At 39.6% G+C, this 63,318-nt stretch overlaps 2 protein-coding genes and 1 long non-coding RNA gene across 3 annotated transcripts; 2 read left to right on the top strand and 1 right to left on the bottom strand.

Moving 5' to 3' along the window:
• The first annotated feature begins 3,254 nt into the window (after positions 1–3,254).
• LOC126401287 (calpain-1 catalytic subunit-like) lies at positions 3,255–24,821 on the top strand. Its single transcript, XM_050062460.1, has 22 exons — positions 3,255–3,276; positions 6,910–7,164; positions 9,015–9,084; positions 9,163–9,281; positions 9,618–9,751; positions 9,850–10,024; positions 12,714–12,788; positions 12,978–13,063; positions 14,605–14,679; positions 14,849–15,009; positions 15,972–16,135; positions 17,030–17,035; positions 17,146–17,354; positions 17,513–17,546; positions 17,693–17,761; positions 18,323–18,380; positions 21,088–21,149; positions 21,655–21,723; positions 21,884–21,962; positions 23,866–23,982; positions 24,170–24,222; positions 24,358–24,821. The coding sequence occupies exons 2-22, from the start codon at positions 6,928–6,930 to the stop codon at positions 24,382–24,384; spliced, it is 2,079 nt and encodes a 692-aa protein (XP_049918417.1). The 5' UTR covers positions 3,255–3,276; positions 6,910–6,927; the 3' UTR covers positions 24,385–24,821.
• A 5,140-nt stretch (positions 24,822–29,961) lies between these two features.
• Positions 29,962–54,696, top strand: LOC126401288 (calpain-1 catalytic subunit-like). Its single transcript, XM_050062461.1, has 22 exons — positions 29,962–31,976; positions 34,715–34,969; positions 35,713–35,782; positions 35,933–36,051; positions 36,165–36,298; positions 36,411–36,585; positions 38,145–38,219; positions 38,862–38,947; positions 42,120–42,194; positions 42,653–42,813; positions 44,484–44,650; positions 45,089–45,100; positions 45,218–45,426; positions 48,452–48,497; positions 48,647–48,715; positions 49,858–49,915; positions 50,058–50,119; positions 50,372–50,446; positions 50,639–50,717; positions 52,237–52,353; positions 54,330–54,382; positions 54,560–54,696. Exons 2-22 carry the CDS (start codon positions 34,733–34,735, stop codon positions 54,584–54,586), a joined length of 2,106 nt encoding a protein of 701 aa, XP_049918418.1. The 5' UTR covers positions 29,962–31,976; positions 34,715–34,732; the 3' UTR covers positions 54,587–54,696.
• Positions 54,697–59,005: 4,309 nt separating this feature from the next.
• On the bottom strand, positions 59,006–60,968 carry LOC126401291 (uncharacterized). The gene is made up of 3 exons (XR_007571058.1): positions 60,738–60,968; positions 59,579–59,632; positions 59,006–59,437 (listed from the first exon to the last, which is right to left on the bottom strand). It is a non-coding gene; the product is annotated as an uncharacterized LOC126401291 (long non-coding RNA).
• Positions 60,969–63,318: the final 2,350 nt, after the last annotated feature.

The following is a 63,318-nucleotide window of genomic DNA, read 5'->3' as shown; positions in this document are numbered from 1 at the left end:
TGAGTAAACTCTCATTACGCCTTCGCGCGGCGCATTTAAGGGCGAGGAGAGGGGCTCATTTGATTGGTGTGATGTGTGTAAAACCCACTCCACGCCTTCTCTCCTCCCTCTTTCCGACTTGCGCCGGTAGGAGGGACGGAGGTGGGAAAGAGGAGTAGCTGCGCCAGCGCGCACGGTGTGCCAAACTTACAAAATCCGCCTGGCCACACCCAGTTGGCGAAGTGCAGATGTGCTGCGCTTCCGCTGCGCCCGGTCTGCGAAACTAGAGCCCTGAGTGTTTACTATACAACCAAACCAGCTGAGGTTTGAAGCAAATTAACTTGAAGCACCATTTTCAAAATTATGCACCCAAAACTGCGTTTTTTTAGTGTTTTGTAAAAATGTTTTTTCTTTGACTGTTGCCTGCCAGTGTGGTTCTGATGAAAAGAATAATGAAGACTGATGGCAGCTTTCTGTAACACTGAGAGCTACAGGTAGTCAGGCTAATAATGTGAAAACATGTATTGGTATTATTTGGCATCTGTGCTGACCACAAATTTTAAATTAACTCCTCTTTCTGGCACTGCAGCTTTGAAAAATAAACATGATCAGGCACTTTAACAGTTCACCCCAAACCAAAAATACGCTTTTTTATTTCTCTTACCTATGGTGTATTCATCAATCTAGATTGTTCTGGTGTAAGTTGCCGAGTGTTGGAGATATCGGCCAGAAAGTGGCCCAACATGGCTTGACCACACTATTAAACAACAAAGTCTATTGTTCTCTGTTGCTTGCTGAATAAGTTCAGGGTGCTTTATGTGTCTCTTATTTGCACAGTGACCAGGCATTAAGTTGGAAGACTTCTGTCCGTGATATCGAGAGAGAAAAGGGATAATACTAAGAAATAGAACAATTAAGGAAGAAAAACACACAGGAGAGGCATGGCATTTTGAAATCAAGAGAAGTGGTAAGCTTGTTATTAATTTTGATATATAGAACATCAAGCTATTTAAAAGCAAGACCAGATGCAGACAAAAGGGTTCAGGTCACGGTGATAGTGCATGCGTACACATTGTAAAAGATATGTTATCAGACTGCTACAGTGACCTATTTTTCCCACACATCAAAGCTTCATCTTAACTTCTATTTATATGGTTGAAAATATAGCCCAATTCAAATTAAACAGTACATTTTTCAAGTTTATGTGTTGATTTTAATTATCATCTTTTTTTTTTTTTGAAAAGACAACTTTTTATTGGAGATTTTCTTTCGACACTTAAAAAAAAACTGGATCAACTACAAAAAAACTATGGTAACAATATGCAAGCATCTATATAGGTAGTTCCGGCTCTGGCCTTTTGGAGTAAAATCCATCCATCCATCCATCCATTTTCAACCGCTTATCCAAAGCCAGGTCACCGGAGCAGCAGACTGGACAAAGTACTCTAGATGCCCTCTTCCCCAGCAACGCTTTCCAGCTCCTCCTGGGGGATCCTGAGGGGTTCCCAGGCCAGATGAGAAATATAATCCCAAGAGTGTTGTGGGTCTGTCTCGGGGGCCTCCTACCAGTTGGACATGCCTGTAACACCTCTAACTGGAGGCGGCCAGGAAGCATTCTGATCAGGTACCCGAACCACCTCAACTGACCCCTTTTAATGCGAAGGAGCAGTGACTCTACTCTGAGCTCCCTCTGGATGTCCAATCTCCTTACCCTATCTCTTCTGGTAGAGGACCATGACCTCAGATTTAGAGATGTTGACTCTCATCCTGACCACTTCACACTCGACTGCAAACCACCCCAGTGCCTGCTGGAGGTCATTGTGTGATGGAGCCAACAGAACCACATCATCTGCAAAAATCAACAGATTCAATTCTGAGGTCACCAAACTGGACCCCTTCCTCCCCTTGGCTGAGCCTTGATATCCTGTTCATGAATATCACAAACAGAATCAGAGACAAGGGACAACCCTGGCGGAGGTCAACACTCACTGAAAACATGTTTGACTTTGTGCCAAGTATGTTGACACAGCTCTCACTTTGGTTATACAAGGACCAGGTGGCTCGTAACAGCGACCTGGTACCCACAGTAGCCTTCACAAGGCTCCCGTGGAACACAGTCTGAAGCCTTCTCCAATTCCACAAAACACATGTAGACTGGATGGGCAAACTCCCAGGACCACTCAGCAATCTGACAAACACAATTAGTTTAGTACAACCAACATCATTTGCTTTGACCTCAAAAAGCTTAATTAGTTGAACCAACTTAATATTTATCCAAAAGTTGTGACGATGTATAGTGGTCAAATTATTTTATTTAAGATATTCTAACTTGTTTATTTTAATGCTATCCGAAAACATCAAACATATTTTCTATATTGGCCAACTTCTTAATGTAAGTTGTCAACTGATTAAAACACTTTAATCTAACGAACATATTTTTTATGCTGAAAACGTCTTTATTTTAAAAACTGTACCTACAAACCCCATAACCCCATTTTTTATAGTGTACTATAAAGCTATAAAGCTGGTTGCTGGCGGTTGCTCAAACATGATATGAAGTCATTTCTCATAGTTAGTGGGTTGATATTAAGTTGATACTGTTAATGATTAAGCTGTGCAGATCTTACTGCTTTCGGGTTTGGTTTATGATACCACACATACACACACAAAATTATGGATTTATTGAAACCTATAATCAGTTTATTAATTGGCACCAATGAAGTCGGTCAGTGCTAAGTCAAAGACATTAGTCAGCATTACATTTTAACTTACTGGTTGATTTTAGTTTTGTTTTATTAGTGGAAATACAGATACTCAATCAAAGGGTATCAAAGTTTCATGTTAAGATAGACGCACCTGACCTTAATCACAGAATCAAACCTTTCGTAAACGGTGACAGCCAACAGATGGCAACTTTGTGTCTTGACTAATCATTGACAACCACTGTGGAGCTCTGAAGACAATAAACATATAAACAGGCCATAAATATGAACTTCTGCAGCTTGCAGGATCTTTATATGGAAAATAAAACACTCTCCCTCCCTCCCTCCCTCTGTCTTTCTCTCTCATATTGTAGCTTACAGCAGTACATGTTTACACTGCAGGTGACCACAAGTGAGCGCAGGTGCCTTTTGTTCAAAGATAAATGACACATCCTGTCAAGAAAGTCTGAAGAAACAGAAAGTACACTTTGCCCGCCCAGGTAGCCTCAGGTGTTTACAGGCATTATATAAGTGACAAAGCCTCTCCAGCTCTTACCTGCCGATCCGCTCAAACTTTCTGACACCAGCCTTCGAGGTAAGAAGCCAATAGAAAGCAAATAGAATTTAAACTGGTTGATTTATATTTCACATTTTTGCAGACTATGCATATTGACATATAGCCTGTAGTGTAATGCTTTTTACTGCAGGAAACAAGGCAGCCAGTGTTAACATTCTACATGATCTCTCAAGAAACTTAAGTGCACAGGTGGTCTCCAGTGACAATAAAACTAAATGCTGTACTTTTAAAAAAAAAAACTTTACACTGACTGTGATGTGCTATGAAAATGTTTTTTTCCAACAAAATATACTATTTAGTATCTATATCTATTTCTCTCTATTACGCTATTAGGGATAGTATGTGTTTACAAAGAGAATATTTTTTCTTATTGTGCTTTATTTATTTTAGTATTATTATTATTATTATTTATTTTTTATTTTTTGGTGCAAAATTAAATTAGTGATGACATGAAGACAGAAAAAGAAAAAACAGCTACAGCACCCGGAGAAAACCCACGCTGACACATGCAAATTCCACACATAGCAAACCAAATAAGGATAATTCTGATAACATTTTGCAGTAAATTACACTGGAATGTGAAATCTGTTGGAAGTGAAACATGGAAGACAGAAGCCAAAGAAATAATAACAATGCATATATTGAAAAATAAGTAACGAAATTAATAGTTTTTTTCTGTTAGACTGTTGTAGTTGTCGCATTCTTTTGTAATTTGTTAACTGTTGATGATGATTTATATACTAATATCAACTATGCTATGAATAATAGTTCTAATTTACAGAGAGAATATTTCTTTTTCTATGAGAGTTTAGTAGTTGTTGTATTGTTTACAGTCTTTTATAACATTTTTTAGGGTGAAAAATTAAAGGAAACGTGAATAAATGAGAGGAGAAAGAAACCAACCGTAGTTGCTTCCATACATGGTGAAAAGGGTCATTGAATGATATGATATCAGAAGTGAAATTTTGGACCTAAGTGAAGAAAATAACAACAATAATCCCTACAAAACAATATACAAATTACAGATAATTTTCAAATTTATCATGACTTGAAAATGCTCTTTATATTTAATAGGCCTCTTTATTTGATTAAGATTAAGATCCTAGATGGATGCAGTATAAAAGCAGAGGTGATCCCATACCTCCTGAGAAATATTATTGGTTATTATAAATAGAGTTGTACCAATACCGATATCAGTATTGGAAATGCCTCCGATACTGCCTAAAATGCGGTATTGGGTATCGGCAAGTACAGCCTATGACCAATCCGATACCATGTAATGCCTCACGTCATTACGTATACGCACGCTACAGGCAAACGAAATGGAAACGGGTTTAAAAAGCATTCTACTGTAGCCTTTAAAATGTCTTTTTTTACCAAATTGTGTGGCTGCACTTTAACCTGTGTCTTGATCTGTGTCAACACTGGATACTATTATGTACTTATTTCTTAATATTTTAGAGTTTTAGGAGTTGAGACATACAACAATTCATATCCCATCCATTTTTATTTTACGTGCTGGTATTGGATTGGTACTCAGTACATCTCTAATTATAAATAACATGTTGAAGTGAAGCAACATGTACTGTCAAATTTGTCTGCATTTGATTTGTAGATTTGAGAGAATGGTACACCATTTGTCTTCTACATGTATTTGTCTATTTGACAGTTATTTAAGGGAGCAAACAATTTTGATTTGATCGCTTTCCATGCGTCTGCATTGCCTGCTCTTGTAAATGTAGTACTTGATCTACCAGCAGCAGAATTTGTGGAAATGTTAGTAATTTTGCACACATAAACAAACCTGACTGAATACCTTTGGGAAGCTCTGGAGCAACATGTTAGCAATGATGGAATATCTCTTAATACAATTGTGTTCAACTTTTAAAGCAGGGATCCACAGACTTGCATAATATATGCCAAGATTGCTTGTGTTGGACAAAAACCTTTCCTTTACTGTATGTTGTCTTTGTTTGTCTATAATTTCTCATCTGCATCTCTCAAATTTTGTATGCAAAATTATTGTAAACTAGTCCATACCCATTGAGTACAGCATACCATACCATGACTTAGTCATACCAAAAATTACAAAAAAAAAACAAAACATTTGGCCACAGGGGGAGTGTAGAGGCAAAAATCGGTGCCTGGAATTGGGCCTGTAGGCTCCCGACCTTGTCCTCAATGTTGCTTCTCAGTTGTCCTCTGATGTCGATCTGATACCTTGGAGTCAGCTAATTAATACTCAAAGAAACACTGGAGACAGGCAGAGTCCGATGCAATCGAATTTAATGTGTTCACAAGCTTCAACACATACAACTCCATGAGTCAAGCCCCGGAGCTGGACTGAAAACTCACTTTCAGCGCGTCTGCTTTTATGCTGGTGGAGACTGGGTAGAGTCTCCACCTCCTTCTGCTAATCCATCCCACTCCAATCCAAAGCTATTGGTGGCAGCCGTTTTCTTTTTGTCCAATCATGAACAGGCCCGTTTTTAATGGTGTATCACTTTCATTTCGAGCCTGGACTTTCCCAAATTTTCCACCCTTAGCTTTAGATTTGCTTTCACTTTATTTTTAAAAAACATGTGAATCTTAGGGACTTTCTTTATGCAGCCCCTTGTGCTCTTATGCAATATAAACCTTTAAATGTGCATCAGGTAATACAAGCATTTGAATGTGTGTGTTATCATTATACAGAACATGATGGGTTATATGTGTGCTCTTTAGTGTGGATACAATATCGGCTCATCACTCTGTATTGCGAACGCCTCTGACATGTATAACATTGCTTTAACACATATAGACGCATTTCAATCGGTTTTATAAGACCTTATGCATAAAACATGGTTATATGATGGTTATGTGGCTTTTGTTTCTTAATCAACTTATGCAGTATAACACTTTTACTTGATTAGGGATATTAGGGATTGACTTTTACACTACAGGAGCCACAGCGATTGGTAGCATTTTAGCCATTTTTAAGCATTTTTCTGTTGTTATAGCGCCACACAGTGGCCAATTAGAGTTAAATTTCTCCAGTCACCTTGAGGCGTCCTGTTCTACATATCTACCAAGTTTAGTAAAAATCAATATGGTGGTTAGGCCCAGATAAGAAATTAGCTCTCTAGCGCCCCCGTTTTGTTTGATGGGGTCAATAATGGAGGGGTCCCCTCAGATTATATGTGGTCATATGCCTACAAAGTTGTGTGGTGATGGGTGAAACCCTTGAGATGTTATACGCCTTTATGTGATGAGCCACGCCCTTCGCAATATTCATTGCCTTATAGAAGCTCAGTTTTAGTAAGTTTTCCAACTTTTGCCAAGAGGGAACTTTAGATATTGGTAGATTATGTTCACAGAGTTTCATGCAGATCGGTCAAACTTCCTAGGAAGAGATCGATTTGAAGTGTTTTTCAAAAAATTCAAAATGGCGGAAAATCTATATAACCGGAAGTTATGGGTTCTTGCGGCAAATTTGTTCCTCATGAGGAGAGGCATCTATGTGCAAAGTTTGATGTCTCTACGACGAAAGTTTGCAATTTCAATCGGTTGCTATAGCAACCCCTTTGGCCAATTGATGTTATATAGTAAGATAAGATAAGATAAGATATAGTAAGATGTCAAAATGGTTCTGGATCTCATTTTTCTCGACAGAGCCCAAACACTGCAGCAATGCCTCCTCCCGGTGTGTGTCTGAACATCATGGAGGCTCGTCAGAAGCAAAACGGATATGGAAGCTTCACCAACCCTGACAGGTTTTTCAACCAAGACTACCAGCAGCTGAAACAGTACTGTGTCGTCCGAGGAGTGAGGTACATTGATGACACGTTCCCCCCTGACAGGCACTCCATCGGTGAAGGGATACTGAGCCCTTCTGATCTGGCCCGTGTAGTGTGGCAGAGACCAGCGGTGAGAGCAGACATCACAATGAATGTTAATGTTTAATCAAGCAGGTGATTTATTGTAGCTACACTGACTCAGTGTTTCACTGTGTAGCACATTTTCAACTTACAGTAAGAGTCTGTGTTCAAACTCAACCCGACACACAGGTTAGTGTTCTCCCTGTGTTGGATGATCTGCCTCAAGGGGGGGGCTAGCTGGGTTTGTACATTCTCTTCATACCATCCCCTTGACTTGTGATATTGGATTTTTTTTTGACCAACATCCAATATGGGGATATGTAACAACACATTTGACTGATAACTGATACCGATATCAATATTTTCACTTTTTCCTGACCTAATTTTAGTGATCATAAAGTCTTCTCTGTAGTGGGATTAACATCCTATTATGCATGTGTACTCTTATGATGATAGCCCACCAGCAGATGGAGACATGAAATACAATACTTGTCAATGCATGTGATATTCATGCATCTCCCTGATGTTTGGCCATTGAACTGTCAGCTCATTGTTTTTTTTAAATGCGTACTTTTCTGATGCACTGAAGTTAATATAATACTGATCTAAACTTAATTCATTCATTTTCAGTAACTGCTTATTGTGTTTGTGGTTATGAGGGGGCTAGCCTATCCCAACTGACACTAGGCGAGAGGCAGGGTACACCCTGGGCAGGTCACCAGACTATCACAGGGCTGACACATAGGCCCCGTTTATACGACAACGATTTCAACTGAAAACGCTAAACTTTAGTTGCGTTTTGGCCGATCATTTACACGACAGCGGCGTTTTGCGTGCCTGAAAACACAACGTTTTGAAAACGGGTTCCAGAGTGCAACTTTTTGGAAACGGCAGCGTCTCCGTTGTTATGTAAACTTGCAATATGTAGTTCATCTGAAAACGGAGACTATTTGCACATGCGCATTACGGTTCCAGTCACTAGGCACGCCGACCGTCACAACAACAATGCAGAGCTCTGTTTGTGCTGCTCACCCTGTTGATTTGAAGTGAAGTGTAGATCTGTTACTGTAGCAACTCCACCTCGTCGTCCATCCAGACAAAGTTATCTGTGCATGCTTTTGCCATTGTCTTCTTTGTTTTGGTTTGTAATCACCATGTTGTAGAGGAAGGCGCTTCAGCGCAGGCGCATGGCGTCATGCCGTGGTGTTGCTTTGCAAATTTACACTGCCACCCATTGGCCTGGTGTGCACACTACAGCGTTTCAAGTAGATTCTGCGGCTCCGTGTGAACGGGGATCGTTTCAATAATGTCATCATGTAAACGCATAACTTTTTTAAAACGCAAAGGACAGACTTTTCCGTTTTTAGAGAAACTGTCTAAACAGGGCCATAGAGACCAACCATTCACACTCAACCATTCACACTCACATTCACACTCACATTCACACCTACGGCCAATTCAGAGTCACCAGTTAACCTGCATGTGTTTGGACAGTGGGAGGAAGCTGGAGCACCCGCAGAAAACCTATGCTAACACAGGAAGAACATGCAAACTCCACACAGACGGACTTCCCCACCCCGGGATTCGAACCAGGAACTTCTTGCTGTGTGGCGACAATGCTAACCACTGCACCACCCATAATCTAAACCTAAAAAATAATTATTTCTTGTAGTTTTGCTCAAGGAGTAATGAAATGCTGAGATAAAGACTTACTTTATATTTTTAAAAAATGTTTTCTTATACCACTTAAGGTATTAAAGGTAATAAAGAAGGCCTCATACATTTGTGCATATCAGTAGTCATTGGTAATTGTACTGCATTAAGATAGACTTGAGGAAAAAAGTAAACCTATTCTCTTTTTATTTGTTGTTTTTGACCTGTTAACTCTCTGTGTTTCAGAAAATTGCTCCTCATCCAGTCTTCGTACTTGACGGGGTCTCCAGGTTTGATTTTGGTCAAGGAATACTAAGTAGGAACATTTCTTAACTCTTAATCTTTTACTGTGTCTCCTCTTGTCGTTCTAACAATCCTATTTTGTATTTTTCAGAAAACTGCTGGTTTCTTGCTGCTATTGGAGCTCTGACATTTCAGAAGGACGTCCTCGGGCAAGTTGTCCCTCTCGAGCAAACATTTGATGAGAAATACTGCGGACTGTTCCACTTCAGGGTAATAACTAACAGGGCAACTTTAGATGTATATTTTCATTGAACGTTAATTAAAATCAGACTTACAAATTCTTGTGGACTGCACTTTACATTTTTGAAAATAATTAGCTGAAAAAAAGTGAAAAAGGAATATTTTAGAAATAATTACTGACCAAACATTGACATAGATCTTAAGTAGTGACACATACAATACAGTGCCATGCTTTACTTTCAGCTAGGGTTGCAATGGTATACTAGTTTCAAGGTACACTGTGATATTATAGTTGACAGTTATCGTACCATCTCATAAAAATATTAAAATAAAACTTACTTATTTCCTTCTTTTCTAACCATCCAGTTCTGGAGATTTGGAAGATGGGTGGATGTCATCATTGATGACAAGCTACCGACAATCAATGGGAGACTGATCTTTGTTCATTCCAAACACCAAAATGAGTTCTGGCCTGCTTTGATGGAGAAAGCCTATGCCAAGTATGAAAAAAAAATTATTTCTCACACATAAATGTAGTTTCCTGATACAGAGTTTTGTCTTATATTTGAAACAATGATATCACATCCACTTCTGTCAGAGTGTGTGGTTCTTACGTCGACATGAATGCTGGAATTCCTGCAGAGGCCATGATGGACTTCACTGGTGGTGTTCACATGTCTATCCAGCTGTCAGATCCCCCTGCACAACTGTGGGAGCTGATGTGCAGAGCCGGCCAATCCAAGTCACTTATGAGCTGTGGTACACCTCAAGGGGTAAGTACAAATATACCACACAAAATCACTGGCTGGCTCTCTGTCATATGTTTTGTAAACTGCACATGGATAAATTAGAGAGATGCTGAACAATGAACTGAATATCAACTTTAAAGAAAAAGACAAGTTGAAATGTTATTATAATTAGTTATATGTCTCAAGTTTAGAAATATGAAATTGTGTTTGGTTCATACTCTTCCTGCACAAATTATTAAAGAAACATGGTTCTATAGAATACAAGGCCTACTGAGGTTTACAGGTGTGACACTGAAATCATGTGGCGTAAAGAAAAAAATCATCAAGGTGGAGCATCAGTGCATCCCTTGTTCCAAGTTGTTGTTTTTTTCTGTCATTTTAGGAAAAATCTTCTCCTAATGAGCCATGCCGTAATGGTTTTACATGACTAACCTTGCTCAAAGTTTTTTAACCAGTAGTCTGACATTTCCAAAAATAGGTTTATTTGCTTTCTTGCTGATCAACCCAATTGGCAGAAAAATGTTGGCATCATACGTTTCTGCAAAACAGAAATATACATTTGTACATCATTATGTAGCAAATACGTTGAAACTTAACGTTCCAACAAGGCCGTGGTTTACATGTGGTAGATTTAGGCACAAAAATTAATTGGTTATGGTTAGGAATAGATCATGTTTTGGCTTAAAATATCTGATCTGGGGGCACAATAAATGTAGGTAATGCAGTGATGTCTAATAAAAAACAAAACAAAGAAATAAATAAAAAAGGCTTTTCATGCCTAAAAAGCCACCGGAAACACAGCAATGAATTCAATCAATCAATCAATCAATTTTATTCATGAAGCCCAATATCACAAATAACAATTTGCCCCATAGTGCTTTACAGCATACTCTCACAGCGGATAAGGAAAAACTCTCCCAGAAAATCCTTTAACAAGGAAAAAAAATGATATAAACCTCAGGAAGAGCAACTGAGGAGGGATCACTCTTCCAGGACGGACAGACGTGCAATAGATGTCGTACAGAACAGATCAGCATAATAAATTAACAGTAATCCGTATGAAACAATGACACATGAAGAGAGATACAGGACAGACAGTAATGACAGTAGCTTACAACAACATTAATTTAAGTAATAATATTATTATAATAATTCTGGCTATTGTGGTACAATATGTTGTTGGTATATATTAATATCTGATAGTATACATATGTGACAATAATCATATGTGTATAATAATAGTAGAAGTATGACTAATGATAACAGCAGCAGCAGGAGGCATCTGGCAGGACCATGGCAGCAGGACAACCACACACGTCACACTGTCCAGGCACTGCTGCGATATGAGTTAACCTGCCAGACAGTGGAGCACAAAGGCTCCGGAGAAGAAGCCGAGTTAGTGACATGCAGTAGAGCCAAGTTAGCGAGATGCAGTAACAGGACATGAATGTTAGCAAAGGAGAGAGAGAGAGAGAGAGAGAGAGAGAGAGAGAGAGAGAGAGAGAGAGAGAGAGAAGGAGAGAAGATGCTTGGTGTATTATAGGAGGTCCCCCGGCAGACTAGGCCTATGTCAGCCTAACTAGGGGCTGGAACAAGGCAAGCCTGAGCCAGCCCTAACTATAAGCTTTATCAAAAAGGAAAGTCTTAAGTCTAGTGTTAAATGTGGAGACGGTGTCTGCCTCCCGGACCAAAACAGGAAGATGATTCCACACTAGAGGAGCCTGATAGCTGAAGGCTCTGGCTCCTGATCTACTTTTGGAGACTTTAGGGACTATGAGTAACCCTGCATTGTCAGAGCCTGAGCATGTGCAGTAGGAAGCAAACCTGGAAGCTGGAAACCACTTTTGACTTTTGCACTTACAGTAGCAAGCTTTTTTCATTGAACTGAATGGACGCTGTCTTGAAGTCTGATATCCAGTTCTTATGCTGCTTTCCAAAAACTTTTGAAAAATTCCACATGAAATGCCAAAGTTGGAATTCCTACTTGTAAACTTAGGGGAAATCCATCTATCCTGACTTCATGATGAAGCAGTTGTTTGACATCACACAGCTATGGCAGCACCCATGGAAAAGTACATTGTAAATGGTAAACCATTAATTAAAAGGCAATGTTAATGTTTCCCTGTACTTAATTAAAATAACACAATCCAACATATAGTAAAACCTGTTCTGGATGTAAACTGATGTCAAAATAGGCTGCAAATGTTATTCAGTAGCTGGTTACGGTTAAACAATGTTTTGTTTATATATGCAAAGAGGCTGCACTGCTGAGAGTTCAACTGTGTGTACACTTGCCAAAGAATTTCAGCAGGGAAATTTCGACTTCCAACTTTGAATGGAAAGCAGCATTATAATTTATCCATGGTTGAGAGGCTTCTGTTTACAGGTTTTGTAGTCATATAGCATCAGTTGTGGGTTTTAGCTTTCCATTTACCATACAAACATGATTGGTGTAAATGCCCTTTACAGTACATGTCACATTCACCCATTCACACACAGTCACACACTGGTCTGGTGGCCAAGGCTACCATACATGGTGCCACCTGCTACTCAGTAACTATTGTAATTCTCCTCTAACTCTAAAGCAAAAGGGCGTTTTTCCCAAAATCGCATCACATCTCCACTTAAGTTGTGTCTACAACACATACCTGCATATTCTCTAATCGTACAGGTCAGTCGACTTTAATCATTTATAAATGCTTTTGGCTTGTAGGAGACCCCTGACAACACTGTCTCGAAAACTGGATTGGTCCAAGGCCATGCCTACACAATCACAGGTTTGAAACAGGTGAAGAATTATACATATTGCACTTGGAATTTGAAGTAACAATACAATAAACGGTTGTACAATAGTAATCATAAAGACAATATTACCAACAGGTAGAAATTGCACTTTTTAACTCCTACTGAAGCGTATATTTTGTATGATCAATGGAATAATTTCTTGCATATGTCTCCCATGATGATTGCTGGTCAGATGATGAGCCAAGAAAAACTAGTAAACCTGGTGCGTTTGTGGAACCCATGGGGCAAAGGAGAGTGGAATGGAGACTGGAGTGATCGGTAAGAACGACTCTTACTCAGTGACCGTTTCACAAAGACATGGTTCTGATTTGCCGATACATTGAGATTATTTTTTCAGTGACAAGATAAGTGAAGATGTATGTATTGTCATACAATACTCTGACATACCTTTTTTTCCACATTTGCTTTTAGCTTAAAGCCAACCTGTTGGCAAAAAGCTAGGGGTCTTTTGCTGTATTGAAATACAACCACCTCAGTGGTCTTCACTGGCATAACGTGGGGTTCCTCAAGGTTTCATTCTTGAACCTTTGTTGTTTTATTGTCATATGCTGCCATTGGTTCACATATTAGTGAATGAGGCCCATTGGCTGTCTGTCAGTTTTAGAATAGATTTTAATATTATTATTGTTCAATGGATGGGTGCCTGATTACTTGTCAGACATGCTCTCAATTTATGCTCCCCTAATTTATTTAAGTCCTGTGACACTGGCTTTTTAGTTGTTCCTTGGGTGAGGACAAAGTACTACAGGGAGATGGCATTTAGTGTCTGAGGTCCTCACCTCTGGAACAGTCTGCCAGAAGAGCTGAGGGCAAAAATCTGTAAATATCTGTAAAAGGAACCTTAAAACTTACCTTTTTTGTTTAGCATTTTTGTTTAATTCTTTTAAAAATGTATCTTCTTTTTTATCTGCCCCTTTCTATTACCTGTACTTTTCCTTATATTGTATTTAGACTAGAGATGCACCAATCCAGCTTTTTCAGTTTCGATACAGATAGCAATGCTGTGGCTTTGATTATCAGCCGATAACCGATACCGATCCGATACCATGGTTGACCTAAAAAGCTATATACCTTTACATGTAGAACAGAAAAGACGAGAGACATCAGGCATTGATGACTACACAGTTCTTTCCTAAGATAAAATGAAACAAGATGAAAGAGATTAATGCAATGATGAATTATTTATTTTTAACAAAAATAAACAATTGTGCAACAGCAACTGAAATAGTGTGAAATACCTCCACACAGCAGATTCTCTCCTTCGCTCCATGACGTATGACGTAGCTCATGTTGCAATAGATTTAAAGGGAAAGGATCGCCTCAGGTATAGGTTGCATTTTCCGATACCCGATCCATCTATTTTGATGATATCGGGGCTGATATTCGATCCAGATATCGGATCGGTGCATCCCTAATTGTATTTTTGTTGTTTTGTTAAGCACCTTGTACTGCAGTTGTGCACAAAAAGTGCTGTATAAATTACTGACGTTTAAATTTACAGTAGCTTCCATTCTTTTGGGTAACATAAAAGAGTTAAAGATGTCATTTGGAAAAAGAGCAGCTTGAAATGAGAAGCTTGTGAAAATCTCCCCTTGTTTTTTTTAAAACTGGTTTTGCCAGATTCAGTGAAGTCATCCCCTATGGGGCCCTGCCTTAGAGGTAACTTAATGATAGGCTTTTCATTCAAAGCACTGCACTGTCTGAGGCCTGAGCCTGAGGAGGTGTTACATCATGCTTCTGAATGTCAAACAGTTAATCATAAGATATTGTCTCACCTCTCTTGAAAAACTGTTGTTAAGGTCATCGCTGTGGCAAACCGTGAGTGCCAAAGATCGTGAAATGTGCCTTTCAGTGGCTGATGATGGAGAGTTTTGGTAAGCAACTTCACTCAAATGTATGAAACTTTTCATGGCATTACACCTACATGCGTAGTAGCAATTACAGCAAGAACTACAAATCAGTGTATACTCAAAGTTAAGTGTATCTAAAATATAAGATATCCACAACTATGCTTTATCAAAAATTAATCTCTGATGTTAACAGGATGACTATTGGAGACTTCTATAAGTTCTACGCGAATCTTGACATCTGCTCCCAGTATCCCGACTTCCTTGATGCACACTCCTCTTACCGCTGGAAGACTTCAATGTATGAGGGCAGATGGGTTGCAGGAACAACTGCTGGAGGATGCGCGAAAAATAAAGGTACTTCCAGGATATCTGGACTTAATTAATAAAACTTGATATAGTTCGTCATACCACTGAAGCAAATGTGTGCTTTATGTTGTCCTGCTATCAATGTGCAATTTTTATTTTTGCAGTGCCAATGATAAAGTTCCATTCATTCATTTTCTGTAATCGCTTATTCTCTCAAGGGTTGCTGGGAGGCTTGAGCTTAGAGTGTATAAAATAATGGACATAGCTACCGTGACATCACCCATTGGTTTGTGGACTCCCCTTTTGAAGCCTCGAGTTCAGCATTTTGGCCATTGCCAAAAATTTTTTGGAGACAAAATCATTTTTGATCGAGGGGTGGATCTGACTCATTGACTGTGCAATGCCTCACAGACAGCCTGTTACTCCAGCGGCCCCACCCTTAGATATGTGTAACTTTTAGCCTTAATAATATATAAATTTATGAGTTATATAAGAATTAATGCCCCTGTACAGTTGTCATGACTGTTGGTATTAGCTGTAGAGACCAAACCATTTTTGTTACAGGCTGGAAACATATTTATTTTTGCTTTGATGTTAGGAATTTTAACATGGGCTTCAAATGACCCTTTACTGAGTCCCACCCCTTGAACATAGACTGGCCAATCATAGCATAGCATCAGCTAGCTCTGACAAGGGTCTGACAGCTACACGGTTGTGCTCCATAGACTCTCGTGCAATCACTTCAGATATCCGTCATTTTCAGGCTGGTTTTGTGGGTATTGAGTTAAACATTGTGCCTGGGGCACCTTTATGAGTAATACTCATTACCTAGAGAGACTGGAAGAAGATACACATTTCTTCCCCTTTCCAAAACCAAAATCAAATCCTGAAAAGTGCAAGCCATTACCAATAACATATGATTTCAATTTCAACAAATCAATCAAATCACTCACCTGATTCTTTGCAAAATTATTCAATGCAAAAAACACTTTCTCCTGTTTCTCTTCCAGACAGTTTCTGGACTAATCCACAGTATCGGGTCAAGATTGGCGGTGAATATTCAGGGAAAGATGGCGAGAAAAATGTGCTAATATCTCTCATGCAGAAGTCTGACAAAAGGAACAGACACCTGGTTCAAAATTTTCACATTGGATTAAGCGTGTTTGAGGTAAACGTTACCCTTTATTGTGTCTGTCACAGTATAAGGACTATTAGGGACATGTCATGTATACAGTAGACATCCCTGTCAGGCCCTGATGAGGTGGAGAACTTTTTTATGGGCTCTTGACGATGAGAGCAAAATTTTGGTGAGGGAAAAAGTGGCATTGCCAGTTTTCAAAATGGTCTGCATATCTGTGGTTGGGATGGGAGGCCCACTTTGAGAAAAACTTTGTTCCCCTGCCCATAATTTGTAAATAAATAAATAAATAAAAATAAAATAACTTATAATATAAGTTGGGTGAAAGTTAAACAATAAAGCCGACCAGCTGTGTATCACGCTGATGGGAAAAGACAGTTTTTTTCGACGGTGTCTGACGCCGGGAGTCACTGATCAAGCGGTGGTTTTTGACAACTTCAGAGTGAGACCAAGTTGTCTTAACTCCTCAAACTTGTTCGTAAAACAAAATTTAATGATTGATGATGAGAGCGATGATTCACTCAAATTTTGTGAACATCAAAGGAACTTTATCCTAACACAGGTGTGCATTTGGGGGTGCTTTGGAGCTTGCTGGCCACACGCAACCTATTCATTCATCTAGAGATAAAACATCTCAGATTTTTTAAGGAAGCTATATTCTGAGGAGTCAAAGGAGGGTCGCAGTAAATCGAATGTGAACACAGTAAATGAACGACCATAGTCAAAGTCCATGCAACAGAATGTTAGACCACAGCTGGCTACCTAGGGAGGTCTAATGTAGGTCTTACTCTGCTTTTCATCTTGAGTAACTGCATATGTGCACGTCATAATAATACATTATCGTAACTGAGTATTTATTCATACTCATTAACTTAATTGCTTTTGTCTCCAACATAAACTCATCTTCCACTGATTTCCCTCAAGGTGAAGGAACAAGTAAGACACAATTTTATCTCAATCCCACAATAAATCTCCATCCACATTGTGAAGCTCAGCTAAAAGATATAAACTGCAGAGGACTGAAGTATATTTATTTATTACTACAGTACAAGGCACAGAGAGGGAAGTTCCCACCCTCTTTCTTCAGCAGCAATGCACCCGCTGTCCAAACTTTGACCTTCATAAATGCACGTGAGGTGATGGAGTTTGTAATGCTGAAGCCTGCTGAATACCTGATTGTGCCGTGTACCTTCAGCCCAAACGAGTCAGCCTCCTTCATCCTGACCATCTTCTCCAAGGAAGAGACCCATGGCTAGTACGCTCACTCTCTCCACACTTACTGTTTGTATGACCACGTCACAAAATCACCCCAAAAGAATCTGCACAGCATGTGTCACACATAACTGGTGTTTTACTGAGAAAGAAAAAAAACACACTAATCCCATGCAGAATGTGTTTGGTCTTTCCCAACAGTGAGAATTCTGGTGATCATGAGCCAGTACCAAAGGTGTGCCAGATTTAATATTATCAAAATATTATTCTGATATTGTGTTACATGTTCTTAACTATACTTAATGTAAAATATGTTTTGACCATTGCATTTCATTTGGGATAAAATAACTTAATTTCTCATTCTCTTATTTTGATTTCCAGCTCGAAGAGGTCACAGATGCACAGGATGATGAAAACAAGAAAACATTTTTCCGTCACCACTCTGACAAGGTAATGCTTGCATACTCGCTAGCTAGCGTTAAACCTTTTAAGAAAAATGTATTGAAAAATCTACCAGCTTTCACATACTTTAAAACTGAAGTTATCAATATTCTGAATAATGGGTCAAATAACTATACATGAAGTGAGAGGGGTCATTCATAGCTAAAAACCCACAGATAATTATCACGACTCTGCAGTTTTTCCTCAGCTTTAGGGAGCATTTTAGTGTTTTTCAGCTCATTGTTTTGGTTTAATGGAACAAAGTTTTACTGCTTTGATCTGTCTTATTGGCCTCATCAACCTCATTTCCAGCCACAGCTGATTTTAAAAGTTTTCTTAGACCCACCACCCCAGCACCAAACAGCAGACATTAAAAAGAGAGCTTTAAGGAGAGTGAATATTGGATGTCCATTTGTCAGGTAGACAGATACCCAACTAAAAAGAATGCTAATGGGTGTGGGGACGGTTTTGTTTTTGGTCTGTTTTCATGTGGCTGACAGAAAAGTCACCAATGAAAGCTTATAGAAAGTTTACCACAGTCTAATATATCTGTTTTCATTTCATTTCCAGTACGAAGAAGTGGATGCTGAGCAGCTCCAAAGGCTTCTAAATGAACGCATCCTGCAAGGTTTGGACTGTGAAATAATATTAAGAGACTTGATAAACAAGAGAGCTCAAAAACATCACAATACATTGTTATCATCTTAAATTATATGTGAACTGCTATATTAAAGGGTTTATACCTTGTTTCCACACAGTTTTGTTTTGTGTCCATATTTGTGTACAGTATAGGCAGTAGCGGCTCGTGGTGAAATTGGGTGTGAGGGCTAACGCATTAGGCCTATGGCCTATACTGATCAATAGTTCAGCTGCAGTAACAGTAGCTATGTTTCCATCCAAAAGTGATTTGAATCATTGGGAAATGCGCATTAAAAGAAATACGAATCCTGTGTGTTTCCATTAAATGTACAGACTTTGGTGAAAACTACGAACTCAGCAGAACCGGAAACAAAACAAGTCTCGCATTCTTCTTCTTCTACGTTTTCTGGTGGTTGGTAACCAGCTTGTAAATGCATTACTGCCTTCCCGACCCGGAGTGTGGATATCACCATGGAGAGAGGTGCGCTATGTCAGACTTAATTCGAACATAACTGTTTCCATCCCCCGTTTTGCGAATCAACATTTTTTCGAATCAACCAAAACCCGGCTAAAGTGAGTGTCTTTTAGTTTGTGCGAATCAGGGGATTTTAATTTGAATTTTGGCGTTTCCATCATAATTTTCCGATGCGATACTTCTAGATGTGCATCTAAACAGGCTGATGGAAACATTGCTAGTAACATCACACCGAGATACAGAACCAGATTACAGCAACAATGCGCTACAACAAAACTAGAGAATTAGGCTAACTACAAAAATGTTCTGATGCCAAAAGCTCTTTCTCTCTCTCTCTCTCTCTCTCTCTCTCGCTCTCTCTCTCTCTCTCTCTCTCTCTCCCCCTCTCTCTCTCTCTCGCTGGCTCGTTCGCACGCCCGCGCGCGTGTGCATACAGAAAGGAAAGGAGTAATGCTCCTTTAATGAGAGGTTAGGGCTTGGGCCTAGGGCTGGGCGGTATGGCCTAAAATCAATATCACGGTATTATTTTGGGGGGATGCAGTGACGGTATGATATCGCAGTATCATCTTCTCTCTTTTTTTTACACCTTAAACAAGTCTAGGATGAAAACTATTTATCGTCAGAAGTAAAATGGTTGCTAATCCATCTATTATTGTGTATAACGTTATACAGTATGTATAAACCTTAGAGGGAAGAGGGAGGGTCGGCGGCTCCCGGGCCCCCTTCTCCCGTGGGCCTGGGTTTGCGGCGATCGGCCAGGCCACCTCCATCACATAGCGAGGGAGGTGCGTGAGGCAGGCAGGGCTGCCGGGCCCCGTTCTACCGCCAGAGTATGAAGGTAACCACAAAAGCAGTACCGTGCCTCATGTTTACTGCGGTAAGTTTCCGTCACCGCGAATACCGCCCAGCCCTACGTGGGCCTACCTTATTTGAAGAGAAGCTCACATCGACGGCCGGATGAGGTCCCACTCGATAGACAACATTTAAAATAATCCACCTCGTTCACTCTCCCACTACAGTAACAGCGGGCAGGCCCTTACTGTACTTCCAAGCACTGTCATTGGCCAAAAGTCAGTGGCCTGGGCTGAATTAATTTAGCCCAACTGGACAGTAGCCTAAATCAAGGGGGCTTGTCACGACACCTGTCACTCAAGATGTGACAACAATGATTGGAAGCTGATTCTAGGAGTATGGGCTGTAAAAAATCAGCCCATTTAGATAAATCCTGCATTTTTGTGCTGTTGCTGCTATAGGTTCCACCAAAAACAATCAGTTCTAAGGTTTAATAACTAATATTTTAATATTTTCTTTAATTTAATAATTTTCTCGTCTTTATTGTAAAAGATAGGCAGGGCTTAGCCCCGCAAGCCCATTTATACCAGCCGTCTCTGAGTATAGGCAGTACAGTGTTTAACGCAAGGATAAGCATCTCTTTATGGATGAATAGAAATGCCACTGCATAAATGGAAGACAAGTTAATGTTGAGTGTTTTTACGCAATCCATTCCAATCCATTGTGTAATATGTGCATGGAGCAGTACTGAGACAAAACAGGACCAATAATAGAGTGGTTATTTGAATTTTTTTTTTTTTTTTGTAAAATACCTGAAATACGTTTTGTGGTCACGTTCTGTTTTCTGACATAAAATACATTAAATACCCCACTCGTAATTTTGAAGCTTTACGTGTCTTAAAATACATGGTTGCTAACAAGTGGCTACATGAGACTCCAGTGGCATCATGCCAAACCACGCCGAACATGGCTTTAATGCCTCATTGTGTTGGCAACATTGAAGCCATATGTCCTAGGTGTAGTTTGCTTACAGCCTAACGTAAGTTACCTCTGGTGACTGCATTGCATGTATTGTATGCAGAGCAAGAAAAAAGTGGGGAGGCTGGCCTGTAAGGTGTTTCGTGAAATATTCTGTTACAGGCTGATCCATTATGCATGTATTCTATATATTACACAGCTAACATGTTAATGTTAGCTAGCTTCACATGCTGCAGAACTTTTCACATGGGAACAATGTATAAATAGAGCTGTGTTACATTTATAAATCTGTTAGCTAACTTGTTTTATGTTAACTTCCAAAAGTTCTCAGAGGCTCTCATAGGAATGAATGGACCTTGACTTACATATGCAAACAGAGCTATGTGGAAACGAGGCATTAGGCCAAAGTATGTCTCCTACTGATTTCTCTTCTTCTTCTTCTTTTTTTAAGGGGACTTGAAATCTGGAGGCTTTACCATTGATGCCTGTCGCAGCATGGTTGCTCTGATGGATGTATCCTGTTGTGATGCATGTGACTGTAACAAAATATAGTCATTCTTTCTACTGTGAAAAAACACCAATAAAAGCTTCTATACTAAAATCTACCCACAGGACATGTCCCAGCAAGAATCAGATCCAGATTCGGGGAGAAATGAACAACTTCATTAACCAAGATTATATGTTTCCCTGACATTAACATGTAGCGGTGTAGCAGTGCAGGTTACACTTGCACTCGTAGTAATGTACCTGGGGCAGATGACCATATATCTGTCACAAACAAACGTCACTTTGTTTCAAAAATAGAAAAAAACATTGGAAACAGAGTATACAGAACAATCTGAAGCCAGAGAATTTTGCTTACAAGGAGTACTGTTACCTATGTTTATCTCATTACTTGAAACTTCGGCCTTGTTTAATATGGACTAAGGATGCATGATAATATCGGCATGTCATCAGCAAAGGTCAGGCTAAGACATGAAACAACATGTGCAGCTGTGATACCTTAATGTTGAGCTAGACATCGATCACTGGCAAACTGAACAGTGAGGAATTTGTTCGTCTGTGGAGGAAGGTCGTTGCATACAAGGTAAAAGGAACCAAGTGCAGCACAAACATTTCAATTTTTATGTAATATTTACACACATAACTGTTTTGCAGCCTTGTCAATCTACCATTAATTCATATGCATTAGACTATAGATATGGAAGACTGAAATGATGATTGTTGGTGTTTTCTTCATTTATCAGGACATTTTCTTCCTCACTGATGTTTCACGAACTGGAACCCTGTCAATGAGTGAGCTGAGGAATGCTTTCGAAGCTTCAGGTAGACCAGTTTAGGATTCATTCACTCACTTGATTATTGGTTTATTAAATGTAATGAAAAAAAATCCCTGTGCCATTTAAAAGTCAGTACCAAAGAACACTTGGAAGCATAAACATGTGAACAGTGTGTGCATAAAGAAAGTACATTCTCAACAAAGAAACTGATATTAGATGAAGACAGAGAGGACGTGTTGCGTTAATGTGCGTACTTCCAACTCTGCCTCTTCTATAGAACTATGTATACAGACGCAGTTTTACTGAGTTGGATACAGTAAGGATAGATGACATTAAAGAGGGAATTTGAGAATCTGAACTGAATATGTGTTATTATTATTATTATTGTTATCATTTTTATTGCATAACAATGACTGAATCTGCAGCAGCTCACCTGAAATCTCCATTTGGGGAAAAATCAATAATGTTTACTAAGAATTACTGACAATTGCTTTTACCCACGGACACTGACTCTGCAGTTCTCCTTTATATGCAGCTTGCAGTGATAGCATCTTTCAGCTAACTGTTTCTTATCATTATGGCCGGCAACTTCAACATTTTGGCTCAGTCTTACCACTCTCATATCTAGCAACATCATCGCAGTAGGCAGCAGATTCCAGTCTCCAGTAAACCCACTGTACACCACAAACTCAGCACCAAACAACAGAAAGACACAGTTAGAGACTGTTGGCTGGTAGATCGTATTTAGTCGCTAAAAAGCCAGACATTTCCCTGAGGAGTTTGTGAACACCAATAACAGGGCTGAAAATAGGTTGAATATTGGAACTGGAACAAAACTCCAAATTGCTGCTAATGTTGCTCAGTAGCCGATAAATTTGTAGGCATTTTTGAGGTATATAATAACTACATACGGCACCACAAGATGGCGCCTATGCATTCCAGTGGAGTTTCTTGCCTGGTGCGTACACCAAAAAAAGTTCCTAGCTTCGATGTTTATTTCCACAGTATGTGGCCCGCGGAATACGCGCAGTAGTGTTTCTCCTGCTGGGCCCGCCACCAGTTCTTGCTCTGCTCATAGACTTTACATTGTACGTCTGTCCGTCCTGGAAGAGGGATCCCTCCTCAGTTGACTCTTCCTGAGGTTTCTACCATTTTTTCCCTCGTTAAAGGGTTTTTTTTTGGTGGGAATTTTTCCTTATCCGCTGTGAGAGTCCAAAGGACAGAGGGAAAATTGGAAGCAAGGTTGAGCTGCTTTCCTGGGAGTTTGGTGGGCACCTGTTTGCTTACAAGTTTACCACATCAGTTTGAAAGGTGATAATAATATCATATGCAACTTTGTAGGCATATGACCACACATAATCTGAGGGGACCCCTCCATAATTGACCCGATCAAACAAAATGGGGGCACTAGAGAGCTAATTTCTTATCTAGGCCTAACCGCCATATCGATTTTTACTAAACTTGGTAGATATGTGGAACAGGACGCCTCAAGGTGACTGGAGAAATGTAACTCTAATTGGCAACTGGGTGGCGCTATAACAACAGAAAAATGCTTAAAAATGGCTAAAATGCGACTGATCGCTGTGGCTCCCCCTGTGGCCAAATGTTGTTTTTTTCTTTCTAATTTTTGGTATGACTAAGTCATGGTATGGTATGCTGTACATAATTACGGAAACTGTCAGTGTGTCATTCTGTCTGTCCCACGTTTTTCTACTCACTGACGTGGTCAATCTATGTGAAACTGCACATAGGCATTGAGGATTGGCATAGGTAGAAGGTGACAAAGCTACCAATGGGTATGGACTAGTGAATATAGAATAAAGAAAGTTTTCATGATTAAATTTACACTGAGACTGCATTTGTGGCTAATTGTGTAAGTGAAAAACACCTAAGTGTTGAAAGAATAAGCTACATTTCCAAACTGCTCCTCCTGTGTGTGTGTTGCACAGGAATGAGAGTCAAGGATGACATGCTCAATTTGATGGCTCTACGCTACGGTGCCTCTTCTGGCCACATGACGCTGGAGAGCTTCATCAGTCTCATGCTTCGCTTGGGCTGCATGTACAGTAAGTGAAGTCAACTGAAATAAATGGTGACAATAGATAAGACATAAGAAGTTACTGTCTACCACTCCTTAGAAATATGTTAAAATACACATTCGTTCCCGGTTAGTGAGTCTGGTCTAGTTGCAATTTATAACACTTATGGCTTAAAGTGATACAATTTATTTTCTTTTTGTGTGATGCCCAACAGAAATTTTCCAACAGCTGTCTGATGGGAAAGCCATGAATCTCAAAGAGTCAGAGGTAATAATACATGTTCTTCTTGTCAGAAGTCGTAGATATAATGCCACAGTGTAACTTAATGATACATTTTCAGGGATAAAAAATGCATTTTTGTGTACATGTTGCATTAATAACCTGTCTCCTCTTTATTTTCAGTGGATGTACGTTTCAATGTACACTTAACCCAAAAAGGAAGATGGACGGCGCAATTCACAAGGACAAAACAGGGATAGATGTTTCAAACGAGTGTTTTCTTTTCATTTTAAAATCTGCATCAATAGATAAAAGCTGTATCTTTCTATGAATAATTCATTACACAATATGAACTGTAACTAAAAGGTTCTTTATTTTCACTACTATACTTCTATTGCAGTAAAATACACAATAATGTGAAAACATAACCAATCCTTTGTAGACATGTTGATAGGCTCGATATGGAATTGCATTATGTTAAAATGATAGATTGAGTTACTGCACTTTTTTTTTGTATTATTTGTAGACTTATAATGTAGGCTGATCTTTTCACCCACAACAAATTTCAGATTTCAGGATATGAAATGCAGTCACTTTAACTGCAAAAACCATGTTGACCATTTTCTATAACTTTTTCAAAAATAATAATAAAAAGATCTGACCTGTAAGTACGAGCGTGTGATTTGGGCTGGGCTCCTCTATTGTCTGTCAACCACCTGCTTTCTGCAAATTTCAATCCGTACAAATAGTTTACTATCGACCACTGATTTTATCACAGAGGAACATTTTGATTGTTACATATGTATAACTGCAAGAAGAAACAAAGATATTTCTTCTTTTCTATTTGGAAATGCAAAAAAATGTGTACTCAAATGTAGCATTAATGACACACCATGCATAACAACTCTGTACCATGTATAATTCAAGGGCGCGTTCCAAATTGCATACGTTTTGTTTATAATTTTAGTAGGTACTGCACCACCCTTAAAAAGTACGTACTCGTAATTTTGAAGCTTTACGTGTCTTAAAATACATGGTTGCTAACAAGTGGCTACATGAGACTCCAGTGGCATCATGCCAAACCACGCCGAACATGGCTTTAATGCCTCATTGTGTTGGCAACATTGAAGCCATATGTCCTAGGTGTAGTTTGCTTACAGCCTAACGTAAGTTACCTCTGGTGACTGNCATGCCAAACCACGCCGAACATGGCTTTAATGCCTCATTGTGTTGGCAACATTGAAGCCATATGTCCTAGGTGTAGTTTGCTTACAGCCTAACGTAAGTTACCTCTGGTGACTGCATTGCATGTATTGTATGCAGAGCAAGAAAAAAGTGGGGAGGCTGGCCTGTAAGGTGTTTCGTGAAATATTCTGTTACAGGCTGATCCATTATGCATGTATTCTATATATTACACAGCTAACATGTTAATGTTAGCTAGCTTCACATGCTGCAGAACTTTTCACATGGGAACAATGTATAAATAGAGCTGTGTTACATTTATAAATCTGTTAGCTAACTTGTTTTATGTTAACTTCCAAAAGTTCTCAGAGGCTCTCATAGGAATGAATGGACCTTGACTTACATATGCAAACAGAGCTATGTGGAAACGAGGCATTAGGCCAAAGTATGTCTCCTACTGATTTCTCTTCTTCTTCTTCTTTTTTTAAGGGGACTTGAAATCTGGAGGCTTTACCATTGATGCCTGTCGCAGCATGGTTGCTCTGATGGATGTATCCTGTTGTGATGCATGTGACTGTAACAAAATATAGTCATTCTTTCTACTGTGAAAAAACACCAATAAAAGCTTCTATACTAAAATCTACCCACAGGACATGTCCCAGCAAGAATCAGATCCAGATTCGGGGAGAAATGAACAACTTCATTAACCAAGATTATATGTTTCCCTGACATTAACATGTAGCGGTGTAGCAGTGCAGGTTACGCTTGCACTCGTAGTAATGTACCTGGGGCAGATGACCATATATCTGTCACAAACAAACGTCACTTTGTTTCAAAAATAGAAAAAAACATTGGAAACAGAGTATACAGAACAATCTGAAGCCAGAGAATTTTGCTTACAAGGAGTACTGTTACCTATGTTTATCTCATTACTTGAAACTTCGGCCTTGTTTAATATGGACTAAGGATGCATGATAATATCGGCATGTCATCAGCAAAGGTCAGGCTAAGACATGAAACAACATGTGCAGCTGTGATACCTTAATGTTGAGCTAGACATCGATCACTGGCAAACTGAACAGTGAAGAATTTGTTCGTCTGTGGAGGAAGGTCGTTGCATACAAGGTAAAAGGAACCAAGTGCAGCACAAACATTTCAATTTTTATGTAATATTTACACACATAACTGTTTTGCAGCCTTGTCAATCTACCATTAATTCATATGCATTAGACTATAGATATGGAAGACTGAAATGATGATTGTTGGTGTTTTCTTCATTTATCAGGACATTTTCTTCCTCACTGATGTTTCACGAACTGGAACCCTGTCAATGAGTGAGCTGAGGAATGCTTTCGAAGCTTCAGGTAGACCACTACTGCACCACCCTTAAAAAGTACGTAATGTTGCATGCAGTATGGACACAACTGGAGCATACTACTGTCTCATAACATTACGTCCTGAACTCTGACCCTCTTGTTTTTATATCTGTTACCTTGGAGATACAGTGGTGTGAAAAAGTGTTTGCCCCCTTCCTGATTTCTTACTTTTTTGCATGTTTTCCACACTTAAATGTTTCAGATCATCAAACAAATTTAAACATTAGTCAAAGATAACACAAGTAAACACAAAATGCAGTTTTTAAATGAAGGGTTTTATTAATGAGGAAGAAAAAAATCCAAAGCTACATGGCCCTGTGTGAAAAAGTGTTTGCCCCCTAGCTCCTGTTAAAACATAACTGTGGTTGATCACACCTGAGTTCAATTTCTGTAGCCACACCCAGGCCTGATTACTGCACACCTGTTCCCAATCTAGAAATCACTTAAATAGGACCTACCTGACAAAGTGAAGTAGACCAAAAGATCCTCAAAAGCTACAGACATCATGCCGAGATCCAAAGAAATTCAGGAACAAATGAGAAAAAAAGTAATTGAAATCTATCAGTCTGGAAAAGGTTATAAAGCCATTTCTAAAGCTTTGGGACTCCAGCGAACCACAGTGAGAGCCATTATCCACAAATGGCGAAAACACGGAACAGTGGTGAACTTTCCCAGGAGTGGCCGGCCGACCAAAATTACCCCAAGAGCGCAGCGACGACTCATCCAAGAGGTGACAAAAGACCCCACAACAACATCTAAAGAACTGCAGGCATCACTTGCCTCAGTTAAGGTCAGTGTTCATGACTCCACCATAAGAAAGAGACTGGGCAAAAATGGCCTGCATGGCAGAGTTCCAAGACGAAAACCACTGCTAAGCAAAAAGAACATTAAGGCTCGTCTCATTTTTGCCAGAAAACATCTTGATGATCCCCAAGACTTTTGGGAAAATATTCTGTGGACTGACGAGACAAAAGTTGAACTTTTTGGAAGGTCTGTGTCCCATTACATCTGGCGTAAAAGTAACACCGCATTTCAGAAAAAGAACATCATACCAACAGTAAAATATGGTGGTGGCAGTGTGATGGTCTGGGGCTGTTTTGCTGCTTCAGGACCTGGAAGACTTGCTGTGATAAATGGAAGCATGAATTCTGCTGTCTACCAAAAAATCCTGAAGGAGAATGTCCGGCCATCTGTTCGTGACCTCAAGCTGAAGCGAACTTGGGTTCTACAGCAGGACAATGATCCAAAACACACCAGCAAGTCCACCTCTGAATGGCTGAAGAAAAACAAAATGAAGACTTTGGAGTGGCCTAGTCAAAGTCCTGACCTGAATCCTATTGAGATGCTGTGGCATGACCTTAAAAAGGCGGTTCATGCTCGAAAACCCTCCAATGTGGCTGAATTACAACAATTCTGCAAAGATGAGTGGGCCAAAATTCCTCCACAGCGTTGTAAAAGACTCATTGCAAGTTATCGCAAACGCTTGATTGCAGTAGTTGCTGCTAAGGGTGGCCCAACCAGTTATTAGGTTTAGGGGGCAAACACTTTTTCACACAGGGCCATGTAGCTTTGGATTTTTTTCTTCCTCATTAATTCATTTAAAAAACTGCATTTTGTGTTTACTTGTGTTATCTTTGACTAATGTTTAAATTTGTTTGATGATCTGAAACATTTTAGTGCGGAAAACATGCAAAAAAGTAAGAAATCAGGAAGGGGGCAAACACTTTTTCACACCACTGTAAAAGAAACACAACATACTGAGTTTGCCAGAAACAGATCAACCCAGGAAGCTCTGCTGTTGCTACTTTGCAATGAATGTAGTTTGACTTTAAAGTTGTGCACAGACTGTACATTCTAACATATTATATTTGCAACAGTGAAATTACATCTACAGTTCTCTGTTATTTTTATTTTTACACCTACGCCCTATTGTTGTTTGCAATATTAGTACTATGGGCATTGGAATGCACAGTAAGTTGGTATGAAGACTTTGCCACTCACATGTTCACAGATTAGTGTTGCACTTCTGCCATCTTGTGGCTTCAAACAATATCAACAGCAATGGGAGGCTTTTAGCTGACACTCACTGCAAAGAACTGAAATACATATAGCAGGTGAGCCTTTGTGGGCTTAGTTTGTTAATATGCTGTTTCTGCCTGACCAGCTGACTCACTCATATAAATCTATAGACTAAGATAGTGACGAGGTTCTGTATTAACAAGGTTGTAAAACAGGAAATGATTGGCGAGCTTGCTTAACCCTTTGTCACCTGTTAATAAGACAACATGTTGATACAAAACTAGAACACACATTTCTTGGATAAACATGAGACAAATTTGATTTAAAATATGGCATTCAATAATTGTTCAGAAGTTACATTTGTACATTAATGCCACTACTTTAAATACTGTGAGAACAACATCAGTTTTGCATCGCACAATCTGTCAGCTTCCCTTTGAATTTCATTTTGAGAATAGAGTATTACTTTTGGCCATCCAGAGAGGTCGCAGTGATTTTAATTAAAGGTTGATAACATCCAACTTTAGCAATGTACCCACTTCCTCTTGTTTCCATTTTAGCCTGCATAGTTCATGATCTGGTAAGTGTTTGTGTTTTCAAATGGTTTTTATCTTTAACATGACTTTTCTGTCCGATGATTGATCACACCCTGTCCAAACCTTTTATGTGCCTCAAGCTCCCACAAGTGTCATCAAGCATGAAAATACGTCCAGCCTCCTGCACACTACACCTAACAAAATTTTGCTCTCTGCATCTTAATTTACAAGTAGAATCACTGCCTTGAGGTTGTATACCTCCGCAGACCAGTCAAGTTGCAATTTACATCCATGTCTGTCCACACTCATATGTAGCCATGATAGCAGACAATGACCTGAATATGGATTCCTGGAAATTCTAAAAACATGGATGCTTCACACACATCTCCAACCCAGCAGCACATACGATCTACACAATCAGCATAGTTTGGAGGATTATTGTACAAAAGGTCGTTCCTCTGTGCATGTTTCGCTCCTATATATCTCCTTTGCCTAATCAAGCGCTGATCATGTGCTGTGCATGTGAACTCAGATATCCCACACTGCCTATGTCCGTGAACGCCTCAAAGACGTGTAGATCAGTTAAGAGCGTTGAATGTTTCTGCAGTGTGTGCGTCCATAAAACCGTGAGTTGATGTTATTTCATGTTTATGTTACGCCCTGCTGATGTTTATATTAGCCATATTTTGCCGACTTATTGGTAAATTCTATCCGTTTACAAGATGTGATGCAGAGCTAGCCGCTAGCTGGTAATAGCCTGAGAGATTTGTGTTACAGCATTCTGTAGACTATTTCTGTGTAATTTGGTCACTAATTTCTGTCATTTATATACATTGCACACTGAATGCTTATAGCTAGTGAGTGTCTGTCATTCATATGTTGCACAGTTTGAATGCTTATTCAGTGCCGTTGATTGATGACTGTTAGCTCATTAAGCTTTCATAATCAGTCTGGAGCTCTGTATTCTAGCTGTTATATGGTTAGATGTATATGTCTAGCTCAGGTTTGTCCTTTGTCTTCAAGCTGGAATTTATGTTGCTAATCAGTCTGTATTGTTGTGCTTTATGTTACAGTAAACCACACACACACACCTATAGATAAACAGACTGAACTTTACATCTGGACTCTGCCTTTTATTTCTACACACTCATCTGAACATTAAAGGAGTGTCCTGACCCGACACCCTGAAGCGATTGCTGCCACCCAAGATCCATACACGCTGTCTGTCATACAACTATCACCAATTCAGTATCTGACCAAATGTCTCCCCTTCTGTTCCTGAGATAAGGTGTTGAGTAAAGGCCAGAAGTGTTTTTACAGAACATTATGATGTCACAATGAAGCTGACCTTTGACCTTTTAGATATAAAAAGTCATCACTTCGTTCTATTATTCTATTAGACATTTGTGTAAAATCTTTGGGGAAAGAAGTCTTGAGTTATGGCCAAAAACATATTTTGTGAGGTCACAGCGACCTTGACCTTTAACCACCAAATGCTAATGAGTTCATTCTTGAGTCCAGTTGGATATTCGTGCCAAATCAGAAGAAATTTCCTGAGGACCTTCTTGTGATATTGCATTCATGAGAATGAGATGGACACGAGATCACAGTGACCTTTGACCACAAAATTCTAATTAGTTATTTTTTGAGTCCAAGTGGACGTTTGTGCCAAATTTGAAGAAATTTCCTAAAGGCTTTTTTGAGATATTGTGTTCATGAGAATGGGATGCATGGACAACCCATAAGGCTGCTTCACACAGTGCAGGGCAGAGTTTAATGAAGAAAATGAATGATACCTTTTTTTATTATTATTTTGCACTGTATATTGGTGAAAAAGTTTGCATGTTCTCCCTGTGTTTGCAAGGGCTTTATTCTCTAAAGACATCCAGGTCAGGTGAGCTGGAACTTCTATATTGACCATGAATGACATTGTGTACAGTACAATGAATGTCTGTCTGCCAACACCATGTTAGTGCTGTGACAGGCCAGTAATAACACCTGTGAGTGTACCCTGCCTCTTACGTGATGCATGCTTGAATACACACCTTCCATCCATCATCACCAGTGGGATAAGGTACACAAAACTAATGGATCTTCATATATAAGTGTGACATTTTTTGACTATCTTGAGTTAAATACACATTGCTGGCCTCATGAAATAGTGGCTCTGCCACTGCGAGGCACAGACAGCCCTGGGAGATGAGCACTGCTTTTACAAGCACAGACAAGCACAGATGTGGCAGATACATATTGCCAGCAGCCAATGTTGCTCGCAAGACAGGTTTATGTCTCAACTACTACTGTGAAAATAAAAGTCAAGAGGTTTTGAACAAGTCAGGGCAGCATGAACTGATGAATGAAATGGAAGCTACTTGTTTTCTTTCATGCAGAGACAATGCTCTTATATAATCTCTCTCCCTCCCTCTGCCTCCACTGTTTGTCTATACCCACATGTCCGCCCACATACTGTACGCAGCTCTGGCAACTAAAATCTTATGTTACATTACGTGCGGCAGGTTAAGTCTCATGTTCCTTTAAGAAATGCCACCACAGGTGGAGTTTCATAAAGAAACACCCCATAATGATAGCAGTACCCTGAGGTGTTTGCAGGCCAAATAAGAACTGAAGCTTTCTCTCTAGTGCTTGTTGTTCCACCCAGACTTGGCACTTTCCCTTTCTGGCTGGTGAGGTAAGATTAAGATATTCATAGGCAAGTAACATTTTAAACAGCTTGATTTACACTTTTCACATACAGTTTAGCAATTTGTGGTATTGTGTTGTCGATGTTGTTACTTTTGAGACACTAAAATGACTGCCTGTGCAACCTAATTTAAGAGTCATAACTGATCACAAAATGGGGCAGATGTGTGGGAGGTCTTTTTTTTACACTTTTTGTTACTTCTTATTGCAATGGTTTATTTTGGTGTGCAAAAGAAAAAGAAAAAAAAACCTTAAAATTAAAATACATTGAAAAAAATTATTAGACTTTTGGCTTTTTTTCCATTTTTTTTAATGAGTTGGAATGAAAAATCTAATATTTGTTCTTTGCACACAAAAGGCTTATCTCAATTCTATCACTAATTTGTTGAAATCCGCATCAGTGAGCACTTTGCCAATGTAATTCATAATTCATCCATCTGACGGGTGTGGCATATGAAAAACTAATTAAAGAGCATCATTACTGCACAGGTGTGGCTTGGGATGGTCACAATAAAAGGCCACTCTTTAATGTCCACTTTGATCCAAAACACAATGCCACAAAGGTCACAAGTTTTGAGAAAGCATGCCATTTGCATGCTGACTGCTGAAATTTCCACCAGGGATGTTGCTTGTGGACTGAATGTTCACTTCAGCATCTTCACCTGCAAGACCATTTGAGACCAGCCAACCAGGCAGCTAAACCAAAGAATTTCTGCACAAACTATCAGAAACAGTCTCAGGGAAGCTTATCTCGGTGGCTGGTCTCAGACATTGTTGTAGGTGAAGATGCAAGATGTGGAGGTCCTGAGCTGGTGTGGTTACATGTGGTCTGCAGTTGTAAGGCTGGTTGGACTTACTGTCCATTTCATGGAAACAACATTGAAGCAGGTTGATAGTAGTGAAATGAAAATTAAGTTCATGTGCAACAGCTCTGGTGGACATTCATGCACTCAACATGCCAATGGCACACTCCCTCAAAAGTTGTGACATCTGTGGCATTGTGTTGTGTGATCAAACTGCAGATTCTAGAGTGGCTTTTATGGTTACCTGTGCAATAACATATGCTGCTTATTTAGCATTTTGATATGCCACCACTGTCGGGCGGATTAATTATGGATTAGATGATGGCATTTTGTGTGCATAGAAAAAAGTCTTAGATATTTAATTTGAACTTGTGAAAAATGGGAGCAAAAAAGTGTTGAATTTATATTTTTGTTCAGTGTAGAATGTGAAAAATAAAAGCCTCAGTGTGGTATGTTTTACTGTACCTGCAGAGTTAATGCATGAATTTCACCTCTTCTTGGACTTGCATGTGATGGCTTTTAAATGCATGCTTTCATGTGCAGCTAATGTCTCCATAAGCCTGTTTATACCTGGTATTAACATGCGATTTTATGATCTAAACACAAGTGGAAAGCCAACACATCGGCGTTCATACCTGTGTCTATCATGCATCTCCAGCTAACCACTTGTGTTGGGATTTCATTGCATGCCTACATCACTTACCCTAGAAGGTCTAAGGACTCCATGCATAGTTATTTTATTAACATTCTCCCCAGCTGCTCACTTGCATACTCACCCATCATGTTAGCAGCTGTGTCCATACAGCTAGACATATCGCTGTTGGCAGAATTCAATACGTCCCCTTCCAAAAGGCAAAATGATGGACTGTCACAAAACACTTTGTCAAACTAGTTGTAAAATGGACTAGTTAATAAGCGTTAGTGCGCTGTCACCAAAACAACCACCACGTCCTACACCGATGATGTAGTCCTTGCTGGGGACGCATTAGGACACATGCCTTTACACTACAAAAGATATGTGGTCAAATCAAGTAGCAACCTCTGGGGCTGAAAAATGAAGCCAACACAGAAATGCAAAAAAACTGCAGTTCCTCTAATGGCCACTTGTGGCTGACTTCAAGAGCAAGTCAATCCCCATAGACCTTCATGTTAAAATGCTCAACTTTACAGCTGAAATAAACATGTTTACAGCCTGGTGCAACAAAAGGTTGTGATTGGGATAGTGCCAGGAAAAGAGGTTGTTTTTACTAAGACATTGCTGTGTTTCCTGCTGGGATTGTGCCACCAAAAGTGGGTATTGTAAGCCAAAACAGTAACAGTAACCAAGTGGTTTTGCGCCTAAACTAAACAACAAAAAGTTACAACCTATCCACAACACAGTAACATACTATTGTAATGTATCACTGGTTTGCAGAAATGAGAATATTTTGGGTTGAAGAAACTGATGTCTCCCAACTCTGTGCTTCTGGTCTTCGAAGTATATGTTGTGGACAAGATGGTGAAGGTGTTTGATACCTATTTCTACTCATATGAAACAGTGAAGAGAAGTGCTGATAGTCAGGATAGTGCCAAATAGGAGTGCATTTACAGTATTTTTACAGCAGGGATGCTGTTTGATGGTTGTGTTGAGGAAAGGTAAATCTGAATGTGAGATGTTTTGAGAATATAGTTGTTCCAAGTCTATCCATGGAATATTGTGGTTGGTTTGATAGATCCATTTAGTGAGTTTGACAGGTAATAGAAGAAGAAGTTTAGAGCATCTAGCCCACCTTGCACTTTGCCTTTTGTGGAGTGGATAGTTTGATTCTTACTTTTTTATTTTTCCTGTAATTGGGGAGTCAGTAGAATTAAACCTCTCTTCTGTTAGTGAGACATGCAGTATTGAAAAGTGGTTAATTTTTTTCTATCTTCTTTTTCTGAACAGAGTTCACACACTGCAACAATGCCTGCACCGGGTGTGTGTATGAACATCGTCAATGCCCGTCATATGAAAGACGGCCGAGGGACCCACGACAACCCTGAGTGGTTTCTCAACCAAGACTTTGAGCAGCTGAAACAGTACTGTCTCTTCAAACGGCTGAGGTACATTGACGACATGTTCCCCCCTGACAGAAGGTCCATTGGTGAAGGGATACTGAGTCCTTCTGACCTGAAGCAAGTGGTGTGGCTGAGACCAGCAGTGAGTGTTTTTGCTTTTGATCCTTTATGATTCTAAATGTTTATGGGCAAACAAGCATCTATATTTAGCAACTGAGACAATAATGTGTCTCTTTTGCTAAATCTTCAACTTTGTTCATCTGTCACTTGTATAACTTTGATCCGTGTTGATGTTGGGCAAGTAGCTACATTTATCTTGTGTTAGCTCTTATGTTAGCAGCTGCTTCCTGGGTCCTGTCACACCAAGCCGATAGTCAGCCGTTGGTCAAGGTCGGGTTGTCGGTAATTTTTGTAGTGTGTCCTGCACTTTTGGCACTAGTCGGCCCTTGTTGGTTTTTCGGATTATTCAGCATGTTGAATTGGTGGCGGAGTTTGTCAGTGACCTAATTCATACTGATTAGCAGTTCAGCTTAGTGCACATGAAGAAAAATGAAAATGAGGAAAGCAAACAAACGCCATAAGTCAAGAGGGTGTTAGGTACATACCTAATGTACCTAATAACAAACCTTTTACATCAGGTATGGTTAATTTTTAAGTGACTGAGCTCTTGAGCAGAAACACTATGTAACTGTTTGTGTTATTGTTTATTAGCATACAAATATCCTTTGTTCTTTTATTACTGGGTCGTGTTGTTAATATGCTAACTGACTAACTAGCATTTTGAATCCGTCCTGTTGGTCTTCCAGTTTTTGAATGAGGATCACAGACTACTGCCCCCTGCTGGTATGGAGAATTATTGTGTTGTCAATATTTCCTCTCTTTCAGAAAATTGTTCCCAATCCATATTTTGACGTTGATGGGATCTCCAGGTTTGACTTTGGTCAAGGCATGGTTGGTAAGAAAACTGCATCATTCATAATAATCCATAAATTGTTTGTCCCTTAATGGAATTTTGAGATGCAAGTGCAGATGACTGGCAGAAAACAGACTACAGACGGGCAGAGAAGATATTGTAACCATGTGTTTTCTGCACTGTTTTGATCAGGTAACTGCTGGTTTCTTGCATCTATCGGAGCTCTAACTTTCCAGACTGACATCCTTCAGCAAGTTGTTCCTCTCGATCAAAAATTTGATGAGAACTACTGCGGGCTGTTCCACTTCAGGGTAAACCAATAATCATCAGCAGCACTGTTTGTCTAAAAGTAGGCGAGGTTCTGCTAAATGGTACATATCTTATGTTGCTACAAAAGATATTCTCTCTTCTCTCAACTACCCAGTTCTGGAGATTTGGAAGATGGGTGGATGTTGTCATTGATGACAAGCTACCAACAGTTGATGGCAGACTTATCTTTGTTAGGTCCAAAAACCCAGCTGAGTTCTGGCCTGCTCTGCTGGAGAAAGCCTATGCCAAGTATGAAAAAACAATGTTTTGTTTCTCAGTCATAACATGCATTTTCTCAGAGTGATATCTGTCTTATTTTTGGGAGAATCCTTGTAAGTAATATCACACCCACTTGTATCAGAGTGTGTGGTTCCTATGCGGACATGAGTGCTGGAACTCCTGCTGAGGCTTTGACGGACTTCACCGGTGGTGTTCACATGTGTATCGATCTGCCAAACCCTCCCCCAGACCTGTGGGAACTGATGTTTAGAGCTGGCAAATCCAAGTCACTGATGGGTTGTGGTACACCACAGGGGGTAAGCACAAATATACCACACAAACCAACACTGGCTGGTTGTTCTTGCTTTTATGTGCTTACACTTTTTGAAATGTCCACATGTCCAAATGTCCACAAGTTGGGGCCCATTTCATAAAAGCACCTTAAGGAAAAGATGATCTTATGTATGTGGCTGCATAGCCAATAGTAATAAAGATAGTTTAAACAAGAGCCACATCAGGCTCAGTCTTTGTTTTTTGACAGATGGATGACCTTTCTGGCTGCCAGTTTTCATTTGTCATAGCAACAAACTAAAACATTATGATGACATGGTTCCATGAACAGGAGCTGTGTCAATAACTCCCTGTTTACACATGCAAATGGACTGAAAGACTGGAGAAGTGCCAGGATGTCAGGCTGTCAAGTCTCAATGAATTAGGGATATGACATGCTGAGAATATTTCAGCTGTAAGGAAATTTCTTTGATGCTCTTGGAGTGACAGATTGGAAAAGGAAAAGGAGATTAAAACAAACCTGATCATGCCCTTTAATGACTTCCAAATTCCCATTCAAAGAGTATTTTAACAGCACCTAAAACTACTGGTGAGCAACAGACTCACCAGAGGCAAGCTGGGGCATCCAGTGGCTTTCAAATCTGTATGTGTGAAGTGGGTGTAAACCATAGCAAGTCAATTTACATTATGCCTGGGCAGTGGCACACTTAAATAGCATGTAACAAATATTAATCATTAATTATCATTAATTGTATATGGCAAGTATGACAAGGGAAAATGATTGCTATACAGTACAGCTTTATTGTGCTAGGAAAGCAAAGGTCACAGTAAATATATATATTTTTTTTTTTTGGATGATAAAACAATGAGAATACTCTGGAATTATAATAAAAAGTAGAGTTAAAACAATTAGTTTTTTTCTTAAATGCAATTTACTTTAGTATAGTTGGTTTGCACAGGTTATCAGTCCCTTCCATGTTAGATGTTGAAATGATGTGGTCGAAGATAGGGTGCGGTCAGGGTTTTGAGTGGGTGCACTCTAATTAGACTTGAAAGTAATTGAAGCGGTTGTCACATGTAATATCCAGTTTATTTTGAATGAGTCTCCACATAATTCTCACATTTCATTGGGCTCATTTCACAAAGTGTTTTGTAGGCGTGCTGATGTAATGAAGTTAGCAGATCCGTAAAACATTAATGGCAAAGAAGGGAACAAAATGTGGATCATGATTTAAGGCTGAAAATTTCATGTTCTTAGAGGGTCAACATGCTAGGCCAGATGACTGAACAGCTCTTTGCTACTATGACTTATGTAAATTTCTAAGCTTACCTATCTGTCTAAATCATATGTGTTTCTGGTAGCATCAGTGTTTTATTATGACTTGTTTAGTCCATGCTAATGCTTACAATTTTAGCAAAATTTTGAATTTTATGTTTTGGCTTCAACTGTTGCCAGTTTAGTGTTTAAGGAGGTAAACAATCAAACGTTGGTCTTCTGTTAGGTTAATCTATTATGTATGTAGAAAAAGGTTTGTTGCACAAGATCACCTGCAGTTAAAACATATAAAGTATCTTTATCTTGTAGGAGACATCTGCCAACACTGTGTTACCGAATGGACTGGTCCAAGGACATGCCTACACTGTTACGGGTTTGAAACAGGTGAAGAATTCCGTTGTTTTAAAGGCATTGTTCATATGGTATCTTGCAAAAATGCACACACAACAGTTTGTATGATACCCTATGTATTAGTGCTCCATGAATGATGTTACGTCCTTAATATTAAGTTATGTAATTAACGTAAAGTTATGTTTAACCAAGTAAAGTTACTGTAGTTAGGTTTAGGAAAAGAGTCATGGTGAGGATGTATCTTAAAATTCACTCAATAAAGTTCACTGAAAGTTTAGATAGTTCTGAGCACTGGTTCCCTGGTGAAAGTCAAGGGGTAAGGTCCTGAATTCACCCCAACATGCCTCCTGTATGAACGGTATGGGAGTCTTCCATCTTTACCCACTCAGCGCATTGGTCACGTGATCGTAGTCTTCCAAAATACGTCGGTTATGCATGAACAACAGGCCCGTTATTATGCAGAATATGTTCAAACGTACAGAGCATGACAACAGCCCGTATTAGTTCAAATTTCAAGCTCTCCAAATTATTTTATTATTTTATAGAGTTTTAGGGTAGTAAAGACCTTCAGTTGGCCTCTACTGTATAGCTGCATGTATTAAAGGAAGGTAGTGATATGTTCTTACTTTTATGGCAAAACATTTTTTTTTGTTTTTCCTGGTAATTGCTGGTTAGATGATGAGCCGAGGGCAACTGGTGAACCTGGTGCGCCTGTGGAACCCCTGGGGCGGAGGGGAGTGGAAAGGAGACTGGAGTGATGGGTGAGAATGACACTGAGAGCAGGGTCTGTTTCACTGACTATTTGCTCTGATTTGCTGCCCCACAGAAAACAGATTACTTTCTTTCTTTTTTTTAAGATATTTTTTGGGGGATTTTTAAGCCTTTAATTGATAGGACGGACAAGCGTGAAAGGGGGAGAGAGAGAGAGAGAGAGAGAGAGGGAGTTACATGCAGCAAAGGGCCACAGGCTGGAGTCAAACCCGGGCCGCTGCGGCAACAGCCTTGTACATGGGGCGCCTGCTCTACCACTAAGCCACCGACGCCCCAAAACAGATTACTTTCCTATGATAAAATTTGTCCCACACAGACAAGTTTCTTAGTCTCTTTGTCAATAATTTGTGTCTACTTCTTGAGATAGTCTCTACAGTGGTGTGGTAAATAATAATGTTTGTCATGTATAAGGGAGTTGAGAACATTTTGAACAGAGCCATGAGAAACCTCTCTCATGCCTGTGTTGTCTTATTATGATAACCCTCTAATTATTTTAAACTGGTTGGGCCAGATAACAGCGAATCAAGAACATGGAAGCCAAGTTTTGCAGGTCTTTTACATTTATATCTTGGGGGATTTATCAGTTGCAATAAAAAAAAGAATGTAATTTATTTTATATCAGTCAATGTAAATCTATGCTTAGCAAACAATATGTGTCTTATTGTCTTAACTTTAATCATATTTTATGAACCTTACCTAATGATTTCAGGCTGGTGTCTCATGGGTCATCTATGTTATGCTAGATGATTGCTGTGTGCTTTTTAAATTATGATCTCCCCAGTTATGTAAGGTTTTATATTTGCATGAAATTTCTATGCATGTTATCAACTTTGGAACAGCGCCCTGAAAAGTCCTTAGCTGTTTTGCTGTCTTGGCGGTTTGCACAAACTGGTTTTGGCAGTTTTCAGTTTAGGCAAGCCAAGTTGTTTTGAATAGCAAAGGTAGCTCGTTGACATTTTGTCATAATGATGTCTGTCTGCTTTTTCAGTTTCATGCCATGCCATGAAGACTTAAGTTCGTGAGCAGTTACATGGACTAATCCGCCCAGTACAACAACAATGTGATCTCTTGATCACCCAGTAGCTCTTATGGGCACGAGTTAATTGTCTTACTAAAGGCACTCAAAACAGTGCTCCAGTGATTTAATATTGCACTTCCATAGGGGTTTCCCTAAAGATGCATGTAAAAAAAGTCTTTAAGCTGAGAAATCCTGACTATTAGTGCCTAGTATGTGTGGAGCTCTCATAACACTGGCTCTTACATTTTCCTTAAAGTAACTTAAAGATAAAGGGCGGCACGGTGGTGTGGTGGTTAGCACTCTCGCCTCACAGCAAGAGGGTTGCCGGTTTGATCCCGGGCGTGGGAGCCCTTCTGTGCGGAGTTTGCATGTTCTCCCCGTGTCAGCGTGGGTTCTCTCCGGGCACTCCGGCTTCCTCCCNGTCAGACTGAAGCTCTCAGAACCTTCAGTCTGACATTGCCTCCATTGAAGGCGATTTACAAGGGGGAGGGAATTTGATTTTTTCCCTAACCAATCAGTAGAGATCAACGACTCACCCAGAATCTGACGTCATTAGTATCCATGCCTCGGGGGTGCCGAAAACAAGCGAGCATTGCCTGTTTGAAATGTCTCCGTCGTAGTGCACGCCCAGATGCATCGCCGTTAAATCCAGTTTAGCAGCTTCCTTAATTTGGTCCTCCATTAACACGAGTAGTGGCGAAATACCTCGATAGCATCGTTAATGTGGTCTGTAGGATCTGTAGCGGTCGCCATTGTTGCAATCATCACCAGTTACCCACCAGCGTACAGCTTGACATCAGCATGGCGCTGATTGGCTAATCGCTAGACCCGCCCCCACCCCCAGCGTTCATTGGTCCGTCCATCGTTTGGACGAGATAAATCGCAAATTCATTGCAGTATGCCAGACCAGAGATGCAAGCCTACTCAGTTGAGTGGGCGGGGTCTATGGTCTGTAACCAGGCTAACTTAAAGAGGCAACAGATAGGATTTGGTTGTTTTTTTTAGCTTGGCGCCACCTAGTGTCAGTGGTGTTGCATCGCACTGTCGCAACCACCAAATTGACCGTGGGGATCAGAGATAATCAATTATATGACTCTATTAGACTTTCTAAATTAAATAAAATGTAAAATATCGATAGCTGCCTCCGTGAGAAGAGGACAGAAGGAAGGGAGGGGGGTATCACTGTCTGAGAGCTGCCGTAGAATGGCAACGAGGATGTCAGCCGACCAACACTCACTACCCGGTCCCTAGTTGCGGCGATTTGCGATGCTGGCCAGCTAGGAATTAACTAGCTGCCAGTACAGTACAGTCCTCTCTTGTCTAGCTAATATTTAGCCGTGTTACTTACTGATCCATTAGAAAGAAAGCTAGCTGGACATCGGTTTTGAAGCCTCTTTGGTCACGGAGCTCCCTCCATCTCTTGAACGCCTGACTGAGGTTTACTCTTGTTTTTCCTCTTCTTTTATCACTCTCCTTCTTGCCTCCTCAGACAGAGGAGCTCGTTTTCTTTTGCTAGGCCGTTTTTCACTTGTCTCCAAACTTTGTCCGTCTGCCATTGTGCTCGTGACTCAACTATCTCATGCCCAATTGCTCATAAGGACCAGCTCCAGTCCCTGATTGGCTGACCGACCAATGTTGCAATACATGACGCATTTCCTGTCATAAAGCAGATTTTAACCACGAAATTTCGGCACCGGTGACAGAAGCTTATTACAAAGCAAAAGCCACTAAGTAACCTATGTAAATACTGATAGTCTGATTTTACTGTGGCCACTACCCTGTGCAACCCACATCATTTTCATAATGATATATTTAGGAAAAGATGCTATCTGTTGCCTCTTTACTGTTTCTTCTTGTCAAACCCTTCCCACCTTTTCAAGCTCTATGTCACAGGTTTTTAAGTCAGGTTTTACGCTCCTAAAAATGTCTAGTCTTTAAGGTCCAAGCTAAAAATGCCTTTCCTCCTCTAAAGCTACCACATTAATGCCAGGATTTTCATGAGAGGTCTAGTCAAAAACAACCTGGCCCTGCTCCTGGCCCTGAGCTTGGGCTTACTATTGGAAAAGATACTTGCCTCTTAATGATAGAACAATTTGTAACACATTGCCTCTCCTCTTTCTTTATTGAACAATGTGTACCTAAAGGTCGCCTTTATGGCAAACTGTGAGTCCTGAGGATCGTGAGATGTGCCTTGCAATGATTGACGATGGGGAGTTTTGGTAAGCAAGCCGAAATCAAAATTTTACAAAGTTAACAGACTGTTATAAAAAAAAAATGGGAGCAAAATGTTTTAGACATATTCTTAAAAATACAGAGTAACAACTACAAATTTGTTTTCTCAACAACTTTTGTGTAATTTCAAAATCACAGAATAAGTGGTACATATAATCACAAACAGTATATATACATATTGTTTGATTAAGGTCATATTTCTGTGGTGGATAAGAAAGGCATCATAAATTATAATTTAGTGTAATTACTTAATTGTAATAAAGTGGCCGTTAAAATTCTACTTTGATTATAATTTCAGTACATCTTCAAAACAATTATGCAGATTGCTTTCGCACATTTTACCTCAACTGACTGATACAGAATAACTTTTTCTTCTTTGAAGGATCAAGTAAATCTCAGACTAAAACAATAATGTGTTACTTGAATGAATCACTGATGTCAACAGGATGACCCTGGAAACCTTCACTAAGACCTTCTCCGATCTTGACATCTGCTGCCTGTGTCCTGACTTCATTGATGGAAGCTCTTCTTGCCACTGGAAGACCTCTTTCTACGAGGGCAGATGGGTTGCAGGAAGGACTGCTGGAGGATGCATGAACAACCTCGGTACTGATATATCTGATCTTATGATATATCTGATCTTATGCCAAACGGTCCCCTCAAAGGCAATGCATGGTGCCTGGAGTGTGCCAATGAAAAAAATGTAGTGATTGTGTATGTAGAGCGTTAGCTGGGAAACATCACATTTATTCATTTTACGTGGAGCTAAAATTAATATGTTAAGTGTTGAATGTGTTAGTGTCTGTTTATTACTCCTAAGAATTAATAAATCTTTTTTTTTAAAGGAGCAGATATTTACCATAAGCTAGCCCAGGCTCTGTTGTGTTAATATATCAAGGTAAGCTAATTGCTAAGGCTTTGAGATGGCTGTCAGAGATAGCAGAGGTAAGCTCACATTATCCCATCTGAGGTGTAACAGGTGGTGTGTTCTACTAGGAAAGAGAATTAGCATACCATCATTACAATTATCATTACCATTGGAAAACACCAGTTCTAGTTCGGCGCCGGAAGATTGGAAGATTGGCGGTTTTATCCCCAGCCCCTCCAGTGTGCATGTCAAAGTACCCCTGGGCAAGATCCTGAAGCCCAAAGATATCGGCCATAGAGATACTGTATTTGCCTTCTCTCCAATATAATAAAACTACACGGTTACTTAACAGCAATGTTTCTTTTCAGAAATCATGACCTGGTTACCCAAGATAATTCACAGACCTTGTTGTGAGCAGTTTCATGTAGGAACTACTTAACTACTAAACTACTGCCAACATTACAGCTTTGCTCAGGAGGATGCCATTAATGTTTAAACCTAGTGCTGTCATGATCCCGAGCCTCTTGTCTATAGCCCTTTTTAGTTGTGCAAATTAGCAGGAAAGCCCAATCAGTCTATTTTAGCATTGGCAGTATAAAAACAAAATCGGGGAGTGCGGCAAAATGCCGCCTACCTACTTTTGTTGATACAGAATGCACCGTTTTCGGGGCAATGGGGGGCGTGAGCAAGTAACAAAACGTGTGGCTCAGTGTGTCACGTAAATAGTGACATGGGAGGGAAGCCGCGGCTAGTCAGGCAGCGATAGTCAGGCGGCGATTCTCTTGTAAATTGGCCCGTTCTTCCGCCTCTTCATTTGCGAGGGCAAGGAGGGCGTGCAACTCTTTGTCCACTCAGTTGCTCATCTTTACTGTAGTGTCTTTCAGGTTTGCGTTTCCCTCTTGCTACTAGCTGCTCGCTAATTCCAGCTGTTTCCTGTTTATCCACCGTCGGTGGCTCGCACGTGTGGCGTCATCAACAGCTCTTCCCACAAGTCATCAACAGCCCCTCTCATTGCGGAAGGCCGCCTCGGTCTGTTTAAACTAAAAGGGTTCCACCAATATGTCTACCTTACAAGGCGGAAAATTGGGTGCCTCGGATCAACTCGCCATTCTGCCTCTGTGTGTTGCTCGCAGCTGGCCGGCAACACGGCCCAACATTCGCGGAAAATCTGGCAGTGTAAAAAGGGCTTATGAGTAGATGAACACTGTACCTAAAGTGTCCCTTTAAGGTCCCATCCAGTCCCACATAGTAATTAAGAACGTTGGTGCGATTGCTTTCTGCTTCATTTTTCAGTTGACCAATAACACAAAAATGAAAGAATTGGACATCACCTTTTTAAGATAATCAACAGATTCACTCTTGTGGCCAAATGATAAAATACAAAACTGTTTCTGTCTTTGCCTTCCAGACAGTTTTTGGACTAATCCACAGTATCGGGTCAGGATTGAGGAATTGCTTGAAGAATGTTCTGAGGGACATGAAGAGAAAAACATGCTGGTGTCTCTCATGCAAAAGCCTGACAAGAGAAACAGGTGCCTGGTCAAAAGTCTCCACATTGGATTCTCTGTGTTTGAGGTAAATGTTCTACTTTTTATTGGTGTCACAGTAAGAGAACTACTATGGATATATCATGTGTATAGGCATGGGAAGTAGCTGTTGAAGATAGTTACATGAAATGAAAGCAAAAATGAAGCCATTCAATAGGCTAAGCCATTTTGTGTCATTGTTTTGAACAATGTCACTGCTGAATCACAAAGTTAGCATTTACAGTTATATGGCTTATCTCCCTTAACAAATAAAACAACATAAGTCACTGAAGAAACTTAAAATGCAGTGTATTCTCTCACCTTTTCACATGGACCTTAAAATGTGTGTTGTTAACAAGAATTTTGGTAAATTGATCATTAACTTTTATGATTTGAGTCAAACTGTTTGTTTTTTGTTGTTGTTGATGTTGTGGTTTTTGTTTTCTTTAACAAAACTAAAACTAATTTTCCTCTGATTTCTTCTAAGGTGACTGAAGAAGTAAGTAACATTTTTGGCTCAATCCTCATACAAAGTACATGCCAACCTACATTCTGCAGCTATGATGCAAACTGCATAGATATGATAAATGACATCTTTTTGTTACCTGTATAACAGTACAAGGCACAGAGGGGGAAGTTCGACGCCTCTTTCTTCAGCAAAAATAACCCTGTAGCCCAAACGAAAACCTACATGAATGCACGTGAAGTGATGGAGTTCCTTTTGCTCAAGCCTGGCGAGTACCTGATTGTGCCGTCCACCTTCAGTCCAAATGAGACAGCCTCCTTCATCCTGACCATCCTCTCCAAGTCAGAGACACATGTCCAGTAAGTCACTCGCAACCAGTGCCAGACCTAGTCGCCCCCCGCACGTGCGAGTGGCGACATGTCGAAGTTAAGCAGAGTGATGTATAAGGTGCAGTAAATCTTTAAAATTTTAAAATTTTTGCAGTTTTGCAATTTTGCTTTTGCGCCGCCATGTTCAAACATTGAAATGAACAGTTTTGAACAGACACCCCCTAACCATAAACTGTATACAGTAATGCATGTAGCCACTGTAACATCACCCACTGATTTGTGGACTGCCGTTTGGAAGCCTCAAATTCGGCATTTCAGCTGTCACCATCTTGGTTTTTTGAAGCTAGAAATGACAATATTAAGACAAGAGCGAGCCAGCGAGGGGTGCATCTGACTCACAGACTGCTGCAATGTTTCACAGACAGCTGTCATTCAAGCAGCTCCGCCCTTGAATATGCACCGGCTTTTGTACTTTGGGTAATAGGTGAATTTAAAACAAATTCATCTCTGTAAAGTTGTCATGAATGTTGAAATTAGCTTTAGAGACCAAAACTGTTTTTTATACCAGGCTGTAAACATTCAGTTGACTCTGTTTTGGAGCCAGCCTCATGTGGCTGTTTGAAAAACTGCAGGTTTTGGCACTTACGCTGGATTTCCACTGGATGCGTGTCCGTTGCGGAACGGCAGCGCTGGTTATCCGCTGTATGCTCCGCCGTCCGTCAATACCCACCGGCTGCGTTTGCTGTGTGGAGCGGTGCAGCTCCGCCGGAAGACATCTCAGTGCACCGCCATGATTGATTTCTCCTCGTCCATGGTGTCAACAGGGTGAAATAACATCTGAAAACCTCTGACCTGTTGACTTCAGGCCTGCCTCTGCCCATTATGTAGTTTTCAAGGTGTAGTGCAGGGAAATATGATCTGCGTGAACACTGTGTATTTTATTTTGAAAATTAACTGGATGTTTTATTTTGTTTCTTTGCAAGACTTCCTGCCCCACACGATCTGCTCTGTGCTGAATTGCTGTGTTGTGCTCCGGTGTCCAGCAAAAATAGAAGTCCTGCATGTCTGTTGCAGAGGGCTCCGGAGTGCCAGAGCTGAGACGGAGCCAGAACGCAGCACAGCCGCAGCCGGTGGAAACACACACATTGACTAGAATTGAAAGCTATAGGCTCCGCTGCCGTGCCGGAGCGGAGACACAACCAGCACGCATCTGGTGGAAATAGGCCGTTACGTATAGACTTAATTTCTAAGCCTCTTGAGCCCCTAACCTATGGAGTAACGAAACATTGAACAATTGTTTGCAATTATGTTATTGCACAATAATGCTCAGGCACTGAAATAACCAGTTTTAGACTTTATACACTCTTGTGACTACTAAAAATAAACCTCTCGTCCCCATATGAGGACATCATTGTTTTTCAAAAAAACTACTTACTGTTCAAAGACATCGCTTGGTTTTTTATGCTTTTTTTTCTTTTCTTTTTTTTTTTTAACCTAATTTAGTTTGTGTTGTTGTTGTTTGGTGGGTGGTGGCGCCCTAGGCTTTTCTCACCACTGCTCTCTATTCACTAATTAGTCCTTAAAAGCTTGTACAGTTTTTTTCCCCTTTTATCCAAAAAACAAAATCACACTGCAGTGCTGCAAGCAGTGTTGGGCAAGTTGGGCTTGAAAACTGTGATCAATTACTCAAATGACTCATCAGAAATTAGTTACGTTACTTTACTAATTACTCAGCAGCAAAAGTTATGTGTGACAGGTGCCTTTAAACAACTCCACAGTAGAGAGAACAAAATCATATTTACCCTCTATTAACTTATTGACTTATCTTACTATATATTGACGAAAACTGTGGGTGTGTCTGTTCCACATTTTTCTCCTCACTGACTCGGTCAATCCATGTGAAATTTGGCACAGTGGTAGAGGGTCATGGGAGGATGTGAATGAAGCAATATTACATCAATTGGCCAAAGGGGGGCGCTATAGCAACCAATTGAAATTGCAAACTTTGAATGGGCATATCTCATGCCCCGTACGTCGTATAGACATGAAACTTTGCACAGAGATGCCTCTCCTCATGAGGAGAACCCATAACTTCCGGTCATATAGATTTTCCACCATTTTGAATTTTCTGAAAAACACTTTAAATCAATCTCTTCCTAGCAAGTTTGACCGATCTGCATGAAACTCAGTGAACATAATCTCGGGACCAATATCTAAAGTTCCCTCTTGGCAAAAGTTGGAAAACTTACTAAAACTGAGCTTCTATAAGGCAATGAATATTGCGGAGGGCGTGGCTCATCACATAAAGGTGTATAACATCTCAAGGGTTTCACCGATCACCACGCAACTTTGTAGGCATATGACCACACATAATCTGAGGGGACCCCTCCATTATTGACCCCATCAAACAAAATGGGGGCGCTAGAGAGCTAATTTCTTATCTAGGCCCCTTTTTGGTGTGACTAAGTCATGGTATGTTATGCTGCTGCAACAAGGGCTAGCCGTACCTTTTCCATGTGAACTACCAGTGCGCCCCACTTTTAAGTCAATACAATATATAAACACTTTAACTATCTGCCTTTCAACGTGCTACCTCAACTACTAATGTACAGTTTTAGCCCACTAACTATCCCACTATTGGCAATGGTACTACTGTACTTTCAATAAAGCAATTGTACTATCAAATTCACAAAAACACTGTGTGAATACATTGCTCTTCTTAATGGGTTCAGTTGACTATTTAATCTGCAATTTCCTATGACCTGTGTCCCAAACACACACCAAGTGAAACTGTACGTGGGCAACTGTGCACTCAATGGGTATGGACTAGTTAACTCATTAAGACTGCAAACAAGTTGATTCTGAAAATGTCAAAGTAACAGAGCGTTACTGTGAGTAGTAGCTGTAATGTCATTGCTTAATTTCACATTGTACTCCCTTACACTACTTGTTACTGAAAAAAGTGATGACATTACTGTAACGAGTTACTCAGTAACGTGTCATGCACATCACTGGCAACACATTATGTACTGATGTCTCTTGTCTTTCCTTTCAGTGAGAATTCTGGTGCCCATGACCATGAAAATGAGGAAGCTGAAGAGGTACGCAAGATTTTAAAATATATTGGCAATGTTCATATTATTTTGCTGTTGTGTTGCATGTTGTTTACTTTGTTGATTACACCGATAGCATATGACACACATATTTAACAGCTGAAATGAGTGAGCTGAAAGCACTCAATCTTTTGCAGCCCATGCATATTGAAAATGGAGAGGATATCGAAGATAAGAGGATGTTGTTCTGCCAATACTGTGACAAGGTAATTTGTGTGTCTCTTAGTAATAATCTCAGTGATTTGTCTTTAAATAAATGTCTCTCAATTCAATATCTATCACTGAACAAGGTAAAATAATGGTAATTAGGCCTGTGGCCCACTGTGGGTGTCTGTGTCGAAACTGTCAGCAAAAAAAATGAATAAAATAAATAAAAAATAAATAAAATCACAATTAAAAACAATCTTGCCAGCTGCAGGGCTCAGAAAACAAGCAAATAAAAATAAATTCAAGCCTATAGTCTGTCAACAAACACACTGGAATTACTGCTGCAATATGTGCTGGAAAAGAGAACTATAACACCTCCACAGCAGTGCATTGCAGTGGACCTACAGGTTCTGATTTGACAACCAGTCTCAGCAAAGGCAGGAGACAACAGCACATGAAAGGTTAAAAGCTTATTTTTTTGTTTAAATATATTAAAACCAAACAGGGAAAATATATCCATGAGGTCCTCCACTCTCTATTAGTGTCTACTTGGCAGGAGAGGAAGGAGGAGTCTAAGGTCAAGGGTCGCAGCACCCTAGGTGTCTTGCTTCTTCAGTCCATTCACAAATCATCACACTTGTCATCACACTTTGAGCCACACCATCGACAAGACCAGAATGAGAGACATCAGTGTTTGCAGTGTTTGTTTAGCTCCCCATCGCTAGCTGACAGCATGGTAAAGTGGGGAAAATATTCTTAAAATAATGTGCACTTTTTTTTAGATGAGCCTGTTTTTTTAGGTGGCTAAGAATGTACCAATTTTGCCAGCGTTTGCTCAGCACCTTTTGACTCTATGTACGTGACACAGGGGTTCTGTACCCGTAAGTTATTGTCAGTAAATATTGTGATTCAGTCTTTTCCTTCGATTAAAACAGAACTGGGCTTTCATGTCTGTACTCCTATTTTCTATTTGAGCTATGTCATTATTCCTTTTGGTGTTGTCTTATTCTTTGGGGTTATTGCTCCGTTGGATCAGGAATTTTAAATGTTGTAAACAGAAAGATGTTTTATATTGTTTTAACTACACCTGTGTGATTTACATCTAACCCATAAGGTGTAGCATGCTATTATTTCCCCTCAATATAAAAGCAACAGATAATGTGAGACTACAAGTCTTTTCTTGTTTTGATTTCATCACTAGGATGAAGAAGTGAATGCTGAGCAGCTCCAGAAGCTTCTAAATGAAAACTTCCTGAAAGGTTTGGAATGTAAACTCCAAAATGACTTGATGCTTGACAGCATATGAGCTAAAAGAATATTCATATATAATAATCTTACATAGCACTGCTGTGTTGTTGGGTTTTAGCCAAATTAAGTGCATTTTTTTCTATATTTCTACAGGAGACTTGCAATCCAGAGGCTTCAGCACTGACGCCTGTCGCAGCATGGTTGCTCTGATGGATGTATCCTCTTATCTGATATCAATTATGAATTGGTGTACTGGAAAAACAAGTTTGTTTTTTTTCTCCATCTCGGCTGCCAGTTTGCTTAACGGGTATTCTCTCACAATAAAGGTAGTTACATAAGACGCTTGAGTAGTGTACACGCCAAAACCTGCCTGCCCTTTTGCTGGTTTCACACACACGATCAAATTTGAAGGTCAGGCTAAGATGTGAAACAACATGCGCAGCTCTGATTTCTTAATGTTGGGTTAGACATCAAGTAGGCCCTCCGGCAAACTGGACGTTGACGAATTTGTTCGTCTGTGGAACAAGATCGTCACATACAAGGTAAAAGGAAGCACGTGAAGGTTAAAATTCTCAGAATAAGACAAAGATTACTGATGACATTCATAATTATAGACATGACTGTATAACTCTGTTCATTCCACTATCAATGCGTCTATTTAGAGGTTGTGTGTAGTTTTTGTGTTTTCTTGAGTTGTCCAGCTTTACATATCTTACCATCTTCTCTTTTTCCAGGACATTTTCTTCCGCATTGATGTTTCACAAACAGGAACACTGTCACTGAGTGAGCTGAGGAATGCTAGCATTGCTGCAGGTAGACCATTAGCCACTTCTCCTTGTCTACTATAGACAGAACCCTCCTGGGATTTATCCTCTTTACTTTAAATCTTATGCCTGGGACAGAAATTGCAAAATCTTGCCAACCATTTCTAATCGTTTGCATTCAAAACAGTTTTTGATGCAAACAATGCAATGAAATCAGGTGCCTGATATATAATGTGTACAGCTGAGCTGCCAGATTAGAACCGTCAGTCGGAGACCCCTCAGTCGACTGAGATAGCTTTAGTTGAGCTGTCATGTTTTGTTTTGTTTTTTTTTTGTTTTGTTTTTTGCTAGTCAGAGTGCTGTGCAGTGTATAACACTAGTCTTTGAACAGACAGCTGCAAACGGGATGCAGCAGCACAGAGGAGGAGAGACTTTTCACTGTAAGGCTCCGATATAAGGTCTTCTCTCTTTCGCATGGAAGTAGTGAATTTACAGCTCGCGTATTCTTGATACAACACAGTTTTTGGCTTTTGTTTGATTGTCATGCATCATTTCAGGAAAGGACCCAAATGCAAAGCAGTGGACAGGTGGATTTAGAACAGAAGAGAGCTTTAAGAAAGCTGATTTAAAAAAACACAACAAAAACAAACAAACAGAAAAATCCAAAACAGGCAGGTAACTGAAAGTCAAACTGAAAACCAGGAAAAACATGATGAACACAGGGATGAACTCAGCGTAGAAATCCAAAACAGAACACAAGACACCAGGCAGGAAATGGGAAAGGGAATCACACAGGTATATATACACAGAAAACTAATCACAAGATCAAGACACAGCTGAGGCCTGTAAAACGAAGCTAGTTCAACTTACCCAGGATATCTTCTTGCTGTCTGCCATCGGTGATCACCACATGATTCCCGAGCATGGCACCGCTGCTGCTCACCGCTCCCTCAGGGGATGGGTCAAATGTGGAGAACAAATTTCACAGACTCAGGTGTGTGACAATCAGTGGAACTTTAATCTTAATCTTTTAATCGGTGTGTGAAAGTGCGTGTGAATGCTTTGATGAGATTAGAGCCTGATGAGCAGTTTGGCACCTTGCATGGCAGCCTTTGGCATCAGTGTATGAATGTGTGTGAAGATGGGCGAATATCACATGAAGTGTGACTAGAAAGGAGCCATAATAGTTGGCTGACAGCATGCTTGTCAGTCAGTAATACAAATACTGAGCTGTACTTCAGACATGTTATGTTAATCACCTGCTTTTGTGTTTGACTGACATTGATGATAAACATATAACTCAAACATATTCCAGTCACCTTGCATTTTGATTCATCCAAATATTTGGAATTTCATGCACAGGACACCTTTTTCACAGCAGACCAGTGTTACTAGTATCATGCATTACAGGTTCTGTTCACACGTCTTAGTTGGCCATGACAGAGTGACAGTGTCATGGCTTAATGAAATGAAACATAATTTGCAGATTAAACGCTAATAAAAACAATAGTTAGTAGCAGCCCTAACATAAGTCATACCTAAACTTTTGTCCCTTTAATGCTGGTTAGGAAAGAGGATCAGTGATAACATGCTGAACTTGATGGCTCTGCGCTACGGTGCCTCCTCAGGACACATGTCGCTGGAGAGCTTTATCAGTCTCATCCTTCGCTTCGACTGCATGAGTGGTAAGTAAATTTGGGCAGCTGGTGACAGTAGAAAATACTTATCGTACGTATAGCCTAAATACTTTTCTTTAGATTTTGTTATTGTCTTTGAGTAACTTTTCTGAGCAAATTTTTTACTCATTTCAAATTTACAGTGAATTTTTAAGGCACTCCAAAAATATATCAATGACAGAGGAAATTCAACAGAGCCTTTGTTATAACCCTTTTAATGTCCACACTAACACTTTTTTTTGTATTTTTTGTTTCCTTTATAATGACACTAATAACAAATGTTGTTGTTTTTTCTAACAGACCCCATAGTTTTTAAAATATGGGCCTCTACCAAATGGTTGAGATGTCACTTCATGATATTTGTAAAACAGAAAAAAAAATCGAAATTACAAACCATATATTTTTTATAATGCAAGTAATATGTTAGTATACAAACATAAATAAATTTTTTACTACAGAATTTGTTGTATCACCAATACTAGTACTATTCCCATGTATTTATTCCAAGTGTTTACCATTACCATTGTGTGTGTGTGTGTGTGTGTGTGTGTGTGTGTGTGTGTGTGTGTGTGTGTGTATGGATAACATTTAATGTATCATTTGCCAACAAGGAATAATCAGAAGTGTTTCTATTTTTCAGCAAATATTCCATTTTAATTACATTAGCTCAGCTTTGCTACCTTTACCATAAAAGGAAAAATGAAGCATTTGGTTTAGCATGTTTTGAAAAGGTCATTTGATTTTTTTATGTAAAGTTACATAAATCTGTTCAGTAAGTAGCAGTAAGTAAGCACCTTTGAAAATCCCACCACACAGAGCCCTCATGTCTGGAGTGACTTTTTTCATTACCAACTGCCTGGAGGAAGCAAAGTGCAAAGGAAAGACACAGTGACATCTAGTGGATTTTTTTTCTTCTTTTTTTGCATAATATACCTAAACCTAAAGATATAGGGACTCAAAATGTGCTCTACAAAAAGCAGAATGTTAAAGGGTAAAAGAGAAATAATATTTGAACCACTGTAGGTCTTAGTCAAGGCTTAAAAAAACATACAAGGGTGGGACATCACCCGTACAGTAGAAGCAACCAATGAGAGGCAACCATACTACTCAAAATTTTAACATTTCAGGTGTAACAAAATAATTAAAACAAAAAATAAAAAAACAAAATAACGTGATGAGTTTACAGAGAAAAAAAATAAGATGGAAGACATATATCCATGTAAATGTTTAACATAGGCTTTACTGTACTCAATAAATTGCTACTCTCAATAATGGCTCAGTTACTTGTCACAATACATTGGTGACAGAAATTGAGAGACTGACTTGCAGGCTTATGTCTGTGTATCACGCTCAAAATAACCCTGGGTTTGCAAGCTCTGTCTGAAAACCCACTGGGAGTGGCCTCTGCAAATCAGTAAATACTTCTTAGGCATTGGAATTGGCTAGGATGTTTTCTTTAAGGTGATGTCATTAGTTTTATTATTTGGTCACATTAATCTGATTTCGACATTGTTAGGACGCTCACTAAGGAGGTACAGCTGATGGCCAGGTAACGTTTCGGATGTCGGCACAGCTTCCATTTTTGAACTATTTTTAAACCAGAAAGGTGATGTCTTGACTGGACATCCATACAATGATAATACAACGTCTCAATGTTTGCTGGGAAAGCTGCTAGAATCTCTGTAGACTCTTTGCTGAGGTAATGTTTTAACATGTGAAGTCTAATTTGGGATTTTCAATACTGGGTTAGCATGAGAGGACTACACTGTATGAGTGTACCACTGAGGAGGCAACAGTTGCTAAAGAATGACCAGTGCATTTCAGTGGCACCTCACCATTGTTTTACATACATTATGAGGCAGTACCAGAATGCAGCTTCTGGTAAAAACGAAGAAGATGAAATTATGAACTTCTTGGCATCTCTGACTCCCACTCTTTGCCCTCACAGTTTCTGAGGTAATAAGAATTTCTGTCTTTCTCAATAGCAATCTACAGGCAGTTGTCCGATGGAATGAACATAAGCCTTCGTGAACCAGAGGTAATAAACATTTTTCAGAGGTGTTATGGCTACATTTCATAAAATGAGTGTTTTTCTATAAAATATGACAATTTTGTACAATAGCTTTAAATTTCTGTGATAAAATAATCATGCTTTTTAACCAGAGCTACACATACACTGAAGTGCAATAATAATATCTCCCTCCTTAATTTGCAGTGGATGTACCTTACGATGTACACTTAGCCTGGCAGAGAGGATGAACTGCAGGATTTATTTGGAATTACAGCAGCAGAATATGTAAAAGAAAATAAATGTGTGTTCTTGTGGAGATGAGCTATTATATGGTATGAAACAATGGGGCATTTACTTTGAACTTTGCTACTGAAAGGGGTCTAACAAAAACTGTCACTTCCCAGCAACTGGGAGGAACATGCACTGTGTAGCAGATGCAGGCTACCTTTTTTTTTTCTTAAAATCACAATGACAATGTTAACTGTGCTTACCTGTTACAGACAGTACAGTGGCCAAATTGTGCATAGCATGGAATACAACAAAATACAACAGTTTGGTCCTGTATTTCATGAGTGTTCTGTCATTCTTAAGGCCTTTACACACTTGGGGTGTGGCAATTAAAGGTATAATATGTAGTTTTTCCACATAAAAATGTCTAAAAACGACTAAACCAATATTATATATTTTGTTTAGTTGTGTACTTTGATTATCAGAAATGTTTCCAACAATTTTTCAAACCCAGATAAATATGAAATATTAATAAAAGTTATGGACTGTGTCATTAGGTCACATGTCAATGGAGACGTAACTCCAGTTACCATAGCCATTAAATGAAGGAGAAGAAGAAGAAGCAGACCGGATGAGACGTCAGAGAATGAACGTTACTGTTGCTAGGCTAAGCTAACTCGTCATAGATCATGATTATGCATTGACGGTTGCTGCACCTTCTGACACCGAAGCTGTCCTGGTAAACAACTGCACCTTCTGACACCGAAGCTGTCCTGGTAAACAAGCCGGTAAAATGGAAACGTACGGGTCAACCAAGCAATCCCAGAAGAATTTGGGATAAGAAGAGAGCTAAATCAAGGATAAATATTGGTGTGGTGCTACACCGGCCGATGGACCCCATTTGCATAAAGTGAAACATAAAGTGAATATAACTTCAGTAATATACCTCGTCCATGAGCATTTCTCTGCTGCTGAAGCTCGCTCTGCCAAAAAAACTGCCACGGTCGGTTTCGGGGAGTGAGGAACGTCAGATCTGTATCTGTTATATGACTACAACTCCCATGATCCGATCTGTATCTGTTATATGACTACAACTCCCATGATCCCACGCTACTTTGTGACGTCATCCAACTGTCCATCTGTTATTGTTTTGGTTTGAGACCCCTAGCGGCAGAAAATTACATATTGCACATTTAAATGACACAAAAACGCAAAATACTTTAGTGAGAATATTTTCTATACAAACTATTCATACCAGCAGTGATGTGAATTAGCAATAGTTGCAACACTTGTTTACAGTGATGGACTCAGGATGTTGGAAGGGCAGGGGCGAAAAGGAAAAAAGGGCACCTACTGCATGACATGGGGCCCCATTGGTGCGCAAGAAGCTAGTGTGTCATGTATGGCGAAATAGTCTTCGTCCTTGATTCTTAATTAAGATTATATAGACAATCCAGGCTAAAAGTACCACTCAAGAGGGCAGCCAAAAGGGCACATCCGCTCATTTTTATCATTCAAGAGGGAAGCTGATAGGGCACATCCTCTCATTTTCGCCACTCAAGAGGGCACTTTAGCACGGCGTTTTCAACCGAGGCGGCATCAGGGGGGGAGGTTGCCCCCTCTGACCCCCCCCCGTCAGAAGGGTCAGACCACCTTGTTTAACTACATTTCTTTAACCATTACAGTTACAGAAGAAAATGACAACAGAATATTTATTGCAATTGAAAACAGTTGCAAGGAAGTCAACTCGAAAGCGCAAGATCATCTTTATTCGGTATATAGCCTAAACTATTGTAACAGTGGAAGTTAATCTGGTACACTGCGTGTGTCGAGGTTGAAAGAAGTGATGAAATTTGCTGTCTCGGTTTCCGCTATAGAGCCTCTCCATTGTTGTTTTTTAATCCTAATAAGTAGGCGCAATATGATTGGTTGATGCCTTTGCAAAAGCTCGGAAACATTGACCTTGTTCCAAAAAATAGAAAAAAACAATTTTTCTTTTCTCGCTGCAAAATATTTGCGTTCTGTGTGAGACTACTCATAATTTTTTTTTTTTTAAAAAAAAGCAGATATGGAGCACCGCCATATAAAATCAAAATTAGATCATGAAAACAAAATTTGTTTCACATCAACAATTTGTGCATTGTTATACCCCTAGTAAACGTATTAATACATATAAATAGTAATGTGAAATTATACTATGATACATATGAATTCTACATATTGTTGTCTTTGTACATCATTTATTTGTTTTGGATTGAATTACTGCATGTTCTGTTTTACTGTAAGGTGGATGTTTTATTTTTCTTGCCATGCTAGCATTGGTCAGTCCTCCATTAAATATCACAGTAACTATTGGATGGATTGCCATGAAATTTGGTACACATAGTCATGGTGCTCAGAGGATGTAGTTTACTGACTGTAGTGATCCCCTGACTTTCTATTTGGGCAACGTTGCCGTAAAATCATAAAATCTGGTCTATTCACACATTCATTACCCCCCAAGGATGAATTGTAATCACTTTGACAATCTCTAAACTGTGCCATCATTAGGTAAGAAAAATTAATTTGTCCAAAACAGTAAATCACTTTTCATATATTAAATTAGTGCTAATTGCTAAATGTTAGCATGCTAATGTGCTAAACTAAGATGGTTATCATGGTAAATGGTACAGAGTGCTCCAGGATGATGTTTCCTGTATGCCAATGTAGACGTTAGCGTCGCCTTGGTGCCCCAGTCAAAAAGCCAATGGGATTTTTCCACTGGACTTCTGGATTATTGCAGAAAATAAGTTATGTGGAAAACAAATGTTAATGATACTAACATGTTTTGTTCAGCAAGATAAGTGTAAGTCTCAATTGTGCTTGCTCTGTTGGCTGCACAATGGGGAAGATCCGGGCAATTTCGTACTATAGAAATCAAACTTTTATGGCTTTGTGCACCACCTAACAACTTTCATAGAAATAAAAGGGCTCCTACCTTCAGCGCTGTATCTAGTTCTATGCATACATCCATGGTTAGCATGCTGACATTAGCATTTAGCTCAAAGCACCACTGTGTAAGTACGGCCACAAAAAGCTGTTAGCATGGCTGTAGGCTTTCTGTCTTGTTAAGTCACTGTTGGGATTCTTCTGTATTTTAAGTGTGTTAATGCATTTTCTCATTTAGGCTTGAATAGACTTTTATTTTAATCACTTTGTACTTACAAAATAAAGACATTATCCAAACAGTTATATCAGCATTTGTTTTATACTATGTAAATGCCTTGTAGATATTTTGAGGTATGTTTCCTGATGAAATAGGCTTCATATGGCATACACATAAATCATGGCTTTGGAGATGTGTAGTCAGTTTCTACATAAGAGTCAAGACTAAAAAAACTATCTTAAAGCTATGGTCTACGTTTAGAAAGCTGATGAGAAAGATTTGAAAAAAAGCATTCCCCACCACACACACACCCCTCCCTCTGTGCTCCATTATCCCTCCCCTCCAAGCTCATGTCCCCCTCCCCTTGGAGCCTCCTAACGACACACCCCCTCCTGCATAGCAACAAAATGTTTCGACGCCGTCTACCCACACAAAAAACTAATGGCAGCTTTCACAGTCATAAGCCAGCATTGGCATACAGTTATCTATGTCGCAACATCCACACTAAATATTACCTGTTCAACAAAAACTCTGCTGTATCAACATCACTTTTCAGGCCCAGATCTTGCTGGAGCTTTCTCCATCAGTCAAAGGATGACCCAATATTTAATCTGTTTTGAGCCATCAATTTGTCTAATTTCCTCTTTGTTTCTGCCTTTTCAGAGGCAGACTTACGCTTCCTTTCGGCCTTTGCCAGTGGAGCAAGCAGAGGCCGCTTGCTGCTGTCGCTCTCTTTATTTTCCATAGGTGTAGCTGAATCGCTCAGGGCCTTACAAACCGCTCGTACTTTAAAATGCGGAGGGGGGTTGGGACGAGGCGGGACGAGGAGCAGAGGAGTGTCAAAATGGAGCGAGGGGATTGGACGGAGGGTAAGAGAGAGAGAGTGCAAATTTGGGCAAAGAGTAACTCCCATGCGGACCGGATGGCTGTGATTGGTGAATTTCTTTGCAGGCCTGCAGCCGCCAGAGAGAATGGATTTTTTTGGATCCTCTTGCTCTTCACATTGTGTAGCTAGCACTATTGGGCCATAACCACCATCTAAATGATGTTAATAATAATGATCAATCTTTCTAAACGTAGACCATAGCTTTAAGTGACAATGTGCTGCCTTTGCAGCCTGTTCAAGCATGGTGTTGGGTTTGATGGTGTTTAGTAAAATCCATTAAAATCAGGACATATCATATATTGAATTTCTTACAAATTGCTCCAAGAGACAGAAACACAAACAGTACATATTAATTAGTATGCCTTTATTAATTTTAGGAATAGCAGTTCAGCTTAAGTCATGATAATAGATAAGGCGATCAATTTAAAATCTCTCTATTTTTCATTCACCATAGCTTTTAAAAATGATTGAGCATATGTATCATTATTGGCAGTACTTAATTTTAAAACCCCAGTATGAGTATAATCCAGATCACCACATAAAACATTATTGTAATCACTATAATTGTAAAATAACGTAGTTCTACACATGAAGGGATAGTGTAAAGCAGAAGTTAAGCAATAGCAAGGCTTAGGCTTGAATAGATAAGTCACAATAATATCAAGAAATCCCGCTCTCTATTACTATTGATTAGTATGATTAGTAAGTCACACATGTATTTAGGCTGGTTGTTGCAGTATTTGCAGCACAGTCGTCAGCAGAGCAGCCAGGAGTATGGATGTTGGTTGTTTGGCAAGCTTTGTTACCCCACTTGTGGTATTAGCTAGAAATAAAAGCCAAAAACATTTTTTTTTACTGTTACTACATAATCACAGAGGAAGAATTATAGTCTCAACAGTTGCTGTCATTATTTACAATTGGCAAATGTGTACTGTAAAAAAAGAAGTCAGTGGAAGTTGCTCACGTTGTGCTGTTGTCACTATAGTGGCCAGGGTTGTGTTTGAGCCGAGTGTGTTTCCTGTGGATGAAATTCATTCAAGTTAGACGGTGCACTGTAAAAAGACTCAACACCCAGCAGTGTCACAGAGGCAGAATTGTACTCTCAACAGTTTTCATCATAATTCACATGGTTAAAGAAAAAAACAACCCATAAAACAAGGATTAATCAGTGACAATGTCAGTTTAAATTCTTCAGTTAGCCTCTTTCTCAGGTCTCTGCTTGATAATTATATACCCATAAGTAAATGAATATTTCTTTACAACTACAAAATCAATCTAAGTCATCTTGGTATCATATTAGAGGTGACAGTTGAGAGATTTACTAAGAGCTGTAAACATCAGTAAAGATGCAACTGGGTCATGAAATAAGACAGAATAAATGAAACATTTTCTCTTCACCTGACAAAACTTTATACTTTTAGAGTGAACCCCATCAAACATCAAAAATCTAACATTTCTGAAGGTGTTACCACTGATATAACCAGCAGACTGAGACACAGACCATGGACATCATTCCTCTCCCATGGCTATTTAAATTCAAAAGACTCCATGTTAACTGGTGTTGACATAAAACAGCAAAGGTAAGACACAATCTGTAGTTGTGAATGTACAAAGGAGGTTTTGTTTGCTTGTAGCTTTGATGATCTGTGCTGTCAGTCCATACTGTACAGTGATAGGAGTAACACTGTCCGAAATTGTTAGCATCTAAGGATTAATTTGAGGGGTCGTTTGTGTAGATAGTGTGAAATAAAAATTTTTGGACTTTTGTTTTGCGATCCTACATGATGTTTTGACAGAGAACACATTTTACAAAGTTTGGAACAATGTGACTGTGGTGTGGTTCAGGTGGAAGTGGCAAAGCTGAGTAGCTAGTTAAGTTTCTCTGGGTTGAAGTTATATGCAGCATGACCATGTCCTCTCATGTTTAAATGCCCTGTGATGCATTTTCAAATGCCAATGTGGCGCTGCTCCCGTGGGCGGGGGCTCTCGAGAAGAACAGGTTTTAAGCAATGCCACATTATTTCAATGGCCAAATGACATCTGTAAAATAGAAGCCAGTCATAGTTGCTGACCTCAATGGCCAAATGACATCTGTAAAATAGAAGCCAGTCATAGTTGCTGACCTGGTGTTGTTGTTGGGGCCAGGGATGTGTTTGCACCGGTTGTCTTTGCTGTGGATGAGACTCAGTCTAGTTAGATGGTGCATTGTAAAAAGACTCAACACCCAGCAGTGTCACAGAGGCAGAATTATACTCTCAGCAGTTCTCTCCATTATTCATATCATTAAAAAAACAGATAAAGCCAGGATTAATCAGTTACAGTGGCGATTTAACTTCTTGGACCTCTTTCTCAGGTCTCTACTCAAAAATGATATGCCCATAATCAGAAAAATATTTCCGTGCAACTACAAAGTCAATATTAGTTATCTTGGTCTCAAATTAAAGATGACACTTGAGAGATTTACTAAGAGCTGTATGCATCAGTATAGACACTACTGGGTCATGAAATGAGACAGAATAAATGAAACATTTCATCTCCATCTGACAAAACTTTACACTTTTAGAGTGAATTTTCCTTTAAAATTATATAGTTGCAGCCCAAAACTCTAGTTAACTATACAACAACATCTGAACATCACCTGTGCATGGACAGATGCTTTTAAAATGAAGCAGAACAACTTTGGAGAGGTTTAGGTGGAAAATGTTTATGTGAGATCTTCAAATTGGCCTTTCAAGGTATAATCGTGCACCCTCTTTGGCTCCCAGACATGGGTAAAACTGTTTTGAAGTCATTTACATGTCATTAGATGTATTAAATCAATCTAAAAACATCAGTTTTTGGCTTTTAAAAAATCAATCAATCAGATCTGTATATATGTGTCCACTCAGTAAACCACAATAAGTGGCTGGAATGAGCCTTCCATAAAGTCAATGCCACATTAGTCTCTATATACAGACTCTACATTCAGCGAATGTAGAGTCTGCAGGCAAACCCTGGAGATCTTGCCTCCGGAAGAAGAGCGGAAGAGCCTTGGTTTTCAGTTGTAGGCTGTTTGTAGTCCGCGTGATATTGACCAATCACGTTTGAGCCGGCTGCAGTTGTTGCCAGGTTAAATGGTCCGTGCAGTGAACTAACGAGGCGGAACATAATTGCCGTCACTGCAAACTCTGAATCCATCGCAATGGTTCACCATATTAACTTATATATAAACAGANTACAGTGATGGGAGTAACACTGTCCGAAATTGTTAGCATCTAAGGATTAATTTGAGGAGTAGTTTGTGTGGATATTGTGAAATACAAATTTATGGAGCGCTGTTATGTGATCCTCCATAATGTGTTGAGAGAGAATGCAATTTACAAAGTTTGGAACAATGTGATTGTGGTGTGGTTCAGGTGGAAGTGGCAAAGCTGACTAGCTAGTTAATCTTCTCTGGGTTGAAGTAACATGCAGCATGACCATGTCCTCTCATGTTTAAATGCCCTGTGTTGAATATTCAAATGACAACGAGGCACTGCCTCCGCGGGCGGGGGCTCTCGAGAAGAACAGGTTTTAAGCAATGCCACATTATTTCAATGGCCAAATGACATCTGTAAAATAGAAGCCAGTCATAGTTGCTGACCTGGTGTTGTTGTTGGGACCAGGGATGTGTTTGCACCGGTTGTCTTTGCTGTGGATGAGACTCAGTCTAGTTAGATGGTGCATTGTAAAAAGACTCAACACCCAGCAGTGTCACAGAGGCAGAATTATACTCTCAGCAGTTCTCTCCATTATTCATATCATTAAAAAACAGATAAAGCCAGGATTAATCAGTTACAGTGGCGATTTAACTTCTTCACTGGACCTCTTTCTCAGGTCTCTACTCAAAAATGATATGACCATAATCAGAAGAATATCTCTGTGCAACTACGAGGTCAATATTAGTCATCTTAGTCTCAAATTAAAGATGACACTTGAGAGATTTACTAAGAGCTGTACGCATCAGTATAGACACTACTGGGTCATGTAATGAGACAGAATAAATGAAACATTGTATGTTCACCTGACAAACTTTACACTGTTTGAGTGAATGTTTCTTTGAAATTATATAGTTGCAGCCCAAAACTTTAGTAAACCATACAGCAACATCTGAACATCACCTGTGCATGGACAGATGCTTTTAAAACGAAGCAGAACACCTTTGGAGAGGTTTTAGTGGAAATTGTTTACGTGAGATCTTCAAATTGGCGTTTCAAGGTATAATCGTGCACCCTCTTTGGCTCCCAGACATGGGTAAAACTGTTTTGAAGTCACTTACATGTCATTAGATGTATTAAATCAATCTAAAAACATAAGTTTTTGGCTTTTCAAAAAATCAATCAATCAGATCTGTGTCCACTCAGTAAACCTTAATAAATGGATAGAATGAGCCTTCCATAAAGTCAATGCCACATTAAATGTGGGGTCTAACATTTCTGAAGGTGTTACCACTGATTTAACCAGCAGATGGAGACACAGATCATGAAATACACAAGCTCTCTGTGTAACTTCCATGTGATGTCATGGACATCATTCCTCTACCATGGCCATTTAAACTCAAAAGCCTCCATGTTTACTGGTGTTGACATTTATGTCACCAGACACAAGTTTAAACCACAAAAAAACAGCAAAGGTAAGACACAATCTGTAGTTGTGAATGTACAAAGAGGTTTTGTTTGCTTGTAG

This window comes from Epinephelus moara, chromosome 14, assembly GCF_006386435.1.
Source record: "Epinephelus moara isolate mb chromosome 14, YSFRI_EMoa_1.0, whole genome shotgun sequence".
NCBI lineage: Eukaryota > Metazoa > Chordata > Actinopteri > Perciformes > Serranidae > Epinephelus > Epinephelus moara.
The sequence above is the reverse complement of the archived record's forward strand: the minus strand, read 5'-3'. Positions and strand labels throughout refer to the sequence as shown.

Excerpts from the sequence above, each read along its gene's own strand:
- LOC126401287 (XM_050062460.1), top strand. The coding sequence starts at position 6,928 with ATGCCTCCTCCCGGTGTGTGTCTGAACATCATGGAGGCTCGTCAGAAG. Across the intron at positions 14,680-14,848 it reads GCTGATGATGGAGAGTTTTG|GATGACTATTGGAGACTTCT; the intron begins GTAAGCAACTTC and ends TGATGTTAACAG. Across the intron at positions 24,223-24,357 it reads TGAATCTCAAAGAGTCAGAG|TGGATGTACGTTTCAATGTA; the intron begins GTAATAATACAT and ends CTTTATTTTCAG.
- LOC126401288 (XM_050062461.1), top strand. The coding sequence starts at position 34,733 with ATGCCTGCACCGGGTGTGTGTATGAACATCGTCAATGCCCGTCATATG. Across the intron at positions 48,716-49,857 it reads TCTGCCAATACTGTGACAAG|GATGAAGAAGTGAATGCTGA; the intron begins GTAATTTGTGTG and ends TTTCATCACTAG. Across the intron at positions 50,718-52,236 it reads GAATGCTAGCATTGCTGCAG|GAAAGAGGATCAGTGATAAC; the intron begins GTAGACCATTAG and ends AATGCTGGTTAG.